The following is a 53,489-nucleotide window of genomic DNA, read 5'->3' on the forward strand; positions in this document are numbered from 1 at the left end:
ATTTTATACTTCAAAAGTTAGTCTTTGGAACAACTTCTGACTTTCAAGATTCGAAATAGCTCTATGAGAAAATAAATAAATAAATTTTAGACCTTTAGGACCTAAATTGGGAGCATTTGGTCAAAAAAAAAAAAAAAAAAGGGAATTTATCAAACTACTTATAAGAGAGGGACAATTTAACACTTTCCTATTACTTTTGATTTAATTTCAAAATTTATATAAAAAAAACCACATGGGCTTGAGTTGGGATAGTTACAAACCGTCAAAACATTAAATCGTTCGTCTTTTATGGGCATTTTGGTCAAGTTCCCCATAAAAAACTTGAAAAAAAAAGGGTATGGTTGTAAAAACAAAAATTTAGAGGACATTTTTTAAATAATTGTAATTGGGGTTTATGTGTGTAAATTTATCTTCCGTATATGCTAAAAGACGAGGTCCCCTCCCAAAACAAATCTAAAGTTGGATTTTGGATTCAAATTTTTGTGAGCATAGAATCTAGATCATGAATCAAAAAGAAAATATATCTTAAACTTTTGAAAGTCATCTATTTTTTTGTTTTTTTTGGGGGCACCACTCTTTTAAATTCTTTGTGATCATCAAATATATATTATCTTTCAACCAACAAAGCTCTTCCCCATTGTTATGAACGGGATCAAGGGCAGTGGTCAAGGTGGCGGAGCGCTACAAAGTGATGTCTTGAGTTTCATTCCTATCACAAATAAGGGACATCTTCCTCACTCAATAACACCCCCTAAAAAAAAAATAAAAAATTTAATTTACTTCAAAAAAAGAAAACAACATATCTGTGATAGGAACATATCTTGAATGGTTAAATATTTGCTTCCTATCCCAAATCAACAGGAACTGAGGATAGGCTCATGGCATGGACAAAAAGTTCTACATAATTGGGGAAAGTGTATTTGATATCTAAGTTCTTATCATATCTTTGGAGTTATTCGTAACTCTTCCAATACATTTATTTTCTTAGGAATTGAGGTAATCCTTTTCAAAGGTCAGGGACTCTTGTTGCTAGATTTCCACTTCATATGGTATATTTTTTAGAAATTTATGCTCGTGTTCCTTTAGATATATGCTATTGTACAAATATTTTTATTTATTTTTTGTGTGTTTTGTTCATATTTTTAAATTTTTTTTATTTTTATTTTTTCTATAGATTAGTGTTACTTTGGATCTTGAAGGTTTGAAATATCTGAACTTGGGACCTTTATTTGGACCTTGAAAATTCGAAATGAGTTTTCCAGAGTTCACCTCGGCCCCAAAGTGATGGGTTGTTGTTATTTGTCACTTAAAAATTTTATTTTATGTCATGTGGACTTAGACCATATGTTAACTTGCCAACAGTCTCCCGATACTTGCACATACATACATCTTTGGTTCGCGTGTGGAAAAATTTCTTCATGTAGTTAGATGTGAGAATATTTTCACACCAATTGATCCCATCGCATCTTTTCACATTAATTAACAACTAATTGATGTGAAAATATTCACATACCTAACTACATGAGGGAAATTTTTAACATAAAAATATTTCTTGAGAGATATTTTCACGCGAATCAAAGGTGCCCTTGGCGTTACTTTTCTTAAGTGTTGTGTTGCCATTTCTAATTGAAGTTTGCGTGAATAAGTAGCTAAATGTTTTAAGGTTCATAGGATGGGCAACCTATTATTTAAATTTTGTATCTATGGACTTGAATATGAGTGGCAAAAATGCCACTGCTAAACATTGACACCCATGTCAGTGTCCATGTAATATTGGATCATAGCAAAAATGTAATTTTAGACTTTGTTTAAGATCATTGTAACTTCAAATCTTGATGGTCCAAAGTATGAGTATTTTGGATTAAAAATAAAAAATAAAAATGAGTATGAACATAAAAAAAAATGAAAATTTGAGGGGATTTAAGTTAGGTGGCATGAGCATAAAAAATAAGAACATTACAAAGAAGCAGATGGATAACTACGACCATGAAATCACAAATTCTAAAATAATGATGTTCATATGGTCTAATACTCTAATATTTGGAAGACTCATGCATAATCACGACCCTGAAGTTGTGCCTTTGTGGTTTCTCAAACAATGATGTTTGTTTGAAGCCTCAATTATGGAGAGCCTCTTATTTTCTGCTTGCTTTTGCTTCTCTACTGTTGTCACCGATCTGTAAGAATTTAACCATGGTTTCTACTTTTTCAAGGCTCTGGTTTTTCGACTTACCGGCCCGTATTACCGCGACACTCCAATTTGAGCTTCGTTTTGTGTGCCGACATTTGGGGACACTACAAGTAATACAAAAAAGTTTCACCAAATTTATAGATAATATTAAGCACAATACCTCTTGAACATAAATCCCAAGCTCCACCATTCTGCCCCTTTAACCTTCATGTTATGTTTTAGGAATACACCCCCCCCTCCCCCACACACACACACATGCACATGCACATGTGTATATGTTTTGCCGGATTAGTCTTTACACTGAAGTACCTGGGTTACTTGAAGCGGATCCGGATCTGATCTGCATAGACTTTCTTATAGATTGAGGTCATCGAGATTATGCTAGGTCTCTAGCCCGCACTAGGTCTCTGACTCATCAGCATTAATTTCGTCTTCAAGAATGGGGCCGAAGCTGGTTCACTGGGCGGCAGAGAAAAAACAATGTGTAACAAGTGATTCAATGGTCCTTGTACCACAGTGAATAAAAAAAGAAAAAAAAACTTTAAAGAAAGACATTTTACATATTTCATATATGTGGGCTACCATAAGTTGGTTTTGGTTCATGTTTTCTTATGATTGGATCCATTTGTTGATTTGCAACACAGTGATTAGTATGCAAAGCTACTAACAGGAAACATAATACATCCCTGTCATTGCTTACTTCTACCAAATCTATACTCTGTGAATCCTCTTTGTTACATATTTCTTGGGTCGAAATGCATTATATGTCTTGGATGTGCCTTTAGTTGCCCAAAGGAGCTGTTCCTGCTATACATTGCCACCCTCGAATTTCCGGCCCTATGTAAAATCCTCCCACAATTCATATTTAGCTCGAAAGAATTCATCGTAACAGAAAAAGCAATCCCACTCCACCGACGATCGATTCTCTCATGGTGAATATGTTTGATAAAATCAAACGACAAACACTTTCAACAAAACCTACAGCTAGAGAGGCCAAACAAAAGAATGCAAATAACTGAAATAAACAGTAGATAATAGAGAAATCTATGCGCATATCCTCTGAAATCCCTGTTATTTAAGCATTCTTTCAAAAAGTTTTCGTCCTTACGTTCATGCCCATTTTCTCAATTTTTTTCAAAATGATTAAATGGCCCATACTTTCGACAGAAGTAGGAGAATTCTGGTCATTTAAAACAAAATGCAAAAAAATCAATATGAACATAATAACAACATTTTTTGTGGAAATTTTTAAATAACAAAAATCATGGGGGAATGATGGTGAATAAACTAGAGAAAGGGGGGAGAGGGTAAAGAGAAGAGGGAGGTGGAGAGATAAATAAGGTAAAGAGTGAGAAGATGAAAAAAAAAGGGGATTGAGATAGTGAAAAGAGACGTTAAAAGGGTTTGGGATTAGAAATAGGGAGGCAACGGATCAGCTCGATCCGGATCCGACCTGACTAAGTATTACACGGACTTGGATCCGATCGGGGTTTAGATTATTTGGACCCATACCCAAACCGGACTCGGGTCAGGTCCAAGTCATTTGAACCTAGATCTGACCCAACCAATATTACATGGACCTAGACTCAACTTGGGTCCAGGTCCTAGTCATTTGAACCTGGACCCGAACCCAGACCTGGACCTGATCATAGTAAAAATTTATGTTATATACCATATTATGGTTCCGAAGGATAAACTGGATATGGATAGTTCTAATAGGATTTCATTATTTAACAAAAATCTATTTGATGATTTATTTCACCTATTCCATGGTCGGAATAAAGGTGGATACACGTTACACCATGATTTTGAATAAGAAGAGAGATTTCACGAAAGGACAGATCTATTCAATCTATCAATAACTGAGCCCGGTCTGATGTATCATAAGGGATTTGCCTTTTTTATTGATTCTTAAAGATTGGATAAAAAAATTTATTGAATGAGGCATTCTAACTCCAAGGATGAATTATCGGTTCTCATATCTTATATATAGTTTATACCTGTTCAGGTCGACCTCGACCTAACCCAACGTCGGAACATATTTGAAGACATATTTGTGTGTTATAATCAGAATTGATGATATATTTGAAGTTAATTTTGAAATGGGGACTGAAAAAAAAATAAAAGAAGTGGAATGACTAAATTCAAGACCATATCATAATGTAACTTTTTTTGGTCCGTACATATTTTTCCTAAATTATAATTTAAGAAAAATATCATTTAAGGGATTAATCATTAAATGATCCTAAGTAATCTCAGTTGACATTTGAGGGGTTATTTTTTTTTTTTTTTCATTTCACTTGGACATCTCCTAAAAAAATAAATAAAAAAATAAATTGTAATTATCAAGGATGAACAATCAAGGACATTTAAGTAAATTTAAATGAGATAAGTGATCTCGATTGATGTTTGAGGTGTTACTTTTTCCTCTAAAAAATTGTTTCATGCAGCAAGGACCGTATTTTTACAATTGCGATCCCTAAGGTATGGTGTTATTTTTGTAATAATAAACAACCAAGGGTATTTTTATTATTTGTCACATATAACACTAAATAACAAAAAATACCCCAAGTTTATCCTTCCCAATCTTAAACATAGCAATATGAAATTTGTTTAATCTTGGGAAATTATAAAAATTATATCCTAAGTTTTGGATTATTAGAAATAAACTCCAAAACTTTTCATTACCTCATCCATACTTTGTTTTTTTTCACTTTTGCTCCTTTTTTTTTTATCCAAATAGAATCCATGACAGTCTTAAAATTGTGAAGGCAACACTATGGACTCACTACGATGATGGTCATAGATAGTTATTTTTTTGAGATATTACAATACTTAAATAGCTATGATAGTCGTTAAGTGACATCACAGCACTTAAAAAGTCGTAATGGTTGTTAAGAGTTCTTATGCCCTATGACGAAGGTGTAACAATTAAATTAGAACTGTGATAGTCCAATAAACCATCATGGTTCTTTAAGTGTCATGATGCTTCAAAACTACATTTGATTGAGAACCCACCGTGACCATCACGGATTTCAATACACCGTGATGCCTTCACTTTTCTAAGACTACCATGAATGCTATTTTCGTTTATTCACCCAAATAAATTGTATGGATGAGGTTTTGAAAAATTTGAGATTTATTTTTAATAATCCAAAAATTAAGATATATTTTTGATAATTTCTTTTTAATCTTTTAGGAGGTACCTAAGTGAATGGACAAGAAAAAATAACCCTTCAAATATTATTTAAGATTATTTGACCCCTTTGCTACGTATGTACAAAATTTCAACCCTTGGAATAATTTATTCCTTGTAATTCATGACTTTCGATTCAATTCCACAGCTGACCTACTAAAAAAATAATAATAATAAAGGAAAAAGTTTCTATAGAGCCAAGGCTCTAAACAATCATATTAGAGCCCACATCAAAAATTTCACTAGAAGTTGTTTTGATGCCCAAATATCCTCAAATTGTTCATCTCCACATCAAGATGCATGCACATGAGAAAAAAATGGATTTCAAGTTTTGGAAATAGTGCATCTTGTAACGTATTTTTTGACAAATTTCAAGATTTTTAAGTTTTTATAGATCTGCTGGATCTACATCATTTTTTTAGCTTTAAATTTCATATTTAAAGATGAAAATATATTTTAAGACTATCACAAAAAAATTTAATATTAAAACCATATTTCTCGATGCTATTTGAAAGTGGGCTCTACTTTGATTGTTTAGATTCTCGGTTCTATACAAATCACGTTATAATTTTAGCGAGGTAGTTTCGCACGAGCCCCCCTCCACCATGACTCGCAATAGAAGATGGGAAAGTTGTTTAGGGGAGAGAGGGAGAGATTACCTTTTCAAAAGTACACGGTTTTTACGAGGACCTGGTCCCGCATATGTAGAAAGCGGGCTTCTTGATAAATTTATTTTTGAGATGGATTTTAGGACTTAAATTTTAAAGACATGTAATATCTAACATGGAGATCATGAATATAAAAAAAAAAAAAACAAAATTTAAAAAATTATAAATGACAATTATAGTAAGAAAACATTTGGACTGTTAGTTTCCATTATTTTTAGATGGATACCTACTTGGATCCATCTTTAAGATGGATGCTTTGGACTTTCCGGACCGCATATATAGAAATGTGGTCCAGCCCGCATGAATCATTTTTCTTTTTATGAGTCCACGGATTCACATGTAGAAATTCGGGCCACTTAACAATTTATCTTTGAAATAGAATTTAATCCTATGTTTCAGGAAATATACAATCTTTAACATGTAGATTATTAAGCTATAGAAATAAATAAATTTTAAAATAATATACTTAGAAAATATATCTGAACAGTTGATTTTACTATTTTTTTGGAGCACTATTATTTATGATGTAGATCTACATTTTCTTTGATGGATGATGTAGATCTGCAAGCCCACATAATAACAAGTGCTGGGGTTGAACGCACCAAACAATTATCCTCTTAAAATAGAAAGGGAGGCTAGAATATTTCAAAAATCTTGCTAGTTGGGTGGATTCGCATGAACAAGTGAAAGCTACCTACTCAACATTTATCTCCCCCTTTTCTCATTATCCATATCTCAAAGAATAATGGATGCCACTCTTGTAGAGAGAGAGGGAAGAGGAGAGAGAAGCTGTGTTTTCAAGAGAGAGCTGTGTTTTTTTTTTTTTTCAAATGTTGAGAGAGAAATTTTTGTGGATGAAATTTAAGGCCTAGGCTTTATAAAAATAAAATAAAGCCTTATCTCAAATCTTTGTATGGAAAATAATTTTGTCAACAAAGATTTATGTGATGGCTCTAAAGTCAATTTCCAATATGACAATAAAATTTGAGACTTAAAAAATAGTACAGATTTTGTAGATTTTTTAACATCTATTTTAAATGTAAAAATAAACGGTCTAGATAATATGTTATAATATACAGTATTTTTAGAACGTGAAATCTTTTTTTTTTCACAACTATAATTTCAAGTCAAGATAATCGATATAAAGATTTTTTAATGACTTGAAATTTTGGATGAGTTAGGAAGGGACTTGCAAGATAATCAATGTAAAGGTTTTTAATAGTGCAAACCATTTTCCTATTTTTTTTTGTCACCCTTTCCTCAAATATAAAGATACTCAATCCCCTCACTCTCTCTTCTATGTTTATTCTCTCTCTCTCTCTCTCTCTCTCTCTCTCTCTCATAGCACGTGAAGCTGCCAACACTAGCTTCTCCGTCACCTTTTATAAAGGAGCCGGTCTCTCTCTTTTTGAGCTCTCCCTGTCTCCCTTGGGGGTGGCAATGGAGACCTGATCTAGATCAAGATTAGACCCAGATAAGGACTTGGCCAGGTCTGTTAATGTGACTTAGATGCGGACCTGACTTATGGTCAACTTCAAGTTATTTGGACCAGTGTTCGCAAAATCGAACTGGAACGGTTAACTGGATATGGGGTAAGGAGCGTTAGAACCGAAACCGGTCTAACTCGGTGGTTAACTGGATCAGTTTGGTCTGGTAGATTTTTTTTAAAAAAAAATGAGTCAAAAACCCTATAAAAAAAAAAAAAAAAAAAAAACATAGATTAAGTGTATACTATCTTATTACCTATATTTATCTTAAAAAAAATTTGAAACCACTTTTTTATATAAATTAATATTTAAATACTATAGAGATATGCAAGACAATTCATAATTGGGAAATATACCTATATTTTTGCAAAATTGAAAAAAAAAACCCAAACTTTCAAAAGCCTCATCTACACCCTTTCTCACTATTTTCGGGTTTTTTTGACGAAATACCCTTAACGGTAGTCTTTCTACCATAATATATACTGCAAGTTTTACTATAATTAAAATACCGTAAAAATTCTAAATAATATTACGATACTTTAAGTATCGTAAATCTCTAGCCATGAACGTAAAGCTAATTACGGTATTTTAAGTATCGTAAAAACTAAAAACCTATTATACGGCTTTTACGTACTGTAAAAACTAACCCATGTTTTATGACACTTAAAATGTTGTAAACCCTTTTATCTTTCTTTTATATTTATCTCTTTCATCTCTAATTTTATCTCTCTAATTATTTTTAATATTTATCTCGTCTTTCTCTCTCTAATTCTTTTTAATATTTATCTATTTTTTCTCTCTACAATCTCATCATCGTTTCCTTAGACAATATTTATCATTAGATAATATTTATCTCTTTTATCTCTAATTCTTTTTATGTTTGTCTATTTTTTATTTTCAATTCTTTTTAATATTTATCTGTTTTTTATTTCTCGAATTCTTTTTTATGTCTTCTTTCTCACTCTACAATCTCATCATCATTTCCTTAGATAAATCATGTCATTTGTTTTGCATAGCCGACGTCAGTGTAAATCATGTCATTTGTTTTGCATCGCTGACGTCAGTGTAAGTCATGTCATTTGTTTTGCATAGCCGACGTCAGTGTTTGATTACTCAGACGAGCCAATTTGGACACAGCAAAATATCCCACTTAGGGATAGAAAATATTTAGAGAGAGAAAGAAGAGATAAAAAAGAATTAGAGAGACAAAAAAGAGATGAATATTAAAAAGAATTAGAGAAAAAATTAGAGACGAAAGAGATGAATATAAAATAAAGAGAAACGGGTTTACGACATTTTTAGTGCCGTACAACATTTTTTACGGTACTTAAAATGTCGTATAATTGGTTTTAGTTTTTACGGTACTTAAATAACCGTAATTGGCTTCACGGTCATTGCTAGAGTTTTATGGTACTTAAAGTACTGTAGTATTACTTAAAGGAAAAAGTTTATATAAAGTTGCAATCTTAAAATGTAGAATCACAAATGCACGTCAAAAATCTATCGGAAAGGTTGTTTTAATGTTGAAAAACCCTTTAATTTATCATCTCGACATCAATATGTATGAATATGAAAAAAAAAAAAAAATTTGGAGTCTCATAAATAGTGTAGCTTGCAACACATATACAGATCGTCAATTTTAAAGATTTTCATATGTTTATAGATTTACTTGATTTTAAACATTTTTAATTAGATATGAAAATAGATTTTAAGATAATCCTAATCTTTTTTTACAGCAAAATTACATGCTATGATAAAATTTGGAGGTGTGCCTTAATTGGATTGTTTAAGGTTGCAACCTTATAGAAACCGCACCCTTACTTAAAAGTTTTACGGTATTTTAATTATCATAAAACTTGTTATGTGTATTACGGTAGAAAGACTAACGTGAAGGGCATTTTCATCAAAAAAACCCAAAAATAGTAAGAAAGGGTATAGACGAGGTTTTTGAAAGTTTGAGGTTTTTTTTTCAATTTCTCAAAAATATAGATATATTTGCTATAATTTTCCTTCATTATTTGACATTAATTCCATTGAGGGAGTTACAAAGTCCAATTAACAATGGCTAGTAGTAATAAGAGTGGCGAGGGGGGTGAGGGTATTGTTGTGTCTTGCTATCAAGGTTTATTGGGTAAAAAATCTGAGTAACTTCAACATTGTCATTATCATGAATAACCAGGTTACGGTGCAGGTTGTAACTTCATGTCTCCCTTGCCTAGTAGTTGTTATGCCTCGATGCCTAGATTTCCTCCCGAGCTAATATCAGTGGATCATCTTCTTGTATATTGGGAATCGTATCATGTTGCGCCCTATCACATTCCTGGACGACTAGACGTTGCCAATCATTTTTCATTATCCTATCTGTCTCATCGTCATCTTGCTCCTCATCTTCGTCATCTGCGTATGTCATAGTCGATGTCCATGACCACTATTGTGTCTCTCTCATTGGGTGCTGCAACATCCACATTATCATCCATATCGACAATTGCTATTCTAAAGAAATCCTAGTCAAGTACTGGGGTCCTTTGCGATACCCACTCATCGGCAAGGTCTTTTTGAAAGATGTAAACAAGGTTGATTGGATTGTAATATGTGTGAGGGTCTTCCTTAGTTGCATCTCTTTCAATTTCAAGTTGTAGTGGAGTACATAAGGTTGTACAGCGTCTGAGTCTTTAACATATTCCGCCTCGAGACATGTATCCATTGGAATGTATTCCAGTTTTTCTTACATTTCGATGAAGTACATGTTTGACTCAAAACTATGATTGAAATCTTTTGTAATTGCTTTGTTTGAATTACGTGTACCGTCCACCAATACGCTGACATAGACAAACATAAAAATACTTAATAACAGAAAAAATTAATTTTAAAAAATCACAAATAGTGTTGTACTAAACTATTATAGATTATAACTTATAACTAACCTAGGAACAATTTTGTATCTGTTTTTTTGGCATTGTTGTATTCAAATTGCTATGTTTTTTCCATGTACATGATAAGCTACAAAGAACGATATGCATATAAAAGAAAGTAGTACAACATAGAAATGCAATTTGTAATTTTGAATTAAACTTTTGGACCCCGCCCTAACCCATCTATATGAATTAAAAAATAATAGAAATTATTTTAAATATGATTTAATATATATAACATAAAAAAAATATCACAGTACACCCTAATTTGGTGTACCATTTCCTAGGAGATCCACTTATTTGAAAACTATCTTAAGGTATTAGGTTTTCAAAAAGTTTATCTTCTAACCCAACCCCATTGGACTATTTTTTTATATATTATCGTCCCAAACATCTTAAAAAATGATGATTTTTTTACTCTCTCTATCCTTTCTTTTCCCTTTTCCCTCTCAATCTTATTGACTCTCTCTCTCCCCTACTCCCTCTCTCTCTCCACTCACTCCCAAACCATTTCTCTCTCCTCTAAACCATCCTCTCTCTCTCTCACCTTTCTCCCCCGTATCTCCCTCTCTCTCTCTCTATCTTGTCTTTCTCCCCAAAACCGTCTTTCTCTCTCCCACATCAGGCTTCGAGCTCTCTAAACTCGTTGCTAAAAAGTACCTATTTATTTGATTGTGCAACTTCAATTTTGGTAACCCACTGTTTTTGTCAGATTAACCAATTAGCAAGGGTAATCCATCGCCTTTGATTCTACAACTTCAGTTTTGGTTATCGGAGGGAATGGGGACTCAATGATGCAATGAAATCATTTGAGAGAATCGTGGGAAAATGGGGTTGATGCCTCTGCTTATGGCATTATGGTCACAGGACTTTGGGAAAATAAGGACTCATCAAAAGCTCTTTGTATTTATGGAGAAATGATTAAATAGCAAAGTGCTTTTGAATCGCCCATCATCGTTAAGGGGCTCAGTAAAATTGGATCATTTCGGGAGCTATATATGCTTTTGAAAATCGGCATTTGGCTTCATTTTTGGGGTGGTTATCTCTTGTTGATCCGGAGGATATATTTTTTGAAAACTAAATATATGGGTCTACTAAAAAATGATACACCAAATTGGGGTCTACTAAGATATTTTCCTTATAATATATTTTATACTAGGTAGGGTCAACCTTGATTGCTATTGGAATTCTATGCTAGACTCGGACCCAATTAGGATAGAGTCCAAACATTCAGACCCAAACCCAACCCACCAGGTGTTAGGAATTGACCTAGACTAGACCCAGATCCGAACAACCAGCATACCCACCGATCGACCCGACCCGATTGCCATCCTTATATGTCTCTCTTATGGTGGTGGACAAAACCAAAGGGGGTGGTACGTGGTAGTGGGGTGGGAGTGTGGCAGCATGTAAGGAGACTCCTGCCATGTTTTAAGGTCACTTGCGGCATTTGTTTAGAGCGAGCGAGATAGGGGTGGGAATTTGGTGGAGAGGTTAAGGGACTCGTGCCATCTTTTAACTTTACTTGTGGCATACGCAGAGAGAAAGTTTTGGCCGAGAATCAAAGGAAACCACGTCAATTTTCAAGGTCGGGTCACGAGTGGCAATGGACCCGGATTGATTCGGGAACCGAGGCGTAGGTCAATCAGAGTTTCAGTACATATCTACAAATTGGACCTAGTACTATTTTGGGTCAAGTGCGATTGGGTTTGGTTAGGTCCATTAACATTTTTTGAGTCCCAACATCTGAAACATATTCAAAGGGCAGCGATTTCATGCAAGGGTTGTATCATAATATAATTCAACAACCTTTAAAAATCATGTTATTTGTTTGATTCAAATTTTAAAATATAAATTTTTTTTCATTTTAATGAACAATCGTCAAAAAATAAAAATTTGAAAACATAACCTAGAAAGTATGTTTTTAGCACAGTTAACGTAGGTTGTCCATTTCGATAAGATACTTAGATCTAGACTTTAAAATGATTTTTTTTTCTTTTCCAATTTTTTTAGATGGCTTTATTATCATTAGATGAACCATGATAAAGATGAAAAAAATGATTTTGAGTTTGTAAAGGTTAAGATATTGAAATTCACCAAATAAGCGATCTAGATTCGTTATTGGGAGAGACTCATTTTGACCATATCTAAGGGTTTAAATTGATTTTTTTTTTTTTGGGATTGATTATTTAGATGAAGAGAATGTGTGTAGAATTTTATATCGTACAAATAACACAAACATGGTTTTTTTACCAGTGTTGTTGTATTACACAATGATACAACCGTTGCAGTAGATCATTACTTATATTTAAATATAGTAAAATATATACATTTTAATTTTTGAGTTAGATCTAAATCCTACACTATGTTTTAGGTTTAGGTCCGGTGAATTCAGGTTTGGACCCAGACCTAGACCCGACCTTGCGATAGATCATTACTTATATTTAAATATAGTAAAATATATACATTTTAATTTTTGAGTTAGATCTAAATCCTACACTATGTTTTAGGGTTTAGGTCCGGTGAATTCAGGCTTGGACCCAGACCCAGACCCGACCTGACCAGTGGCTACTCCTTAGGTCATGGGATTTGCTGGAGAGAGAGACTTGCATAGTTTTTTGAGGTCATCTAGGCGAGGGAGAGAATAAATTCCCCAGTAGGGCTTTTACAAGGAGAGGGCATAGGCGTGAAATTTCAAATTGTAGAGAGAGAGAGAGAGAGCGGAAGTCCTAAGCGTCCAAGATTAAGGTTGAATGTTAGAGAGAGAGAGAGAGGGAGAACCGTCCAACATGTCATTGAGGTTGAATGTTATAGAGAAAGAGAGGGCGAGGTGGACGTATTCCACCGAATTGCAAGGAGAGAGAGTAAAAGTTTAGAGAGAGAAAGCAAAAACTTCAAAAACGAAGAAGAGAAAAACACAGAAGAGAGAGCAGAGACTTCAGAGGTGTAGGTTAGAGAGAGAAGCAAAAAAAATTCAAAATCGAGGAGAGAGAAACACCTCCAGGGTAAAAACGTTCCATTTTCAAATTCTTGGGCGGTTCCCCAAAATTTCAAAAAGCAAAAAAAAAAACTATATTTCCTATTAACCTGTTAAATCCAGAAGGGCGTATTCGAAATTCTAAGTCAAACATACGACCAAAATTTCACGTACATTTTCCAGTGGCGACACAATCGAACCATCCTAAAACCGCGTCCAGTCAAGTGGGTCCACGCGATGGACCCAAAAGTGGGCCCGAAAATCGAGGGCGTGAAGGACCCAGGTCGAGCCACGGACGAGCCTACTGGGTCAAGTAGGCTCGATAGTATGAGCCCTGTGGGTCCGAGTCGTGGACCCCGGTGGTGGGCTCGCATCGAGATTCGAAACCGAAAGCGAGTGAAGGGTAGTTGTAAAACGGAACTGAGTGGGTTCCGCAGGTATTGGGATTTAAGTGAGGTTTTAACTAGGGGAAGAGTTTATAACATAGCCGAAGTTTTAAACAATCAAATTAGAGCCCCTCTCAAAAATTTCATTAGAATAGATATTTTTTATGTTTGAATGTACTCAAATTGATCATCTCGATATCAAGATGCATGAACATGAGAAAAAAAAAAGATTTTAAGTTATAAAAATAATGTATTTTATAACACATATTTAGATCATCAAATTTAAAGATTTTAAAGTTTTTATAAATATATCGATCTATTTATTTTTAAAAATTTAAATTTTATAAATAAAAATAAAAATATATTTTAAAAATATTACAAAAATTTCTAGTATTAAAATCACATTTTCCGATACTATTTGAAGTAGGTTCTAATTTTATTGTTTAGAGCGTAAGCTCTATACAAACTGCATCCCTTTAACGAGTAGTCACGTTAAAAAAAAACATCATATCTATTTATCTCTTTCTCTCTCTAGAAAAGCCATCATCTTTCACTGTCTAGAAACGAATCATCTCATTCTCTCTCTAGAAAAGCCATCATCTTTCTCTCTCTAGAAAAGAATCATCTCTCTCTCACCTCGCTCGCTCAGTCTTCTCTTCAACCTTCGTTTGCTCTCTCTCTCTAGCTTCATTCTCTGTTTACTTCTCTCTTTCTCTTACTCTTTCTCTCTCTAGCTTCATTCCCTGTTTACTTCTCTTTTTCTCTTACTCTTTCTCTCTCTAGCTCTGTCTCCGACTCTTTTACCGCTATCGCTTCACTCTCTCTCTGGTACTGAGATTTAACAGCAGTCCGCTTTCTCCTCTCTCTCTCTATAAAAGCCATTTTCTTTCTCTCTCTTCCGCAGTCTCTTCGACCCTTTACTCTCTCTATGACATCATTTTATGTTCACTCTCTCTCTGCATCTCTTACTCTTCTCTCTCTGGCTGACTCTCTCCCTTACAGCCATCTCACTTTCTCTCTTACAGCCATCTCACTTTCTCTCTCATACCGAGAACACCAGCCGTCTCTCCTCTCTCTCTAGCTTTGTGTTCACTCTTGGCAATCAGCTCTCTCAACATTCTCTCTCCACTGAGCTCTCTCTCTTACCGAGATAAACAACCATCATCACTCTCTCTATTTCCTCATTCTCTGTCTACACGCAATAATCTCTCTCTCTCTCTCTCTACTCTTGCAGAGCTTGCCTATATAGTACCGCCTGCACGTTTCTGGGGCTCCAGTTACAGGGATGATCATTTCTGGTTATCTTTGTGGCATTTGAAGCCCCTTTGCTGGAGTAATTGGCAATAGTGCGATTCTAGGGCTCAATGCCTGGTTTTCTTCACCTGTAAGTTTGTGATTGCTCTATCCGTTCATGCTTGGTGTTGTTCTGGATTATGTTTGTTTAATCATCATAGTTTGTAGCTGCAGACTTAGGGATTTATAGCTAAATCCTGTATTTTTGTCTGTCTCGCGCTCATTGATCTTAATAGATTTGGGTATTTAGCCAATTTTCATATTTTTTGCTCAATCAATTTGGTCTGGGGACGAGTTAGGGTTACTATGGTGGTTCTGCAAGTAACTTATGTAAATGGATTTTTCAGGCAATTGTTATTCTTATTTTGATGGTTTATTATATGTTTTTCGGTGTAAAGCAGTGTTTTTTTACAGCGTTGTCCCATTATTAGAGTATTTTTCTGTAGCGTTTAACATAAATTTTATTCAAATTTTTGAGGTTCTTTATCAATGCATTTGATTGGTTAATGATGGGGTATCTTGGTTTTTTTATGAAAGTTAAGATTGCCCAGTTTTATTCTAATTTTTTTGGGCTGATTGATTTCGTTTTGTTGATTGGAAAGGCATGAATAAGGAAGTAGTTAAATTTTCTTGAAAAATTGGGGCATTGGTGGGATTCAGAGTCGCATACTGTATTACGATCATAGAACACTGATTATATTTGATAGAACACTGTTGTTTCTTATCTTATTCTCATAAAAAAAAAATTTAATTGATTTTTTTCATTGAAGAGATTTGAATGATGGTCTCGTTTCACATTGTTCTTCATTTAATGTGGTTTTATAAATGGAGAAATTGTTGGTTTATGCAGTGTTTACTCTTTGTTACATTTTCCTAATATTTATGTATTTTTAGTAACACAATGCATTACAGTTAGTCGCCGCCTATTGAAGTGGAGTACTTAATTTGTAAGGTAATAGTACCTTACATAATATTCCTCTCTTTTCTGTACTTTCTAATATTTGTTAATTTCTATTAGTGTAGCACACTGAATTCAGTGGTTGTTGATTGACGTGCGACTTATTGTGACTTGATGGTGAGAGTAAAGGCTGGCTTTCACGACGCAATGCAAAATGATACAGTCAAATCAGTATCAGCTGATGTGAATTTTCTTTCAAATCGTTTCCCAAACTATAAAATAGGGGCCAATGATAGCATTGTTGAATCAAAAGAAGGTTCAGATGGGCCATCTTTAAAGGAGATAGTAGCTCATGAAACTGCTCAGCTCCTTGAGCAACAAAAGCGACTCTCAGTCCGTGATTTGGCTAGCAAGTTCGAGAAGGGGCTTGCAGCTGCAGCCAAGTTATCTGATGAGGTTTTTCCATTTTATTAAGCTTATACTTGATTGACTTCTGCTCCCTTTCGGAAAATATTTTATTGAACTGAAATCAATTCAGAAGAAAAAAAAATCCGCTGGTTTTTATGTGAGTAAATTAAAATTTTCAATATCTAACTGAAGGAGCAATTAACAATGCTTGTTGGATTTTCAGGCGAAATTTAGAGAGACAGCTTCGCTCGATAAACAGGTTCTCTTGAAGAAACTGCGAGATGTATTGGAATCACTAAGAGGACGTGTGGCAGGTCGAAACAAGGATGATGTGGAAGAGGCCATCTCTATGGTTGGTTTTGTTTGCTATATCTTTCATTTCATTTGTCAGTGTTGTTGCCTTTTGCATTCCTTTATGTCTTTTCTCAGCTCACATGAATGTTACCGATAACTCATTTATTTCCTCTTGCTTTCAAAATGAGGATATGAGTATCTCACGAGGAAGTATATGCACTCTGTGTGTAGGTTAAGCAGAATCCATTATATTATAATTCATGCTTCATGAAGTATTGAAATAGCTTTTTTACAGATGCTGGCTTGTTTTACAGATGCTGGCAGTGTTTTGATGAGTGTTGATGACAAACACAGTTTCCAGTCGTTTATTGGAAAGTGAATTATCGAAATTTCAGATAAAAAACTTATCATAATTAAAAAGTTCAGAATTGTTATATTCATTCTATAGGATAGTTGCAAAGATTCTTGAGAAGAGCTAAGGCATAGACAAAATTTTCTAGAGGTTCAACTGAAGTGCTAGATAAAGATGGCATTCTGAATGAACTTTACTTCTGTTGAACTTTACTTCTGTTGAGTGTGAGGCAGATTTGGTTCTTTGAATGCATTACATTACTTGATCTGTTAAGAGCTTAAGATTAGAAGTGGTGATTCCTTGGTTCTGTGGTTCTCGGGCTTTATTATAGATAATGTGTTAATTGGCTTCCAGTATTGCAGGCTGGAATCTAGTTGTCATTTAGCTTCTTTGCATTCCTCGTATTTCATGGACCTTTAGGAATGCCATTGAAGTATTTTTGGAGTCATATCTGGCACTGAAAATTGTGATATAATTTATAATCTAACTTGAGCTATCTTTTTTGTTTTCTCTGTATTTTCTTCACTAGGTACTTTGTGCTTTATTGCATCTAATCATCACAGCTTATGTCCTTTTTATGTAATTGGATTATATCTTAAGATTGTTTCAATAGAGACACTTCTTTACAGGTGGAAGCCCTTGCTGTCCAGTTGACTCAAAGGGAAGGAGAGTTACTTCATGAAAAATCAGAAGTTAAAAAGTTGGCAAGTTTTCTTAAGCAGGTAACATGTCAAATAGATGCCTGGATGCTGCTGGAAGATATATAAATACTGTATCTACGCGTAATTTGATCTCTGCACTTGTCTAGAACCTTTATTAATTTAATTATAATAAGATTTAATATTACTTTTATTTGTGATTTTTTTTTAAAATTTTTTTTTCCATACTAAGAAGCATTATCTACTTTCTGACAGGCATACTGTGCAGTTGACTGCTGGGTATTTTTTTGTGTGAGGGTCCTCCATGCACTAACATTTGGTTTATTTACTATTACATGTTACTCAAAATTGATTGAGCTGACAGTTATTTCTTTCAAAAAGAGTGAGCTGACACTTGCAAACTTCCCAACGAATGAGTCATGTGGAGCATAGAACAAAAATCATGTGTAGCACCCAGTTATTGGGAATTATTTCATCGAAAGTAATATTTTAAAAGGGTCGCCTGTATTTGTTAGGTAAAACAATAGATCTATCCGTAGAGTTGGTGGTGCCCTTGGGCCTACCAAATTGAAGATCTAAGGGCATTGCATCTCCAAGTACGCCCAGTTTGGCAGTTTCTGAATGTTTTCTTCAATCAAAGTTTAAATGATTCAGGACCTTTCTTAATATTTTCTCACTTTTTTTTTCCTTTTGTTATAAGTAGTCCTTGTGGAAATCCACTGCATAGCATATTGATTTGTCCAGTCAATTATTAAAGCTTAGTTTGCAAAACTTGGCTCCAGGCCCTACAATAACAGTGTATTGGAGTAGTATATGAAGACGATACGGGTACCACTATCAAGAAAGTTAAACAATACTCAGTCCTGACAGTGGGAAGCAAATGAACAATATGGTCAACATGGTACCAAAATAAAAAAAGAAGCCAAAGATGAGGAAAAAGCCGTGAAATGGATATCCTTTGAAGAAATATTTGCAAAGGAATGAGTAGCAGAAATGGCAACAAAACATGAATGGAGGAATTGAGGGCAGAATTGCCTGCGATAAATAAAATGTAAATCAGTATTACGTCATTAAATTCTTTAATTTAGAGTACTGAGTCAGGATTCATGACAGGAATTCTTGTATTCATGCTCACAGCTGGATTATGAACCAATAGATTTTATAATCTCTTGCCTAATGTAAACACTTGTTAATATTTTATTACGATAGGCAGGGTTCCCATCCAAATCTCCATTAGCCTAGCTAAAAAGAAGAGTTACTTCTACATATAATAACGTATTCCTCTTTTAATATTTTCTGTGTTGACTTTTAAGTCTTCCTGAGTTGTTCATTTTGGTTCTCTATTAATGTGAATTCCTTGTAGTTTGAGTGTAATCAAGCTTGGATTTTTGAATGTGTACTTAAAATCATTTAATGCTTCTCCTTATGCATACAGGCTTCTGAGGATGCCAAGCGAATGGTTGAAGAAGCAAGAGCTTTTGCACAAGCTGAAATTGAGAAGGCTAGAGCATCAGTCCAGATAGTTGAGCAGGCCTTTGAAGAACAAGAAAACATTTCCAGATCTTCTGACAAGCAAGTGAGTTATTTTGTTTGAAGTTTGCTTGATTTTTTTGTCCCTGTTTTATTTTCTTCTCTAAGAACGAAGTTTCTGAAAATTTATGTTTTTTTTTTTTGGCTTTCTTTTTAGCATCCATGAATGATTTAGTAATGGCACAATTCAGGTATTTGAACTTATACCCTATTGTCTGTCTTACTCTCCATGTCCAAAAGTTCTGTGCTTCACTCGCAATTTCTGCTTCCTCTCACCCTTCGATGATTTTATGAGTTTGTTATACTTCCATCTTTTCTTGCTTTGCTGCTTCTATCCTCATATGCTCCTGTAATTTCAATCCCCAAAGTGCTAAGAAGGGTTCTGAGTTTCTATTTGAAGTAATACAACTTCTGATTCTTGAATAATGTAACTTTCTTGCATCTGTTTCCATTTTATTTTCATAGCTCCCACAATCTTTCTCTATCTCTTTGCTGCCTCTATCTCTGAGATTGAACTATCCCTCCCCACTGAGAGGCTTTGCTTCATGAAGTTCCGTGTTCATTCCCCACTGAGAGGCTTTGCTTCATGAAGTTCCGTGTTCATTCTCTTATCCTGGTTATCCCTCCTTTTTGATTCCTCCCCGTGAAAGCTGCTATATCAATGTTTACAATGAATCAAATGAATATTTCATAGTATATTTTTTGTATCATGTTAGTTTTTTAAGAATATAATTTTGTCCTCTTTGACTAAGTAGGAACTGTGACAGTTTTTATATGTATCCATTTTAAATGTGTAGACTGTTTTTCTGTCAATTATAATGGATATTTATTCTGTTTATGGTGGTATTGTTGTCAACACTGTTAGGATTTGGATGAGTTAATGAAGGAAGTTCAAGAAGCTAGAAGAATAAAGATGTTGCATCAACCTAGTAAGGTATGCTAGAGACTTTGACATTCTTTGTAATTATTGGAAAGATAGTAACGTTTTTGTTTGAAATTTTTTGTTTGGAAGTAACCATAATAACACCGTTTAGAAACTGCCTCTTTGTATACAAATTTCTTGTTAACCATATTTATGAAGTTGAATGATCCATTATTCTAGTGTCATTTGATGAAGTTAATTGTTATTTCCGAGCCGCTTGATGTTTCTCATTCTAATCTAGAAGCTTATTTTCTAAGCAATAATGAGTAAAGGTGAAAAGGAATGCAAATTCTAGAGGTCTACTCCAAGCATAAACGAGTTACGAGTCAATGACCCAAGAATCTCTAGCTAAACATGAAGCATGCTCTGACCATCTTCAGCTATGTACTTGATTTTTTTGTCAAATTTGCCACGCTGTTGCTTTAGGGCCTGTTTGGAGGACAATTTTATCTGGAATATATTATCTTATTTGAGATTAATAAACTCTAGATAATGTTATTTTGTTAGATATTTGGTACGCATCTTGTATTATGTATAATAGCATTTAAACATTTAACGTTTCAGTGATTCTAGCTATTTTTAGCTATGTTGGTAAAAAAATTTGATGTTCAGCAAATTACCTTGAATAAAGTAAAAACACTTTTAAAAAAGATAAAAATTATATGTCAAACTGCCTATAAGTTTATCTCAGATAACTTCATGGTGGACACAGCCAAACAATAAATAATTTGTTATCGGGATTAACTTTATTGAAACGGTGAATTATCAAGGATAACTAGTACATCTAAACAGGCCCTTAATATACAACAAATGTATTGAATGACGCATTTCGCAACAAAAGTTTTTTCCAAGGATATTCTCTGTTGTCAGTCAGCTATGAAAACAACATTGTGCACTATATATATGTGTTTGATAACATTCGAGTATTTCTCGGTAATCAAGTGGACTGAGTAATAGGATGAATATAGAGGATGTCTCAACTGCTCCAAATTATTTACAAAGTTGATTTGTTGGTGATGTAGTGGGCTGCCATAACTCAAATTGATAATTGGGGAAGTCTGTATGTGCTCTATTTGTTGGCAGGTCTGAAGTTCTATATTGTTTTTCCAAGATATGATCTTTCTATATCTTTGACTTTTCTTTTCGGATTTTAAATGTTTAATACTTGTTGCTTGCAGTTTACTAGTTCGGCATGAAGGAACTTATAATTTAGTCTTACTGGCTACATTTTGTCACTGTTAATTAGTTTGTTTTCCTACCCCTATTTTCATATTGGGCAAACTTCAAATAAATTCTATTTCCATTGCAATCAGGTTATGGATATGGAGCACGAACTTCAAGCCTTAAGGATTCAACTTGCCGAAAAGTCCAAATACTCGCTCCAGCTTCGGAAAGAGGTTGCATTTATATATGAAATTTTGAGATTGCTGATAAAACATTACCTAGTAGTGTTGTTCGCCTATTTTTTGGTTGGTCCATGACTAGCTTGACAATTACCTCACTTTTGACTGTGGGATTTTCCACTTTTCTGCTTTGCATTCGTCTATATAATGAATTTAATATGCTAGTAGATGGCTCATGGCGATCTTTCTTGTTTCATGCCTTAGTTTAACAAATTTTTGTCGCTTTGATTACACAATTGTTTATGTTGTTATGATTGAACAAAAGACTATGTGTCTTCATAACACGCTTGCTCTGCTACTTGTGGTAAATTCTCTTATTGTAGACGTTTGTAATTCATGGAAGATGGCCTTAGTGAATGGATTTCTTAGATTCACCTTATAACATTATTAAGTTATGCACAACTTTATGGCTGCTCATTGATTCAAGAAGTGTAAATAAATGATCTTAATATCAAAGTTGGAGTTCTAATATTAGGTTGAAACTCTTGCCAGGGAAGTCTGTAAGGAGACCTGTTAGGTTGGTTTCTTAAAACTTTTATTCTCATTGACATATTTATTCCTCCTGTGAATTTTGAGAAGAGTAGAATGTCATATATAAAGTATCACATAGAGAGTCATGAACTCTTAAGTAGATAATACTTGTAGTAGCGGGAAGGATGTATTGAGTTTTTTTTTTTTTTTTGTTGAGTTTTTATTCTGAGCTTTTGAGAGTTATTTTCAGTTTCCCACCCATTTTGATGGAGGTTTGGGATGTTAATGTACAAAACTGGGGTGCTAAAATTAATTGTATTTTTACATATTGATTTTGCTAAATTTATTTATTTTAATAAAAGTCATTATCTAGTATGTTTAGAAACTCCTGTCGAATCTTTCAATAAGTATACTTGTGAAGAAATAGGGACCTCTATCTGCATTCTCCATGAGTTTGCATTAAACAAACTACATAAATGACATCTTCTGAAATTATTATTATTTTTTGTTAGAATTCATATTCTATATGCTTGATTCTTTTTCGAGTTTCACTAACCACTTAGTTCATTTAGCATTTTCTTATCTTTATTTTTTTTAGAAATTTCTCGTCTTTCTGAAAACTGAATAAACTTGAGCTTTTTTGCTTTTCCAGTTGGTAATGAGCAAACGGCTCGAGGAAGGTGACTCCAAACTGTGTGAATTGGATGGTGATGAATCTTTAGGTTCCTATTTGCGGATAGTTCCTAATGTGAATACTACTCTAGACATCTCTAGATGTACCATTCAGTGGTTCCGTATATCAGCTGAAAGAAGTAAAAGGGAAAGGATATCAGGTAATTGATTTTGATTTCCAATCAACAATTATCTTCTGTATTTTGGTTTCTACATTAATGGGGTTTATGCATCTAACTAGTGGAATATTTGGGGGGTTCTTCTAGGAGTGGGTTTGATCTGATATGCGTTTCTATTCTTTGACTATAAACATGCTTACTTACAAGTTGAGTTTTTGAGCATTTCTCTTGTGCGCACGCATGAGCAGTTTAATAACAAAGCTTTTCGCCCCTCCTCTACTTCGCCTGTCGACTCCTGAAAGCTTTGTTCTTATGCAGTGCGGCTAGAACCCCTCCCTCTGTTTCTCCTTTTTTTTCTGAGCGATATAACACATCCCTCCCTCTGTTTCTTCTTTCTTGTGCTTCTGGTTCTTATGCTCCTTCGACCTTCATATATCTTCTTTTGTTTCCTCGTATGTCTCTCTGGAGTACCATTTGTGCCTCCTCAAAGTATCTATCCTTGCCTGTCTCTACCATAAAGTTGTCCTGCTCTGAAGCAATTATCATCTCCACTCTGTAAAGAGAGATGTAGGTCCAAAATGACATGGTTGGAAGTTGTGAGAAAAGATGTGGGGACTTATGGCCTCACTGAGGTTATGATCCTTGATAGAGCAGAATGGCAGACCAAGATTCGTATAGCCGACCTCAAATAGTTGGGAAAAGACTCTGATGATGATGACTCTATAAATAGAGAGTGATATTCATATTCTTCAACACAATTTGGTGTTGTCCTCTTGTTCTCTCTTCTCACCTTCTCCTCTAGAGCAACATTGACCCTGATAGAACACCTTTTCAAGGCTAACAAGTTGAATCTGGGATAGATTCATGAGAGTACAACCAGCTATAAATTTCTACTATTTACTGAGCTCTAGGGAGAGTACCAGGACGTTGATGCTGTCAGGAACTGACCAATGCTGGGTTCCTTTTGTTTGGCTGTAATGTGGACAGGACATGGACAAATGGTTCCAAATCCTAAAGCCATTAAGAAGGGATCTTCTGCTGATGTTGAATGTGTCCAAGTAAAAGAACTTGCACATAAGAAAGTCACCTGATGCCAACCTCAATACGCACCAAGTTTATTCATGAATTTAATATGTGGTAGTTAAATTGAAAATTCAAAGTCTGGTTATAGAAACAAAATTCTAAACTGGTGTTAAACTTTTGCAATATTCTAAAGTCGATATGTTTTTTTGTAATTTATTTTCCTTTTTTGCTGGACTATTATGACTTTCTTTTTCATGAATAGACCATTCTATAGCTACATTGGCTATGTTGCCTACACATTTGACATGGACTATTGTGTCTGGTACTTGTTGAAAGCAGCATTTTAAAAATCTAGGCTCGGGTTCTGATTCACAAGGGTCTCAAGCCCGAGTCAGACTCTATCGAGTTGGACTGGCTGACTCGTCTGGGTTTCTATAAAAATGATTATAAGACCCAGGTAAAACTTGCCTTTCTTTTTTGCAATAGTCATTTGGACCTAGCACTTGGCATCCTGCCAGGTCCAAATGACTTGTGCTGAGTGCAAGCCCGAGTTGGCGAACTTTTATGTCTGGTTGAAAGTGTCTAGTACTTCAGCAGACATGTGCATGTGAGTTTTATTTTTAATTTATTAAAAATAAGGGAAATTTATCAAATTAATGATAAAGGATTAGCAATTTAATACCTTGCCTATGTCCTTTGATTTAATTTCAAAATTCCATAAAAACACGCATGGTTTGGAGTTGGAATTGTTGCAAATTGGTAAAATGTCGCATACTTTTTATCTCTTATGGGTATTTTCAAAAATTTCCCAGAAAATAAAAATGGGTTCAAACCCCATCCTTGTGCTCTATATAATTGTTTTATGTCCCCATGTCGTGAAGTGTCGATATGTGTCGACACGTGATGTGGCTTTAAAAATGAGGTGTCTAGGTAGTATGGTATGATGGTACTTGGGAAGTTATAAAGTGATATATTTAGGGTTTAAACTTGGGTGAAAATATTTAGGAGACCTGTGAAGATGGGTGAGTTCTTCAATGGTGGGGCCCATATATCTTGTGTTGATGTTTTTGATTTGCATGGTGCCAAGTTATTACATTGAACTTTGGGAGTAGATGTTTCAAAGATTGTTTTATTTCTGACCTTATGCTTTTTGAATATAGGGTGATTATGCCTACCTTGTCTTGTCTCAATCTTTTTGCTAATTTATATCCTTACATTTGATTCCCAGGTGCCACAAAATCAGTGTACGCTCCAGAACCTTTTGATGTTGGTCGATATTTACAAGCCGAAATCGTTGCAGATGGTGAAAAGTTATTAGTGACAACTACTGGTCCTATAGAACCTGGTTTCCTTCTAACCTATTTTTCTTATTTTTCTTTCTTTTTTTTTTCCTTGTGGATCAATCCATATTTCAAGTGGGAAGATGTGATTATTTTTTAATTTATGGTTTTAGAATGTGCTGTAATTTATTATCAAATGCCGATTTTAACCACAATTACCATGTGGTATTTTGTTTTCTGGACTTCGATTGTTTTAAACCTTGCTGCTAGTGTGACATTCCTGCTCTACAAATATGACTCTGTGACTCTTTTATCTTCCCATTTAAAATCACATGATGCAGTTCTGAGCATTTGAGCTTTGGGGAAGGTAATTCCTAATTACATTTGCATTCTTAGCTCCTAAACTATCCAACATAACTTAAAGGCATTCTTTTTATGTTTTATTTGGATTAACTAAACTTTATTATATTGTTTTCCTGCTCTACAAATATGTTTATGTGACTCTTTTGTCTTTCTAGTTTAATATCACATGATGTAGTTCGGAGTATTCAAGTTTTGGGCGAGGTAATTCCTAATTAAATTTAATAAGATGAGGAAAAGTAGAATTAGGTGGGCCGGCCATGTACAATGTAGGCCTAATACAGCGTCGGTTAGGAGGTTCGATTTGGTTCAAGTAGGAGGCTCTAAAAGGGCAAGGGGAAGGCCCAATGGGACATGGATAGAAGTAGTGCGAAAAAATATAATGACTTGTGGTCTTACTGAGGGTATATCCCTTGATAGAAAAGAATGGAGGAACATGATTCGTGTAGCTGACCCCAATTCATTGGGATAAGACTTGGATGATGATGATGCTGATGATGATGTTATTCCTAATTAAATTTACATTTTTAACTCCTAAACTATCCAACATAACAAGTGTAATTTTTATATATTTTTTGGATTGGACTAAATTGTATTCCATTGGTAAGTATGAAGTAAATGTAAAGCTTTAAAGTATTTCCTATTAAAATGTATCATATTTGTGGGGTTCAGGCTCTTGGCTTGATGGTCAGGGCCTCTGAGCACTGCAGCAAAATGCCCTTGGTCTGACAATTACCTAACCTAGCCCCCACAAGGGAGGGAGGGAGGTATAGAATTCTCAAGAACCAGGATCTTTAAGTTAAATTACAATTGCAAAATGATGTAGCTTAGTAAACTGTATAATAGAGCCTAGTTTGTAAAACCAGCAGGATCTTAAAAATTAAATGACAATTGCAAAATGATCTAAGACACCTTAAACTTTATGATAGAGCCTAGTTTACAAACCCAATATGGTCTTGAAAGTCAAATGAGGCCTAGAAGTCGTTGTTTCTGATTCAGTTGGTTCAGCTGGTTCAGGTCATGGAACGACATTACCCGAGGGGCTCATTTATTTGGGTTTAAGTTTTTGGGTACGCAAACAATGTGATATATCGTGCATAACTGTCTGTACTTGATATGATTATGCTTTTTATTTGTTTTCTTCCTGTTAAATTTCTCCATGCTATATCTTCACGTAAACTTGTTACTAGTATGTGTCAGTGGCCTTTGCTGCATGGTAGAGTACCAAATGTCTTTTTTCTCTAAAGTGACAAACTGTGTCCATGTCAGTTAAGTCATCATTTCTTATTGACTTTTATTGGATTACCTTTTTATTAAGTAAAGAATATATGAAAATAAAATATGCACGTACTGATTTTTACACAATTTCTTTACAGCCCCAGGCTTGGGAAACTATGTGGAGGCACTTGTTAGAAAACCCGACACTGAATTCAATGTACGATCAGTTTCATTGGGCTTCTTTACTGCAAAAAGCTGATATTCATTGAGCGTTGTTAATGCCTTCAAATATTCTATTATTGTTTTGGCAAATTATTTGGAGCACCATGAAAATCACAATTGTAAATAATTTAAGGGAAACTTATCAAAATACCCATGAGAGATAAGGTATTTAACATACTGCCTATTTGTAACCATTCCAAGCTAAGACTCTGTACTTTTGTGGGTATTTTGAAATTAAATCAAAAGATATGGGTAAGGAGTTAAATTACTCATCTCTTATTGACAAATTGCCCTAATTTTAATCATCCTATGGTTTTGATATGGCAGTCTACAGGCAGAATTGGAACAACAAAATTATTAACTTGTATTGGTTGGTTAATATTATTCACCTTTCTTTTAATTGGATAATGTTTTTTTCATTGCCTAGGTCAACATGAGTTTTTTTTTTTTTTTTTTTCAGGACGTGATACTCGTATAAAATTTCTCTTAAATCCAAGCACATGTTTTCACTTAATTTTCCTATGTGGTTCTATGTACTTTTTGCTTTGGTTTGCAGGTCGTTCTTCAGATGAATGGAGTGGATCATCCATCTCACTCTCTTCATGTGTTTCATGTGGGAAAGATGAGGATCAAACTTCGCAAGGGAAGGATAACAAAGGCAAAAGAGCCTTACTCCTCGTCAATGCAGGTTGCTTTCTTTCTTTCTTTTAAATCTTGTATGGGAATCAGATATTGAACTCTGATAATTGCAAAATTTTGTAATTGGGCAAACGGAAATCATACCAGCTGCAATTGCAACACTCAATCACTTGGATTATGTTAGGATTTCTATGTGTTGGAACCCACAACGGCAAAGAGATCTTTGATCTCAATGAATATTTGTGACCAATTTATTTTCATAGATTTATGTGATGTGCGTGTATTGTTGAACTACACAGATTGGTGCTTATGCTCAAAATATATAAGATAGGGTCATAAGGGTAACATTATGTGTATGTAATGAGGGCGGTATCTAAAAGATATACTAGGTCCAATACAGTACAGGAAAACTAGTGAGATCCACAAGGACAGGAGATAACCTGTTGGTATTTTCAACTGTCCATTCTTCCTTTCTGCTCTCCATCACTGTCCATAATTTCCAATGGCCATTTCCCTCTCTGTTCACGCGCCACCCTGCCAGATGTTTGGAGATTAACATGTGAGGTAAATCTCCCTCTGGGCCCTACCCAGTTAATCTGCAACCATCCAACAGAGGGAACTGATCGTGGATTTAGACTAAGATTGCTTTGTACCTTAGTCTAATACAATTTACTTTTAATCTCTTGTATGGAGTTTTTTTTATCACCAAGTATTGCTTTGAGTCATTGAAATTGAATGGCTTTCTTTTTATGGAGTTCTTTTGAATTGGGAGATACGTACATGTATTATCATGTCATATGATGGCTGCAAATGTCTAATAAGTTGTGCTGTGGTTTGTGAAATTGTCTTTTAGTTATGTCTTTTATCTAATGCCACAAATGCATGTAAAATTCACCGAGTTCTGTTATATATTCCTGTTTCTGTTATTATTTGTGAAATTTACGCATGTTGTGCACCAGTATGGATATGCAGCTCATAAATGCCTGTTCTGTGCTCAGTAGCTTAAATATTTGTATACGATCTATTCTCTCTTTCTCTCTCTCTCTCTCTCTCTCTCGCTCTCTCTCTCTCTATCTATTTTATAATGCCTCCATTGATTACATCTCCCTCTATCGCTGGTTTTGATATGCTTGCTGTTGTATTTGTTAGTATTGATTAGGAGTTTAGGACAAGGAAAACACATTCATTTAACCCACCCTTCATTTGGCTTGTGAAAAATTGCAGTTGTGTGGGTTGAGAGGTGGTGGAAATGCTGCTGCTCAAGCGTTGTTTTGGCAACCAAAGAAAGGAGTATCTTTTACATTGGCATTCGAATCAGAGAGAGAACGAAATGCAGCCATCATGCTTGCCAGGAGATTTGCCTTTGATTGTAATGTAATACCTTCATGTCTTTTCAGAAATTCTCTCAAGAAAGTATTCCATGGTCCAATGGACTATGGTCTATGTATATACTTAAGCTACATGAACCATTTCTTTGTGCTGACCGATGGCTAGAGATTAACAGGATCCAAGTGAATCCCTCTTGGTAACCCATCTAGTTAATCCACAACCATTGGTCAGTGGGAGTGGTGGGTGGTTACAGCCTCAGAGGACATGTGCCATAGTCCGTTTGACTATGGCATACTTTCCCTTTTCTCTTTGATTTTTTTATTTTTATTTTATTTTATTTTTCTAATCTTTTTCCTTTTCAAAGTATATGACAGTATATTTTCTCCAATGTTTTAAAACTTGGCTTGGGCCCCGGATTGGTTCCTAGCCCTAGCCGAGTTACTCATGCGAGTATGAATAGACTTGCCCGAGTAGGGCGCATTCCTAAAAAGGCTATAAATTTGAAAACAAATTTTTAGAAATAAAAAATAGTAAAAACCAAAGTAAACCATAAAGAGCACCAGAAGTCTAAAAATAATGAAAAATTATAAAAGATGGAATTTGGAAAGAAAAAAAAAAATTGTAGCTGGAAATAATTCAGGAAAATTCAAGAAAAGGGGAAAAATACCAAATAAAGCAAATGGTAAATAAAAGTTTGTAAATCATCGTTAAAATCATTAAAATTATGCAGTAACATGTCCACACATTGGTTTATTGAGTCGAGTCGGAGTCCAAGTTACTCGGTTGAGTTCTTGAACAGCGATTTTTTCTTTGTAGTCATAATGGATATGGATAAGTTCACATATACCACAACAAAATTGTCATATCCTGAAAAATGACCATCCATTTTGGTTTGGCCAGTAGGCATAATTATAAATCATTGTTTTAAAATTTAGAGGGGAAAAAAAATGTAGAACGTAGCAGACCTGTCAAATACAAATTTTACTCATCTTCTTATATATAAAAACAAGTTTTCTTCAAAATAATCAATGAAACAAAGAAAGAAAGAAATAAATAAATAAATAAAATTGTATTTACATTTTAAGGAAAGACTGCAAACTAAGAAATGGTAGAGATTTTCATTATTAGCCTTCTGTAATCTTCCCTTCCCTCTTTGATGAAAAAACAAAATCAAATTGGGCAATTGAGGAACTGGTAAATTTGACTGATTTAGAGATTAAATACTCTTTTTTTATTTTCTGTTTTGTTTGCAGATCATGCTTGCCGGACCAGATGACCGAGCTCCCCTCGGAACATAACTAACATGCATAATTACCATGTCTTATTGTAATGTTGTAAGTAATATTAATGTCATATTTGTTTCTCTTCTTTTTGCTTGTAGCTTGGTGTTTAACTGTAAGAAAGAGAATGGGAGTTTGTTGTGTAATTAGAGGGCTTGCCTCTTGAAATCAAGGCATCCTTTTTATTTGCCTTTGTATGTGGTATTAGGGGAAGTTGATTAGAGTAGGCATTGGTAAAATGGTTGATTTTTACCATGTTTCTAGTGTTTCAATTGACTGGCCTAAGGTGGCTCTTTGTATTTAAGGATATATGTAAGAAATATTAATGTTATGGTGTTATTGTCTTCTTGTTTGCAGTAGTAATAATGCATTGCATTGTGGAAGAATACGCTCACAATTGTTGGTTTGTCATTGTTTTTCACTCCTTGAAACAGAATTGAGGGTCACAAGTTGGGGGGAGAGAGAGAGAGACAGCACAATTGTTGGTTTGTCATTGTTTTTCACTCTTTAAAATACAGAGAGAGAGAGAGAGAGAGAGCGGTTGTTGGTATGTCATTGCTTTTCACCCCTTAACAGAAATTGTCATAAGCTGATGGAAGAAAAAGAGAGAGAGAGCAAACAAATTGTTGATGTGATGAATTGTCACAGGAGAGAGAGAGAGAGAGAGAGAGAGAGAGAGAGAGAGAGAGAGCAAATGTTGGTGTCATTGTTTTTCACTCCATAAAACAGAATTGAAACAAGTTGAGGGAAGAGGAGAGAGAGAGAGAGAGAGAGAGAGAGCGAGATAGAGAGAGCAATTGTAGGTGTCATTGCTTTTCACACCATAAAACAGATTTGTCACAAGTTGGAGAGAGAGAGAGAGCGAGATAGAGAGAGCAATTGTAGGTGTCATTGCTTTTCACACCATAAAACAGATTTGTCACAAGTTGGAGAGAGAGAGAGAGAGAGAGAGAGAGAGAGAGAGGGTGAGAGTGAGCTCCAATGCTATTATTGGGCGAGTTCTAAGAACTGTGGGGGGGGGGGGGGGGGGGGGGCGGGCGTAGAGAGAGAAAGAGCTGGAAATGTATGCTATTATTGGGCGACTTCAAAGTTGTTTGATTCTTATATCCTTATCATACGAGATGCATGTCGAGGCTGATGCCTAATCTAATTATCCAATTATGGGAAAGTTATCATTTGCAGGATGACTAAGTTCTTTTGGGAATAAGACCCACCAACACTTTTAGAAAACTATTAACGTTGTCTAAGTCAACCAATTTATCAACAAAGTCGTATGATGATTTTGTTAGAGTGGTTTTTCAATGAGTGTTATTAAGGATGCCTATAATACGTTTTGGAATCTTGAACAAGCAATGTAGTTATGGGTCAAGTTTTCAAAATACCCTAAATTTTTTTAGGTTAAATTAGAAATGGGTGGGGGCAGTTTTTATCATTTGATTTGGCCAATTGGGTCACTTGAGTCGAATGTCGTTTTTAAAATACCCTAATTTTTTTTAGCTTAAAGTAGGAATGGGTGGGGGCAGTTTTTGTCGTTTGAGTTCGCTAATTGGGCCACTTGAGTCAAATGTCATAAATATACTTAATTTTGAACTTAAAACCTAAAATGATCTAGTAATTATTGATCAAATTCATTTTTGGTGGCAATGGACCCAGACCCGACCTAAGACCTACCGGGTATACCCGATTGGATCCGGGTATGGGTCCAACATTTGGACCCGGCAGGTCGGGTTCGGGTCCAAAACCTAGACTTAAACACTATTCTGGGTCTGGGTCTGATTAGACTCGACCTCTACTCGTAAACTGTTGGCGATAAAATACTTCAAGCCCTATTCATTTGGGTGTATTAAGGATCGTATACAATAAAAACTCAGAATCATATTTAGCTATTAAATGACAAATAAGACGCTTGAAATCTAATGATAGGTGATTGTAGCCATTTGTCAATAATTTGGGTATATGATGGTAAAGTAAAAGAAAAAAAAGAAGAAGCTCATAATGAGCGTGGCAATGGACCCACCTAGACCCAAGACCCAACGGGATTGACTCAAGACCCAACGGGATTAACATTGGACCCGGCGGGTATCGATATGGGTCCAACTTTTGGACCTGATGGATCGGGTCCAGGTCCAAAACTTGGATCCAAATACATTCGGATCTGGGTTTAGGTCCAGCTGGACCTGACTCATACCCGAAACCCAACAAGCAATAATGTTATATCACTTAGGCTTACCCCTGGGGCTAAATAGCCGGCCCTACTACTTCAAGATTCTAATTCTAAAACAATGACATTTTGGGTTCTTAATAACAAAAATAGTTGAGGTATTACGATAAAACAATCGTTTCCAAGTAACCACTTTATTGATAGCCGGTTGATTTGACCGCGTTTTTGATATGGAAGCTGGGCACCTAAATATACGGTCCAAAAAGTGCAAAGCTTCCATCTTAATTGTGGATGCAAGGTGTTTCATCTAATAAGAATGGAAATTAATGGTTTAAATGTTTTTTTTTTTTAATTATTATTTTTAATTTTTAAAATTTATTTATTTTTTCATATTCATGATCTCCATATTAGAGATTACATGTCTTAAAAAATTAATTCAAAAAATCCATCTCAAAAATAAATTTAGTAATAATAGGCCTACAGTTCTACATATGCAGGCAAGGCCATATGCGGGCTAGGCTGCATAGAAACCGGGCCGATATGATAGTTTGATTTTAGGGAAAATTATGTATATCCGTTGTAGTTTATGTTGTTATTAAAATACCAAATAGTTTTCGTTATTACTGGAATGTCCGTTTTTTACTTCATAGCAAAAAAATTTAAAAAAGACTTTTTTACCCTTTTTTCGGTTTTTGAACAACCAAAAATAGGTAGAAGCTTGGAATTTGCATTTTTATTTTCGGTTGTGAAACAACAAAAAATGTCTTGTCTTTGGTTGTTGAACAACTGAAAATAGGACTGCATATTCCAGAAGCTTGTTGGAATATGCAATCTTATTTTCGGTTGTTCAACATCCGAATATACCTTATTTTCGGTTGTTCAACATCTGAATATGCCCTATTTTCGGTTGTTCAACATCCGAAAATATCATATGAACAACAAAAAATAAGACAAAACCTTGGAATTTGCATTCTTATTTTTGGTTGTTCAATAACTGAAAATAGGACATTTTTTTTATGTTGAACAACCGAAAATAGGACATTTTCGGATGTTGAATAACCGAAAATAGGACAATTTCGGATGTTGAACAACCGAAAATAAAACTGCGTATTCCAGAAGCTTAAACGAGCCCCTTTATTTTCGGTTGTTCAAGAAATAAAATTAGCTTATTTAGGGTTTTGATCAACCGAAAATCTAACCATTTTCGGTTGTTAAAAAATCGAAAAGGGTAAAAAAGGCTGTTTTAAAATTTTTAGTTATGAAGTTAAAAAAATCGACATTATAGTAATAACAAAAACTATTTGGTATTTTGGTTATAACGGATATATATATATATATATATATATATATATATATATATAATTTCCCCTTGATTTTTATACTCAATCCCTTTTATCAAACTTTTTTATTTTATCCAAAGTTGCACCTTGAAGGTATGACGTTTAAATTTTTTATTCATAATCATACTTCAAACCTTGGTCTAAAGTTTAAAGTTTTTTTTACTCATAATCTCAATTTAGAGGTTGAAAGTCTAAAGTTTTTCCGAAAATTAATTCCAGACCTTCAAGTTTTGGTCCGAAGTTGATATTTGGAAAAAAAAAATTTAACAAAATGTCTTGAACATTAACTTCGAATTGTGAAGGTTTGAAGTTGATGTGTGGAACAAAAACCGACAAGACCAACTGCCTACAAAAGGTCGCAAACATCAATTTTAGATTTCGAAGGTTCAAAGTTGATGTTTGTGAACAAAAACTTACATCAGATCTTGAAAGTTCGAAGTTAATTTTTAGAACAATGTATAAGTAAAAAATATTAAACTTGGGACCTTCAAAGTCTGTAGGGGCAATTTGGGAAAAAAATAGGTATGAACGTAAAATAAAACCTTTTAGAATATTTTTTTAATAACAATGATTCCGAAGGATATTAGGAAAAAATCTTCTTTCTTTTATTATAATCTCCCATAAAAATTGATGATTTAAGTTATATCTAGGGTTGCTTTTGCTTAAGGACCTGGTTTCTATATGGGGCAAGCCCGCATATGTAGAAATGAGGGGCCTTTTAATAAATCTATTTTTTAGATGGATTTTAATACTCAATTTTCTAAGACATGTAATCTCTAACATGGAGATCATGAATATGAAAAAATAAATAAATTTAAAAAATTAAAATAATAATTCTAGTAAAAAAATATTTGGACCATTAGTTTTTATTGTTTTTAGATGAAACACCTAGTTGCATCCATCTTTAAGATGGATGCTTTACACTTTTTGAACCGCATATGTAGAAATGCAATCCAGCCCGCATGAAACAATTTTGATGAGCTGCATGTTAGCCTTTGCATTGTGCACATGATGACTAAACCCAAGCCTTTCTCAAACACATGATACCTCACTTCGTAAAAGATTCATTTTCAAGATAATTGTTGCTTGGATACATTTCTTTAGAAACTCTCCTTTTCAAAGTTTAATATTACGTTTATAATGTTTTTGGGGTTTTTTTTTTCCCAAATTGTGGAAATTTTTTTTTTTTGTATACTGAGACCTTCAATGTCCCAAATTGCCTTATTTCAAACCCACCTTCAAAATCTTAAATAAGGCCCGTCTTATTAAAAAAAAAAAGGAAAAAGAAAAAAAAGGATTTATATGGTTCTAAACTTCACATAAGACCGTCAAATTCTGAAATAGGTGAAATTTGAAAAAAATAAATAAAATCCAAAAAATGAGATATACATGTACTATCAAATTTTGAAGGGTGTCTTTTTCATCATCAACATCGGAACCTTATTTCAACTATTTGGGTCGGCTACATGAATCCTTCCGTATTTAGTTCTATCAAAGCCATCCTCCCCATATTTTTTTTCACTACTTCCATCTATGTCATTTGAATGTCTTTTTAAATAACAAGAATTTAAAAAACGGAAAAGTTTATATAGAGGCTCTAAACAATCAAATCAGAACCTATCTCAAAAATTTCACTAGAAGAGATTGTTTTGTTGCCCAAATATCCTTAAACTGATCATCTCGACATCAAGATGCATGGATATGAGAAAAAAAAATGGATTTTAAGTTTTAGAAATAGTGTATTTTATAATATATTTTTGAACCGTCAATTTTCAAGATTTTCATGTTTTCATAGATCGATCTAAAATATTTTGAAGCTTTAAACTTTATAAATAAAGATGAAAATATATTTTAAGGCTATCACAAATATTTTCAATATCGAAACCACATTTCTTGACACGATTAGAAGGTAGGCTCCAATTTGATTGTTTAGAGCCTAAGCTCTATACAAGCCACACCCAAGAATTTTAAAGAGTATATGCTAAAAGTTCTCTATTTTTATTGACTGTTTAATTACTTTTAGGGATAAGTAAGTTATGTATATTTCATCTGGCTCCTGAAGTATATTTTTTTTCTAAGCTCACATGAATATTTTCATTATTTATTATTTCTTTCTCCTTTGTTACCTTACCTTCAACCTGCCATTTTCATGATATGTCCCTGTCTTTTCATCATTCTATTGGAAAGAAAACTAATTGCCATATTTCCAGTGATTTAAAAGACCTATACATTTTTTAAAAAATATAAAAGCCCCGAAAGTTAAAAATTGAAGGTTTGTTAAATCAGGATTCTGAAGTTGATTAAGATTTTGAATTAGAAAATCAAAATTTGAATGAGTTTTTGTTATTAAATGATTTAAATGAATTTGATTTCTAGACAAATTCATATATGAGCTGGAAAGAGGATTCAGTATAACGATGTGGTCCATATTTCAGGCCATGTTATGTTGAGACCCTACCTTTTTTATTTTTACAAATTACTTTTTTTTGGGTGGGTAAGATATAGATTATCAGATTCAAGAAAATTTAGATTGAAATCAAGCTCGTGGGGACTATGCCAATTGCCATAGGACCAACATAACCCAAAGAGTGTTTCAATCATGAATTTTGTTAGGGGTGTGGTTTCTATAAGGTTGCAACCTTATACAATCCAATGAAGGCACATCTCCAAATTTATCATAATATGTACTTTTCGTATAGAAACCTCTTAGGATTATCTGAAATTATAGTTTCATGTCTAATTATAAAATTTTAAACTCCAAAAAGGTTAAAATGAAATAGATATATACATATGAATATCTTGAAAATGGATGTTCTAGATAATGTGTTGCAAGATCATTATTTTTAGGACTCAAAATCTTTTTTTTTTTTTCTCCGTATTCACCCATCTCAATGTCAAGATGATTAATTAGAGGGTTTTTCAACATTAAAACAACCTTCTCCAATAGATTTTTGAGGTACATCTTAAATTCTACATTTTAAGGTTGCAACCTTACATAAAACTTTCTCCCTTTGTTCAATGAAGTCTGCCAATTAAAAGAATGCATAAGGGGAAACTAGTAAATCAGCATAAATAAATTATAGATATGAAACCCAAAAACCATGTCTTTGAGTGGAATAGCAAAACATATGATGAACAAGGAGAGACATGAACTTCTTGACATCACATATCATTACGCAGTTATTAGGTCCATTAAGGCCTACAATGAACCTACTATGCCTGTGATAGTCTTGGAACTTATCCATCACGGCCTTCACGGATCGAATAGCTCATGGAACACCAGACACCCACTTGGGTGCTTCTTGGGGTGTTGGGAGGGAGAGAGTATCGTGGACCTAGTAGATCTGTAAAAAGGGTACTTTGAGTAAAAAATAAGGAATAAAATGAGAAAAATCGGCATAAGTGTAAAATTATAGAAATATGAGTCTTTCTTGAACTATTGAAAAATGATATTTTAGATAATTGCCCTTAAAACTTAATGTGATGTGTATAGTTCTAAAGTCTAACTTTTGAACTGCTCAAAAAAAAAAAAAAAAAATCTCAAATATATATATATATATTTTAGTAAAATCGGAAAAAAAAACCCCAAATTTTCAAAACCTCATCTACACCATTTTTCACTATTTTCGGCTTTTTTTTTTTTTTTTACCAAAATGACCTTCACAGTAATCTTTTTGCCGTAAAGAGAATTACGATACTTTAAGTACCATAATTTATAGAAAGGTCCATACGGTAATTTATATACCGTAATTTTAAGGCATTTTATACGGTAATTTAATTATCGTAATATATTAACATAAAATTACGGTACTCGAAGTACCGTAATGTCTTCCACATATTACGGTACTCCTTCTCTCTCTCTGTCTCATATATCAAAAAAACCCACTTCTCCTGAGCCTTTTCCTTCGAATATTTTCTCTCTCTAGACTCCCATAATCAAACTTGCAACCTCTTCTCCTTCCTCCATGTGTTTTCTACACTTCTCTGCAAAAACCCAAATCTTTCCTTCTATTTTCACACTTTTTGTAGCCTTTCTCTCCTTTGTAAATGAACCCATTATCGCTCCAAAACCTAATTCTCTCTCTCTAACCCTTCATAAAGAATCTCAATTCTTGGTGCCTGATCAACATTAACAGACCTTGGTTCATGGCAAGTTCTATAACTTTTTTCGACCACCCAATTGACTGAACATGAAAAGTCCTTCCTCATTTTTTTCGACGAAATTTGGTAATTTTTCATGAAAATGTTCAAGCATGCACAACTCTTTAATGAAAAACAGTGAACCGAGAAAAAAAGAGAAAAACCCCACTTTTATTATAGAAAATAAATGTGTTTAAAACTTGTATAAATCATAAAAAAAGAAAAAAAATGAAAAAAAAAAAAAACCCAATTCAATAGCCACAACTGAAGACATCTATTGAAAGTTCCCAACTTTACCAATCCCTTTGCTCGAGTTCTCTCTCGAACTCAGCTTTTCCTTTAGTTCACAGAGTGTGGGAGGAGAGGGGTAGCCCTGATAAACTTTTCACCTAATTTACATAATGCAGGAGGACCTGATAAACTTTTCACCTGATTTACATAATGCAGGAGGAGAGAGGTAACCTTGATATTAGTTTCGGTTTGAAGCTTTTCAACTAATTGCTAGGGTAGCCTTAATATTTTGGCATTTGGAATTGACTGGGAAAGTATTACAATAATATGCGTACCGTAAAGACTTCCCCTTATATTACGGTAATTAAATTACTGAATAATAATTCAAACTATTACCGTATTTAAATTATCGTAAAAGTAATGATCTTACAGGACCCTCCCCCACCCATGTGTGTAGGACCCCAAATGATCACCATTAAATTTAGCACGGATATCTAAAAAAATTATCACAAACTTGATTTTTTTAAAGAAATCGAATAAAAAAGGGCTATGAGTGTAATGACATAAGTTTGTTGGAAGCTTTTTAAATAATGAGAATTCATCAATATTAAAGAACTTGGGAACTTTAAGGTCTTGAGTTTCTCTTATGGATTCCACGAGAGGAATTCAGGACCTTGAAGGTCTTAAGTCAAGAGCAATTTTGGTAGTTTTAAAACATTAAAAAAATGGGTATGACTGTAATGACATAAAACTTTCTAAGTAATGAATTCTAGGATGTATGTGTAAAATTCTCTTGATATCATTTTGCATATTGTAAAAACAGTTGGAACTTTCATTTTCTTCCCCCATTTCACCCAACAAACTCCAACATTTTTTTATCGCATTTTTTACCCCTAAACAAACTTTTATAGCAAATAAACCCCCCCCCCCCCCCCCTCTGGTCATTGGTTTGACACTTGTAAATGTGGTCCGACAAATTGTTGTTGCGGTTATAATGATGTGTCGGTCCGGTATTGGTAAATGCGGTCTAACAGTTAATGTGGTATGGGTTCCAGTCCGGTAGTAATATGCGCCGAATTGTCTTTGGTGATTGAGCGTATACGAGAATGTGGCTCCTTCATGTACGAGCAAGGGTATTCTCGTCATCCAAATTATGACTTTTTTATTTGGGGGAGGTATTTGCTATAAAAGTTAGTTTTTAAATAAAAGTTGCAATAAAAAAGTTGGTCAGGGGGGGCGGTTGTAAAAAAAGTTGAGTCAAGGGGTTATTTTTTTTTGTAATTTTATCTTTTTAAAATAATCCAAAGCTGCACGTCTAACTTTGGACTTTCAATGATCGAATAATTTTCAATCTAAGGTTGCAATGTAAGTTCATTATTAACTTCTGCCCTTCAAGGTCAGAACTTAAAGGTTCGAGGTAAGTATATAACAAATGTTTACCGAATTTTGATCCTTTCATCCAAGAGTTAAATTTTAGACATTCAAAACAATCTGGTCAAAAATAAATTTTTTGGAAAGGGAGGATATGAATGTCAAACATAAATTATAGGGAGGGGCCATATTAGCATAAATTTATCTATTTTCTATTGATATTTATTGTCTAATAAAGGCATGTATCATTCTCTTGCAAGAGTCCACGATACACTTACTCACTTAGGCAAATGATTTACTAGAGAGGCATTCTTTAGAACAGAAGTTTGAGGCCCACTTTTGATACATATTTACTCCAACAAAAGATCTACTAAAGAGGACTTTTTCAGTCTAGCAGTTTGAGACCTACCTTTGAATCGCTAGATGAGTATTTAAAGATTTCCTTTATTTTTTTGAAAATTAGAAAAATGATATAGACATTTTTCAATTTTATAAAAAGGTCCCTTTTTTTTCTCTCTATTCCCTAAATTGCCCCTAGTTCGACCGTAATTACGATTATTTCGCCATTTTTTTGGTTTACTACTTAAGGAGTAGTTGGACCCTTGAAGGGTTGAACTGCATTTTAAGTGCATATCCCTCTAAATTCATTTTCGTTTACCTTTTTTTTTCTTTTCTTTTTTTTTTCTTTTTTTTTTAAGAAATTTGAGTGCATGTTGCTCCAAATTCATGTTATTTTAAAGGGAAAAGTTTACATAGAGCCGAGGCTCTAAACAATCAAATTAGAGCCTACCTCAAAACTTTCACTAAAAGAGGTTGTTTTGATGCCCATATATCCTCAAATTGATCATCTCGACATCAAGATGCATGAATATGAGAAAAAAAAAAAAATGGATTTCAAGTTTTGGAAATAGTGTATTTTGTAATGCATTTTTGGACCGCCAATTTTCAAGAGTTTCAAGTTTTCATAGATCTCTCAATCTACACTAATTTTGAAGCTTTAAACTTGATAAATAAAGATGAAAATATATTTTTAGACCATCACAAAGATTTTCAATATTGAAACCACATTTCTCAACACTATTTTAAGGTAGGCTCTAATTTGATTGTTTAGAGCCTAAGCTCTATACAAACCGTACCCTATTTTAAATATCCCTTCTAAAAGTTTATTTTTATGCTAATACCTATTTTTTATTGTTTTTTTTTGTTTTTGATCAAATTGCCCCTACTTCGGACCTTAAGACCAAAGTTTAACTTGGTTCAAAAAAAAAAAAAAAAAAAAAAAAAACTTTTATTATGAAGACGACACAACCACTCTTGTCCATTTGATTTCAAACCGGGTGGTTCTTCAGAGTTCAAAAAAAAAAAAAAAAATCAAACTTTTAAGCCATCCAATTTGACATTTAATGACTAGAAGTAATTGTGATAAATAATCACATAATATACACAATCTCTTGTTTTTAAAGGTAAATTGTGGATCTTCAAAGTCTAAAGTTTGTTTTTTAAGGTAAACTTCTGATGACCTTCAAGGTTCGAAGTTTATCTTTGGGATAATGTTTGTAGGGACAAAAGTCACAAAACTAAACTTCGGACCTTCAATTTTCGAAGTAGGTGAATTGAGTCAAATTTCTCTCTTTCTTTTTGGGTTTTTTTTTGAGAAAAAGCATAAAAGTAAAAATAGAAGTAGTTTGACACCTAAAGGGTAAAACTACTTTCATTTATTTTTACTTTTAGATGTAGTTCGAATTTGATCCTTTCAAGGTTCAAGCTAACTGGCCTGGTTCAAAGCAGCTTCTGGTTTGACCAAAAGTAAAATCAGAAGCTAGTTAGACCCTTCAAGGTTCAAACGAAGCTTAATTTGACGACTTGTGGTCGAACTAGAAGTTGGCTCAATGCTTTTGGTTTGACCGAGGCTAGTTCAACCCTCGAAGGGTTGTCAAACTAGTTTGCAGGGTCGACAAACTACCTTAGTTCAACCCTTCGCTAGCAACAAGTTGGGAGAGGCTAGACATAATTGAAACAAAAAAATAAAAGTTAAAGAAGTAAAGGGCTTGGCCGGCCCTACATAGTCCTGCATTCGAGCCACATTATTGTGGCCAAGGCGTTATTTTTTGAGGGACAGGCCAATTGGGCCGGGTAGGGCCACCCCGCCCCATTGGCATCCTTATCGAGGGTTGAATCTGGCCCTTAAAAGACCCAAGCTCCTTCTAAAGCAATGAAAACATATAGCTCCACCCTTAAGAGAAAAAAAAAAAAAGGAAAAAAAAAGAAGCAGATGTAGTTTGAGCCTTCAACTTAGTCTACCGTTGAATTGTGAAATCTAGTATTTAAAAACTCAATTCTCTCTCTTTATTTTTCTTTTCTTTTTTAATCTTGAAATTTATATTGAAGAAATCAGTTGCACTCAAAAAAATACAAAGGTTTATATTCTTTTCTCTTTCTCAAATTTATTTTTGTCATTTTTTCAGGTGAATAATTTATTTTTGTTTTAGATATCATCTTTCTAATTGCTATATTACCTAGAGAGAGAGTGTGAGAGAGTTGGTATGTTACCTAGAGAGAGAAAGAGGGGATATCACAATATTTCTAAATTTCTAATTGCCATATTACTTAGAGAGAGAGAGAGAGACCGAGAGTGAGAGTGAGAGAGAGAGTTTTGAAAGAAGTTACAGAGAGCGAGGACTTAAAAAACTCATTCATAGAGAGAGAGAGAATCTGGCAAATTACCGTTTGCAAACCCATCTCCAACGGCTATATTCCACTTAGAAGGGAAAAGGAAGCCCAAAACTATTGTCCACCGCTGGATATAGTTTGTGCTTCTCCTCCCATCCCAACCGTTGGATGAAAGATGACCGTTGCGAGCGTCCCTCTTTCCTTATTTCAAAAACCCATGGTGCCTCTTCACCCTTATATCTCTCTATCGGACCGGACCAGACCAAACCCATTTCGAAACCAGAGTTTGCGAGCTTAGACAGAGAAAGAAGAGAGAGAAGAGGCAGAAGAACAGAGGGAGTTGACGAAGATTGAGAGAGAAGGGTTAGATATAGAGAGAGAGAGAGAGAGAGGCCTGGTTTTTTCTTGCCCTCTTCTCAGTTTGTTCCTCTCACTGTGGCGAACCCTAATTTTGAACCCCAGTCTCGAAGCCGATTACATTGTTTCTTTTCTACTGTTATTTCGAGTCTTGGAGCTGTTGTTTTTCGGCAAAACCAGGAAGAGGAGATGGCAGCAACCAGGAATGCAGTACCCCAAACCAGAGGTAATAAACAATTTAGGGTTTATTTTATTTCATAGCGAATGGTTCTCTGAAAATTTGGCTGCGTGCTTATTTAGGATCTGGTTTGGGTTTTTCATTGGAAATGAATGTATGACATGTTCTTTTCATTTTTTTTTCTTCCCCATAGCTTTTGGGTCAGATGATCATTTAGGGATTCTTTGTGACTGAATCTGTGATTTTTTCACAGAATTGATCCAGAATCCGTTTCTTGATTCATAATTTCCTGTTTCTGTTAAATATCTGCGAATTTTAGGGCTATTTTCTTCTCCTGAAACTAGTTTTGAGAGATTTTACAGGAGCATTTCCAGAATCAGTTTTAGGTTTCTCATGGGCTCAGCTCTTTTATTTTGTGGTCTCAGGGTTTCTTCCATAGCCATTCTATGTCTTGGCCGTATTTTTACAGAATCTATGTTTGGGTTATGTAGCAAGTCAATGTTTGCGTGTTATTGTTCTTTTCATGTCTATAGCCCTCAAAACAAAGGCATCGACACGGTTTACCCTTTATTCTGGCTCTGCAATTTGTTCTAACCTAAAATGGGTTTAACGGCTTTCAGGTTTTTGAGCTCTTAATCAATCAAACTATTGATTAACTTGGATTCAAGTTTTCTTTCTCTGGTAGTGTTCTCTAGAAACACTTCCAGATTCAGATTCAGTGGTTTTTTGTTGTCCATCTATCAAATTGCCTGATTCAGGGTTTTCAAGGCTTCAATGGTTTCTTTTAACCTCTCAGTCTATCAAAACGAGTCTATTAAAACTAACTCTCACTTTTTAGTGTACTTTGCTGGCTCTTTAAAATGCTTCCAATACTTCCTCAGTTTTTGGGTTTTCATTGTTTCTGTGATGATGGCTTCTCTCTCTCTCTCTCTCTCTCTCTCTCTCTCTCAGGTGGAGCTATTGTTCCTGGTAAGCAGAAGGCAGTAGCCACTGATGGCAACAACCGGAAAGCATTGGGAGATATAGGAAATCTCGTGAACACAAGATGCGAACAAGGGTTAGTACTCAAGATTGAAGGCCTAATCTCTGCTTTCTCTGTTTTTCCTTTTTAAAAAATTCCAATTCTTGTTTTTTACTTGAACTCTTTTATAACAGGAAACCTCTCCCTCAAATCTCCCGGCCAGTTACAAGGTCAGTTAGGAACATATTTGTTTCTTGTAGAATCACTCACCCCTCTCTCTTCCTCTCTTTCAAAATTGTATCCTCTCTCTCTCTCTCTCTCTCACTCACTCACTCTCTCTCTCTCAAATTGTGTTTCTGTTTTGGTTTTCAGGAGTTTTGGAGCACAACTTCTGGCCAATGCACAGGCTGCTGCAGTCAATAAGGTAAATGATCTAAACCCCCCTCCATTTCTTGATCATTTTCATCTTGATTCTTATCATGCGAATCATTATCTTCCTTGCTTTGGCATAAGAATGTTTTTTGCTTCCATATACAATTTCCAAACTGTGATAGAATCAGGCATAAAAGAAGAATGAGATTTTTTCTTCTGATGTATACGGTATCACCTCTAATCAGTGATAGGCGTAGGTGAAGTTCCGTATTACTTTGTGATAAAATTAGGCATAAGAATGGTTTTCTCTTGATGAATTGGGTCCAATCTATGATTTATTAGGTGGTACAGAAACCAGTTGTGCCACCTCCGGCTAAACCCAAAGTCACTGTTAAGCCAAAGCCCGAAAACATAATTGAGATTAGCTCCGACACAGAGCAGAAAAAAACACAAGAGAAGACTGCCAACAGAAGGGCATCAAGGAAGAAAGTTCACACTCTCACTCAAGTCCTCACTGCTCGAAGCAAGGTATTCATCTCACTGTCAGTCTCTCTCTTTACCTATCAGTCTTGTGTTTTGAATTTGAATCTAGCATGTATGTGCCACTCAATTTTCATAGCATATCAGTCTGTGTGGTTTGGCTACATATCTGGTTCAAATAAAGATATGTGGGCAAAAAAATCTTTGTTGCTTATGAAGACCAAGTTTTGTTCTCACTTCTGAAAGATGCTTGAATCGTAATGTTATTTTTCTGCTGGTTAATTCAGTTTGGTGTGAAGCTTTATGTTTGTTAATGTGATATTAGGTTGATCTTGTTCTTCTATTTCATTATGTGCATGGCGATTGTCAGGCTGCTTGTGGCTTGAAGGACGAGCTGGAGGAAAAGGTCGATGACATTGATGCCGCCGATGTCCATGATCAATTAGCGGTGGTTGATTACATTGAAGATATCTATGCATTTTACAAGAAAGCAGAGGTATGATAAACTCTCTCTCTCTCTCTCTCTCTAATGTATTTGCTCTAAAATGCCCTCGTTCCTAGTACAAAAATGAAGAACTCTCTACCCCTCTCTCTCTCTCTCTCTCTCTCTCTCATCGTCTTTCAATTTTTGTGCAGAGTCTGAGTCAGATTCGTGACTATATGGGTTCGCAAGTTGAGATTAATGATAAGATGAGGGCAATTCTCACTGATTGGTTGATTGAAGTGCATTTGAAATTTGAGCTAATGCCTGAGACACTGTACCTTACGATGCACATTGTTGATCGCTATCTATCCATGAAGATAGTCAAGAGAAGAGATTTACAGTTGGTTGGTGTCACGGCCATGCTCGTGGCCTGCAAATACGAAGAAATATGGGCTCCAGAGGTGAAACTATCTACATGAAGCAAGTTGAGAGGAGGGATTTACAGTTGGTTTTCAAGATTTCTGTTTAGAATCTCTTACCAATTTTCCAATATGTTTCACAGTTTTTTTTTTTACTGATCTTTAAGATTTTTCTTGTATGTGGCCATTTTATTGAATGTTGCTTGTTTAAATGTTCCTCTAGTTACTACCCTCTCTCTCTCTCTCTCTCTCTCTCTCTCTCTCTCTCTCTCTCTCTCTCTCTCTCTCTCTCTCTCTCTCTCTCTGACTACATACATCTTCTGATTTTCGTTAAATGTTTGCAGATAAATGACTTTGTATGCATATCAGACAAAGCATACAGCAGAGAACAGATCCTGGCTATGGAGAAAGACATACTGAATGACCTTGAATGGAACTTAACAGTCCCTACACCATATGTTTTCCTCGCTCGCTTCCTGAAGGCTGCTGGATCTGACAAACAGGTGTGAAAGCCAACCCCTCCCCCCCCTGGTCTCTCTATTGTGTGGTGTGGTTCGAAATTTGTATTTCCATATTCTCTCTCACACAATCAGTTGCTGGTTTTCATTTGGGCAGTGCCAAAGTCCTCTTAGTTTCTCTCACCGTGTTGAGCCCCCTCCCCTATTCTTTTATCCATTTCCCTCTTACTGTCTGTTTCTACTGGTTTTCTTGTGGGATGGTGTCATTTTTGTTTGTCAGTTCGCTTTCTCGTTATCTCTTACCGCTGGTTTTTGTATGGGGTGTTATCAAATCTGGGACTCAAATTTCTCTCTCTGTGTTGAGTTCTTTTCTCTTTGGCATGCAGATGGAGGACCTAGTTTTCTTCTTTGCCGAGCTGAGCTTGATGCATTATGTCATGACGAAATACAGCCCTTCCAAGATGGCTGCCTCTGCTGTTTATGCTGCTCGCTGCACTCTTAACAGGACTCCCTTCTGGACCCAGACGCTCATCCTGCATACAGGCCTTTCAGAAGCTCAAGTGAAGTAAGCTCTCTCTCTCTCTCTCTCTCTAAGATAATATTTTGGCAAGGCCTTGTAGAAGAAGTTAAGGTCCCCCTCTGTTTTCTGTTTCTCTGCAAAGAAACTCTGTCAAATTCATTTAACCTGAAGTGGTGGACCCACTGGTTTCGAAAATATCGGAGAACCCCCCCCCTCCTAGTTAGTAAAAGTTTTTAACCTCCCCAAACATTCAAGAGTAAGCAGTTCCCTCCCTGATTTCACTGTTTCTAAAATTTTCCTGATTTTTGCTTGCCTGGAGAAGTCACTACAGGTTCTGAAATTTTTTAAAAAATCACTGGTTTTGAAGAAACCCAGTTTGCAGAGAGAGAAGGGAGAGAGAGAAGAAAAAAGGGTGGTTATTTTTACATAAGCTGATTATGGTAATTAATTTGTTCATATGATTCAGGGATTGTGCAAGTCTCATGGCTGAATTCCATTCTGTGGCCATCGAGAGTAAGCTGAAGGTGATATACAGGAAATATTCAAATCCTCAGCTCAGCTCTGTCGCGCTTCTTCCGTCTGCTGCCCAACTCTTATTATCAAAATCGCCAACATCATAACCATCTTTTAAATCAATCTAATATCTATGGTATATGTAAAGCGCAAGTTCCCCTCAGAACCGACGCGCCAAGTGATGTTTTTTGAGTTTTGGCAGTTTGTTATGTTTTTTATTTGGGAAATATTCAAATCCTTGGCTCTCTCAGCTGTGTCACACTTTTCCGGTTTGTCATGAAAACCAGCAACCTTGATCGATTGTTTCTTTATTATGTATTACACTGACTAAGAAAATTTGCTCTTACAATATTTGTAATTTTTGTGGAATTGTAATTTTTGTGGAATATACAACTTTGATTTTCTACTGAAATCTTGAGCATTGAAACTCTTCAAAGAACCTATCCACAAGAATTTTTTGTAAAGCAGTTTTTTGTGTTTTTTATTTGGGAAATATTCAATCCTTGGCTCTCTCTCAGCTATGTCACACTTTTCCTGCTTGTCATGAAAACCAGCAACCTTGATCGATTGTTTCTTGATGTATTACACTGAGACTAAGAAAATTTGCTCTTACAACAATTGTAATTTTTGTGGAATAATAAAACTTTGATTTTCTACTGAAATCTTGAGCATTAAAACTCTTCAAAGATTATTATACACAAGAATTGTAAAGCATTGAGAATTAAAGTATAACCATTGCATGGTTTGCTGTGCATCCAGTATCTTCGAATGTGATGCACACCACCTGTAAACCCCCACCATTCACCCTGATGATTGACAATGGAGATAGCTGATTGTGGGTTGTTTTGATCTAGAGAGAGAGAGAGAGAGAGAGAGAGAGAGAATTACACTAATAACCCATCCCCCTGTTTTCTATTTATTTATTTTTTAAAATTATACCCCTACTTTCAAGTCGAGATACTGATCAATTTTTGGACCCTGAAGGTCCGATGTTGTTGGAGACCTCGATGAGAGACGTCTTTTTCAATAACATAAAGTCATAAACATTAACATAAAAATTTTGCTTTTTATTTATTTATTTTTTCCCATACTTGTCCCTATTGAACCTTATCCCCTACTTGGGACCTTAAAAACCTGAAGGTTTGGATGGTTTTGCGACCTTCAAGGTCCGATGTTGTAAAAAACCTTGACGAGTGGTTCTGATGTTGAAGGTAAGAAATCGACAAATTTGGACGTTGAGGGTCTAAAGTAGAGGTTATAACGGCTTTCAAGTTGAGGTTTTGGACAGTTTTTGGGGACTTTGAAAATCTGAAATAGAGTCTTGAAGGTCCCAAAATTCTAAAACCACCTTGAAGGTGTGAAGTAGAGTTTGTAACGGCTTTCAAGTTGTTGGGGACTTTGAAAATCTGAAATAGAGTATTGAAGGTCCTAAAATTCTAAAACCTCAGCTTAAAACACTACTTTGAATTTTCAAGGTCCGAAGTGGGGAAGGTATTGAACAGGTACATTTGGGAAAAAAAGAAGGTATGAACATAATCTCAAATTTTTTATTTATTTATGTCAATGAGAATAACATCCCTCATATAGGCTAGGTTGAGAAAAATCGAGGAAGCTCGGCTTTGGGTGAGACAGGAGTGAGAAAGACGAAGGCATTGGTTTGAACTAGGTTGAGAAAAATCGAGGAAGCTCGGCTTTGGGTGAGACAGGAGTGAGAAAGACTAAGGCATTGGTTTGAACCTAAGACTCGACCATAACTTGACCACTGTGCCAGATAGGATTCCAACTCAAGCTTGTCAGAATGACTAAAAAAACACCTTGCTGGTCTTTGATGAGTCAAAACTTGCATGATCTGAGTCCAATATGGGCATGCTTGATTGGACAGTGGTTGTGCGTCTTTTAACTAAACTCGTAGTTCAAAACGATTTTCTAAAACTTCTTAACACACTTCAAGCCATCCAATTTGACTTTTAAATGGCCAGGAGTAACTGTGACCTCATTGTAAGTCACCCCTCCTTCTAATGGGTGACTTCTAATGGCTAGGACTAGGGTCACATAGTATATAATGCATTTGTGGTAATGGGCTGGCCTAGCCCTTATCCCCATAGGATCGACCTAAGCCTGGCTCTAACAATGTTAGGATGGGGCTAAGCTAACAACAAATGAAGTAAAAAGAAAAAAAAAAGAAGAGTCCTGAGCACCAGCACTAGCACTAGTCCAGCCCTTTGGCCACAATTCGTGGCCCAGACCTTACTTTTTTAGGGCTGGGCATGGGCTGCCCTATCCCATTGCCAACCCTAGCCCCACCTAGTTAAGAATCCTTGTTGACAAGGATGATCAACAAGGATTCTTAACTAACATTGATCAATTTATGTAAACCAAAGATGCTAATCAATTCACTAACCATGGATTTTACTGGATCTCTTGTTGTTTAAGCGAACAGTTAAAGAAATAAATTATTTACCCAAAGAAAATAGTTAAAGAAATTTGTATCTTACTTTTACGGTGTTTTAATTTTTAAATAACTTTTGTGCCCAAGTTGGATCGAATAGAGTTTGTGAATAAACACCGAAAATTAGATTGAAAAATGAGTCAGACCACCGCCTTACTTGTTAGGGGTTGGAGCTTACCCATACCCGACCTGCTACCCGATGCCCCTGTCTTCTTAAAAATATACATTGGATCTAGATCCAGATCCATATCTGAATATGAAACTATATGTAGGATCTAGATCTAAATCCAGATCAGTTCCAATTTATATATATATATATATATATATATATATATATATATATATATAGGGGGTGTGGTTTGTATAGAGCCTAGGCTATAAACAATCAAATTAGAGCCTATATCAAATAGAGTCGATAAATGTGGTTTTAATATTGGAAATCTCTGTGATAGCCTTAAAATATATTTTCATATTTATTTATAAATTTTAAAGCTTCATAAATAGTGTAGATTGATAAATCTATGAAAACTTGAAAATCTTGAACAATGACGGTCCAAAAATGTGTTACAAAATACATTATTTTCAAAACTTTAAATTCATTTTTTTCTTATGTCCATGCTTCTTGATGTCGAGATGATCAATTTGAAGATATTTGAGCATCAAAAGGACCTCTTTTGGTGAAATTTTGAGGTAGGCTCAAACTTGAGTATTTAGAGCCTCGGCTCTATATAAACTTTTCTCATATATATATATATATATATATATATATATATATATATATATATATATATATATATATATATATATATATATATATATATATGTGGTTTGTATAGTGTCGAGGCTCTAAACAATTAAAGTAAAACACACTTTCTGTTAATATTCTGAATCTTCCAGAGAAATCTCTGTATATAGATCATAACTCAAGAATATACAAAGTCCCGTATAAATATACAGCTAATCAGTTATCGATAATGACTAACTAATATAGTCTTATCAAGAGAAATATCTACATCAAATACAAGATAAATTAAAATTAAACTTAAAAACTATCCTCAATTGTCTCTACACTCCCCCTCAAACTGAGGTTGGGTGAATATCATCAGTTTGTCAATGAGATAGTCATGACGAGCACAAATCATTGCCTTGGTAAATGAGATAGTCATGACGAGCACGAATTATTTCCTTGGTAAAGGTATCTGCAAGTTGTTGTTGAGAGCTAATATGTGGGAGCGTAACTTCTCCAGCCATAAATTTTTCACAAATGAAATGACAATCAACTTTTATATGCTTTGTGCGGTCATGAAACACTGGATTTGATACAATACGTATGACGCTCATATTATCAACATATAATGGTGTAGGAGTTCGATGAAGAATATTAAGGTCCTGTAAAAACTTCTCAACCAAGTAATCTCACTGCAAGCTGAGGACATTGCTCAATATTCGGCTTCTATAGAAAGTTTAGATATAATTTGTGTAGAGATCATCAATACCAGTAATATTCAGTTTCTCCCCATTAGTGGTGAGAATCTGACTATTACCTTAGTATGGTTTAGTAGATGTTGGACTTGCGTGCACTCCAATCATATGATTAGAGACACCCGAGTTAATAAACCAAAGGGGATTGACATTAGGGGATAGATGAGAGTTCATACCAGACAAGCACATAGTAGAGAAAGCAGAAGAGATAGTCATAAATATATAATTTTGTACCAACTGTCGAATATCATTTGATGTCTGAGACATTGTTGTATTTAAGTCATGAATAGCGTTCGATGGAGTCCCTTGGAAGCATCATTAGCAGCTTGGTATGCCCACTATACCTTGTAAAAAGGTTTTTGTGTATTGAATGGCCGATTGCCTCATCGAGAATGATCTTGACATTCTGTGATAATATGCCTAGCACGTTTACAATAAGTACAAAATCTTTTATTCTTACAATGGGATGTTGTATGAATGGGATGTTGTATGACCATATTCTTTACACTCATAACATTGCAACAAATATAGGTCTTTTTGTGATGGTGTTCCTCCAACCCGTTGAGCTAAAAGTACAAACTCTATATTCTTCTTTCCCTCAATGGAATTGTGGCTTATGTCACAAATCTTGTCTCCTCACAAAGTAATTCACCGAGAATGACATCCATATTGGCTAATGTTTTGTGATTCAAAATATTGGTTCGAACGATTTCATAGTTTGGGCATAACTTCATCAAAAGCTGCATCCCCTTCTTATCACCATTGATCTCCGTTAAGCTCTTAATGCAACAAGCACTAGTGATAGCCTTCAAGTTTACATATTCATATTTTATCCACAAGTTCATGAAATCAGCATAATATTTTTAAAGGGTTTTTTCCCTTTAGCTATGAGAAAACATATCATACTCGATTTAGAAGCGTCTTACAAGATTTGATTGCTGATAAACTTTTTCCAAATAGTCAACATTTCTTTTATGGTATGGAAGCCTCTCATTGGCCTTCCAATATCAAGATTTACAGAGCCAAAGATTCATGAGATAATTTTTGCATTCTTGATCTTCCATTATTAGATATCTTTAGTAATGAGTGTAGCCGGTTTAGGTTCAGTGCCATCAACATGCCTCCACAAACCTTTTCTTTCAACAAAAAATTGAAAATGGAACCGCTAATCGAGATAGTTTTTCCCATCAAGTTTTATAGCCAATACATCTCATTTTTCAAAAACCATGTGCAATTTGTATCAAAACTTACAAACATGATCAAGAATTTGGATATTGGATATGGTCTCTATGGACCACCGCTTTCCCTAGCGTTCTCTGTTTTTCAGTAGCAGCCTAATTTCAATCCGTCTATGATCTTTTCTAGGTTTTTGTTGCCTTTCTCGACACTCTTGTCCTTCTTGTTATGCAGCCGCTCTTCCTCAAAATATACTCCTCTCTGTGCATCGGGAATTTTGCTCCTCTCTCTTTCTCCTATTGTGATTCTTCTTCTCTCTTAAGTCTTAACCGATCTGAACGAAAGTACATATATTCTCTCTAACATACAATTTTTGAATGGAAAAAAAACCGAAAGAAATACATCCTACAAATGAGAAAAGAGCGAGTTTTACAGAGTGTTCTAGAGAGAGAAGTTTATCCGCGTAAAAAAAATCGCAGGTTTCTCCAGCAAAAAGAAAAGAGCAAAATACCTGGTTTGGAGACAGGTGTCTCTCTGATATTCGATTCATCATTTGGGACCCTCAAAGGGAATTGTGCCGGGCCCTCTAAGGGAATTGTGCTATGATATCATGTTAAAATTCTGAATCTTTTATATATATATATATATATATATATGATATCTCAATAATATGCAAAGTCTCGTATAAATATACGTTTAATCAGTTAGTGATAGTGACCAACTCATTTAGTCTTATCAAGATATCTACATCAAATATAAGATAAATTAAAATTATCATCAACTATCTCTACACTTTCAAATAGTATTGAGAAATATGGTTTCAATAATAGAAATTTTTGTGGTAGCCTTAAAAATATTTTCATCTTTAATTATAAAATTTAAAGCTTAAAAAATATTATAGATCGAGCAGATCTATGAAAACTTGAAAATCTTGAAAATTGACGGTCAACAAATACTTTCCAAGATGCACTATTTACAAAATTTGAAATCCAATTTGTTTCCATATCCACACATCTTAATGTTGAGAGCTTCAAATTGAGGATATTTAGGCATCAAAACCACATATTCTAGTGAAATTTTTGAGGTGGACTTTTATTTTATTGTTTAGAGCCTCAGCTCTATATAAACCAGATTGGATCTTGATCGAATCCACCTCTACCCGGATCTGACCCGAATTACTATTCGAGATTTTGGATTCAAAACTTGGATTCATACTTAGATATGGATAATATTCTTATTTCGGGCTTTAGATCCATACTGGATAAATTCTTAGCCCTACACCCACCACAAACACCTGGGTTGGGTGACCTAGACTCGATCATGATAGTTTAGGCTAAACTGGATACGACTCCCTCAAGTTTAGAAATGTTGAATTTGGAGCCGACCCACACCCGCACCTGACCATCAATGATAGGTAAATCTATTGCTTCAAGAAAGCAATCTGTCCCAGGCATTTTGGTCTTTAATCCAAAAACATGCATTAAGGGGCACCCAAAAAGGATTTTGGTAATCTAGAATGGACGCAGTTAGCATGTGGCATGTACAAACTGCAGGCTTGGCAATAAATATATATTTTAAATATAATTGGTCCTATTTTT

At 34.7% G+C, this 53,489-nt stretch overlaps 2 protein-coding genes across 11 annotated transcripts; both read left to right on the forward strand.

The window, feature by feature from the left end:
* The first annotated feature begins 15,125 nt into the window (after positions 1 to 15,125).
* On the forward strand, positions 15,126 to 30,533 carry SCAB1 (plectin-like protein). 10 transcript variants are annotated; one of them, XM_088857731.1, is made up of 14 exons: positions 15,126 to 15,201; positions 16,005 to 16,062; positions 16,129 to 16,464; positions 16,640 to 16,768; positions 17,692 to 17,784; positions 19,157 to 19,297; positions 20,117 to 20,185; positions 21,487 to 21,570; positions 22,700 to 22,880; positions 25,090 to 25,206; positions 26,878 to 26,936; positions 27,498 to 27,629; positions 28,805 to 28,954; positions 30,163 to 30,533. In XM_088857731.1, the coding sequence occupies exons 3-14, from the start codon at positions 16,183 to 16,185 to the stop codon at positions 30,205 to 30,207; spliced, it is 1,482 nt and encodes a 493-aa protein (XP_088713857.1). In that variant the 5' UTR covers positions 15,126 to 15,201; positions 16,005 to 16,062; positions 16,129 to 16,182; the 3' UTR covers positions 30,208 to 30,533. The 10 variants fall into 10 exon arrangements, with proteins under 10 accessions (XP_088713857.1, XP_088713840.1, XP_088713871.1 ...); XM_088857714.1 differs by having other exon boundaries at positions 16,134 to 16,464; XM_088857745.1 differs by having other exon boundaries at positions 16,198 to 16,464.
* An 11,508-nt stretch (positions 30,534 to 42,041) lies between these two features.
* Positions 42,042 to 47,196, forward strand: CYCB1;4 (Cyclin B1;4). The gene is made up of 10 exons (XM_088857756.1): positions 42,042 to 42,685; positions 43,589 to 43,694; positions 43,793 to 43,828; positions 43,971 to 44,022; positions 44,313 to 44,498; positions 44,821 to 44,946; positions 45,087 to 45,335; positions 45,638 to 45,796; positions 46,138 to 46,316; positions 46,738 to 47,196. The coding sequence occupies exons 1-10, from the start codon at positions 42,649 to 42,651 to the stop codon at positions 46,889 to 46,891; spliced, it is 1,284 nt and encodes a 427-aa protein (XP_088713882.1). The 5' UTR covers positions 42,042 to 42,648; the 3' UTR covers positions 46,892 to 47,196.
* Positions 47,197 to 53,489: the final 6,293 nt, after the last annotated feature.

This window comes from Amborella trichopoda, chromosome 1, assembly GCF_054954075.1.
Source record: "Amborella trichopoda isolate Santa Cruz 75 chromosome 1, AtrichopodaSantaCruz75HAP2 v2.0, whole genome shotgun sequence".
Classification (NCBI taxonomy): domain Eukaryota; kingdom Viridiplantae; phylum Streptophyta; class Magnoliopsida; order Amborellales; family Amborellaceae; genus Amborella; species Amborella trichopoda.

Coding starts and splice junctions, on each gene's coding strand:
- SCAB1 (XM_088857731.1), top strand. CDS start 16,183: ATGGTGAGAGTAAAGGCTGGCTTTCACGACGCAATGCAAAATGATACA. Junction 16,465..16,639: donor CAGCCAAGTTATCTGATGAG/GTTTTTCCATTT, acceptor TTGGATTTTCAG/GCGAAATTTAGAGAGACAGC. Junction 17,785..19,156: donor TGGCAAGTTTTCTTAAGCAG/GTAACATGTCAA, acceptor TTATGCATACAG/GCTTCTGAGGATGCCAAGCG.